This window comes from Bubalus bubalis, chromosome 5, assembly GCF_019923935.1.
Source record: "Bubalus bubalis isolate 160015118507 breed Murrah chromosome 5, NDDB_SH_1, whole genome shotgun sequence".
Classification (NCBI taxonomy): Eukaryota; Metazoa; Chordata; class Mammalia; order Artiodactyla; family Bovidae; genus Bubalus; species Bubalus bubalis.
The window spans coordinates 101,395,383-101,467,471 of record NC_059161.1 but is presented as its reverse complement, the minus strand read 5'-3'; the positions used below and the strand labels follow the sequence as shown (position 1 = coordinate 101,467,471).

The 72,089-nt window shown below is 37.6% G+C and overlaps 1 non-coding gene across 1 annotated transcript; it reads left to right on the top strand.

The window, feature by feature from the left end:
* The first annotated feature begins 1,242 nt into the window (after nt 1–1,242).
* Nucleotides 1,243–1,314, top strand: TRNAC-ACA. Its single transcript has one exon. It is a non-coding gene; the product is annotated as a tRNA-Cys (tRNA).
* The last annotated feature ends 70,775 nt before the right edge of the window (nt 1,315–72,089 follow it).

The following is a 72,089-nucleotide window of genomic DNA, read 5'->3' as shown; positions in this document are numbered from 1 at the left end:
CACTCAGCCAACTCTTTGCAATCCCATGGACTGTAGCACACCAGCTTTCCCCATCCATCATGAACTCCCAGAGCTTACTCAAACTCATGTCCATTGAGTCAGTGATGCCATCTAACCATCTCATCCTCTGTCGTCTCCTTCTCCTCCTGCCTTCAATCTTTCCCAGCATCAGGGTCTTTTCGAATGGGTCAGTTCTTCACATCAGGTGGCCAAAGTATTGGAGTTTCAACTTCAGCATCAGTTCTTTCAATGAATATTCAGGATTGATATCCTTTAGGATTGACTGGTTTGATCTCCTTGCAGTCCAGGGGACTCTCAAGAGTCTTCTCCAACACCACAGTTCAAAAGAATCAATTCTTCAGTGTTCAGCTTTCTTTATGGTCCAACTCTCACATTCATACATGACTACTGGAAAAATCATAGCTTTAACTAGACGGACCTTTGTCAGCAAAGTAATGTCTCTGTTTTTTAATATGCTATCTACGTCGGTCACAGCTTTTCTTCCAAGGAGCAAGCATCTTTTAATTTCATGGCTGCAGTCACCATCTGCAGTGATTTTGAGGCCAAATAAAGTAAAGTTTCACACTGTTTCCATTGTTTCCCCATCTATTTGCCATGAAGTGATGCGACCGGATGCTATGATCTTCATTTTTTGAATGTTGAATTTTAAGCCAATTTTTTCACTTTCCTCTTTCACTTTCATCAAGAGACTCTTTAGTTCCTCTTCACTTTCTGCCATAAAGGTAGTGTCATCCGTGTATTTGAGGTTATTGATATTTCTCCAGGCAATCTTGATTCCAGTCATGCTTCATCTAGCCCAGCGTTTCTCATGATGTACTCTGCAGATAAGTTAAATAAGCAGGGTGACAATATACAGCCTTGACATACTGCTTTCCCAATTTGGAACCAGTCTGTTGTTTAATGTCCGGTTCTAACTGTTACTTCTTGACCAGCATACAGATTTTTCAGGAGGCAGGTAAGGTGGTCTAGTATTCCCATCTCTTTAAGAATTTTCCAGTTTGTTGTGACCCACACTGTTAAAGACTTTGGTGTAGTCAATAAAGCAGAAGTAGATATTTTTCTGGAACTCTCTCGCTTTCATGGGCTACAGTCCATAGGGTCACAAAGAGTTGGATACAACTGAGTGACTGAACCATGTGTTGCCACACACACATGCATACATGCATACATACATATATATAAACATTTTCCCTTAGCTGTACACTTAGCAGTACCAAGACTTCCCTGGTGGCTCAGATGGTAAAGCGTCTGCCTACAATGTGGAAGACCCAGGTTCAATTCCTGGGCTGGGAAGATCTCTAGGAGACAGAAATAGCAATCCACTCCAGTACTCTTGCCTGGAAAATCCCATGGATGGAGGAGCCTGGTAGGCTGCAGTCCATGGGGTTGCAAAGAGTCAGACACGACTGAGCAACTTCACTATCACTTTAGCTGTACACTTGAAACTAATACAACACTGTAAATTATACTTCAATTAAAAAACAAAAGTTTTAATCATCAGATTAGTAATCATAGCTGTTACCTAGAACTAATTGTATCAATAATCCAAAGACTAGAGAAAATGTCAAAACACAGGAAAAGTAGATAAAATTATGGAACCATTGTGAGACCAATGTTGTTCTTCAGGTCTTTTTTCTACATTCAGATGCATTCTGGTTTAGGTTCAGACAGGACATCACCAAGCATTCAGGTGAGGCAATATTTACATCACTTTTCATTTATGTTATATCTCTTACACACCCCATCAATTCCATAGCTTGTACAAGCTTTCTTGGGGTTTTATAAATCCACAAATTCCTGATTAATTTACAATAGCAACTTAGACCAAGTTCATCTTCATGAAAGAATTCTTTAGATAAAATCTCCCTAGTCTGTAGGTTTGACAAGCAATCTCTCATTAGCATTTTAAAAAGCGACTAGATCATTCCTTCTTCTCTCTTTTGGCAAAAGAGAGATACTAGGTTTCAGAACTGATAATATCTATTTCTTTTCTGCTATCAGTCTCCCAAATGAATAATAATACTCGCAGACAGAAGCACACCAAAGTCATTGGCCAAATTATGAAGATCCCTTATTTGTTAGTACATTTTGTTACTAAAATTAAAATTATTTTTAAAAACTTCATCAGGATAGCATAAATATCAGAGTAGAATGATATTTTATATATATATATATATATATATATATAAAATTAGTAAAATATACCTTTAAGTTTTCCCCTGTATGTTAGACAATTCTCAGGCTCCCCTTTCTGTAATATCAGGAAGACATTCTGAAACATATTTGATTTTAGAAAATTTGAAAATTAAAAGGTATACTTCCTATGGGTGTTTCTTCAACTAGGTAGTTGTTTTGTTTTGTTTTTAATTGAGATAGATTTGAAGTTCTAACTATTGTAAAGAGTGCATACAAATAAATATATTTATATATGGCAGATATTTTATAATAAAATATCTCAATTATGAGGTAAGAACATCATTATATTTGCTTTTGCTTTCTTTTTGCTATTGCAAAGTGACATGTCTAAAATGCACTAGCATTTTCTTCTCCTTAGATCACACCTGTGTCATACATTGTTATGTTTATGCCATGAGGGGAAAGAATAAGATGTATCTAAGACCAAAGACGGAGAAGGCAATGGCACCCCACTCCAGTACGCTTGCCTGGAAAATCCATGGACAGAGGAGCCTGATAGGCTGCAGTCCATGGGGTCGCTAAGAGTCGGGAACGACTGAGCAACTTCACTTTCACTTTTCACTTTCATGCATTGGAGAAGGAAATGGCAACCCACTCCAGTGTTCTTGCCTGGAGAATCCCAGGGACGGGGAAGCCTGGTGGGCTGCTGTCTCTGGGGTCGCACAGAGTCGGACACGACTGAAGCGACTTAGCAGCAGCAGCAGCAAGACCAAAGAAAGCTGGCGATAGCTTAATAACTGAAAACTTATGAATATTAGTCCTTGTATCTTGCTAGGAAATTCTAAAATCTCTGCTAGGAAAAACTAATATGAACACTAAACATTTGACCAGAAACACTCTAACTTTTATTACTGTGCTGTCAAATCTCCTATTTACATGCTGACTCAGATTCAATATTAAATGAAATAGAAGCTTCATCATTCTCTATTCTTTGAGTTAATTAAATATCTTGATTTCTGTAGAAGACAAGCATTCCTGAGACAAGTATGACTGGCTTTTTAACTGGGCAGTAACAAGTACTTGCTATGTACTAAACAGCTTGCTAAAGCCTCAATAAATTCTGCTTATAGAATTACATCAGTTATCATTCATATTGGGAGACAGATATTATTAACACTGTTTCATAGATATTAAGGCTCATATCTTTCATATTTTAAGATCACTAAAATCAAGGTTGATCTCACAAGCAATGATATTTGGCTATCAATGTTGGCCCTGGGTCAGGTATAATGTGGTTGTTGATTCCAAAGCAGTAAAAGAAACTTCAAGAAAGCAATATCGAAACTTGCATATTTGGAGCACATCCTAGTAGTAATAAATAGTGAAGCACTGTTTTAATTTTAAGGAGCCAAAGGATTGTGGAAAGGGGAGATGGTGAATCAAATATGTTTATAAACATTTTAAAAATCGAAATAAAATATTTTTCTAGGTTTACTTACTTTTGAAGTCAATTTAAGAGCTCATTACCACTAAGTTTTAAATATTTTATATATTATCTAGAGACATTATATTACCAATGCTATTTATGGCACAAAGGATATGTAAAAACAAGAAAATTAACCACTCTGAGTTGAAAATTGAGTTGGAAACACTTGACTCAATGTGGAAAAACAGGAACATTTAATCAATATGTTGCTTACATATTTCTTTTTATAGCTGTATGAGTGTTTTAGCAATAACACTCCTAATAAGGATTAAAAAAAGTGTTCTTCTGATAAATATAAAATAAAAATTACTACAAACTAATTTTAATTGTTTTTTTTTTCCCCCTAGAGGAATAGCAAATGATAGAGTATCTTATAATCTTAGGTGTTTCTGAATAGATAAAATAATGTGCTCCCATTTTATTGATGAGGGAGTTAGAGCTTTGTATGCTAAGCCACTAGCACCATATCCCATTACAAGCAGAGCTGAGATCTGAGTGCAAATACAGAATAGTTCATATAAACAAACTGTAAAAACTCAACTGTTGATGTACAAATTAACATAATTAAACCAACCTGACATGAAGATTTCGTTAGCATATCAGACAAATTATTTGAGACAGCTGAGGTTTGCTCCTGGGACAAGAATTCTATGATTCAGTTACACTGCAGCTGGAGAATAAAGAACAGACAAAAAGTTTGAGCTAAACATTCTTGCTCTGTCCTTTGATCTTTGACATTAAACTCAATTGAGGTCTTGTGAAAAAAGGTATGAAACTATCTCCAAATCTTCATCTGCCATGTTTCCTCTACTTCATTCTTTCCTGTCTTATTAGAAATGTATATCATATATCCTAATCTAAGTGAAAAATTTATTGCATTTGACTGGATTTGATTTTATTTGATTTAATACAAAAAGTCTTATTTAAGAAATTTTCAAATCATTATCTTCTAAGCATGCGATTCACTTTCACTGGCTCTTCACATTTTCTAGTCCCCATACCAAGAGTCTTTTTCCTCTGATTCTTTCCCTCACGTCTTCCTTGCTTTCTGCTCACCTTGATATGATCACCTTTCCTTTCTGTCTATATTTTACTAATATAATCACAATACAAGTGCATATATTTAAGCATTCCTGCTCCCATGTTAACTAGTGAGTTCTACATGTAACACTACGTGTCCAGCATATTGTAGGTCCTTCGTAAGTCTTCAGTTCAGTTCAGTTCAGTCACTCAGTCATGTCTGACTCTTCCCAAGCTCATGAATCGCAGCACATCAGGCCTCCCTGTCCATCACCAACTCCCAGAGATCACTCAAACTCACGTCCATCGAGTCGGTGATGCCATCCAGCATCTCATCCTTTGTCGTCCCCTTCTCCTCCTGCCCCCAATCCCTCCCAGCATCAGAGTCTTTTCCAATGAGTCAATTCTTCTCATCAGGTGACCAAAGTATTGGAGTTCCAGCTTTAGCATCAGTCCTTACAATGAACACCCAGGACTGATCTCCTTTAGGATGGACTGGTTGGACCTCCTTGCAGTCCAAGGGACTCTCAAGAGTCTTCTCCAACACCACAGTTCAAAAGTGTCATAAGTCATCAGTGAATATTAAATGCAAAGGAAAATGCTGAAGGGGAATTTGTCCTGTAAATTTACTCTACATATTTTGTATAGTTGAATAAATCATCTAATACTAACACTAATATGAATCTTAAACAAATAGGGTAAAAAAAATCTTTGATGAAGTACTAAGAAAAATGCTCTTATCTGACACAAAGCAGAAATTCACAGACTTGGCAGGGAGATGAGGACATGCATTTTTCCACTGAAGCAATTTCTGGTCAAAAGTGGGAAGATTTTTCATTTATTTGAAAATATTAAGCCAAGACTGCAATTCAGTCCCCTTGGTTAACTCATCTTAGGAGAGATTCCTGAGGGTCTGTAATTCACTTTAGATTCCTACTGTAACTTGATTAAAAATATATTAGAGAACAGAGAATGATAAAAATGCTTCTTTTTATTTTCTTGGGCTCCAAAATCACTGCAGATGGTGACTGCAGCCATGAAATTAAAAGACACTTGCTCCTTGGAAGAAAAGCTATGATCAACCTAGACAACATATTAAAAAGCAGAGACGTTACTTTGCCGACCAAGGTCTGTCTAGTCAAACCTATTTTTTAAATTAATTTATTTATTTTAATTGGAAGCTAGTTACTTTACAATATTGTAGTGGTTTTTGCCATACATTGACATGAATCAGCCATGGGTGCTATGGTTTTTCCAGTAGTCATGTGTGGATGTGAGCACTGGACTATAAAGAAAGTTGAGGGCTGAAGAATTGATGTTTTTGAACATGGTGTTAGAGAAGAATCTTGAGAGTCTCTTGGGCTGCAAGGACATCCAACCAGTCAATCCTAAGGGAAATCAGTCCTGAATATTTATTGGAAGGATCGATGCTGAAGCTGAAACTCCAATACTTTGGCCACCTGATGCAAAAAACTGACTCATTGGAAAAGACCCTGATGCTGGGAAAGATTGAAGGTGGGAGGAGAAGGGGACAACAGAGGATGAGAAGGTTGGATGGCATCACCAGCTCAATGAACATTAGTTTGAGAAAGCTCTGGGAGTTGGTGATGGACAGGGAAGCCTGGTGTGCTTCAGTCCATGGGGTCGCAAAGAGTTGGACACGACTGAGTGACTGAACTGAACTGAATTGAATTGTTTATTGGAGAGACTGAGAGATTTCCTTCAGAAGCAAAGTGATGGAAATATACATTTGGCTTCCTATAGACCTTCAAAAGGCTATTTGGTATTGAACTCCATACATTCTCTTGTTCTTTGTCAACAGTACATAAGAAACAGTGACATGTTCCACCAAATCTCAGAGATTAAGAAAATAGAGTTGACCTCTAAAATTTAAGCTAATCAAAACTGCAGACAATAATGTGAGGTAGAAAATTTACTAACCCTGCTAGAACCACTATCTAGATTATTAAATTGAAAGAAACATGTTCTCAAAAGAAGGAAGTGACAAACTTAGAGAATTAAGTTTAGATTATTCCCCATACCTGAATTTTTTCTATTCTTTACTCATTACTAATGCATACTTTTTCTGTTTTGACTTCCCAAAACTTCAATGGAATAAAAGTCAGTATGTATGAGAGTATGGATGGATCCTGGAATCCCCTTAGATCCTTATCTTATTCCAATGCAAGAATAAAGATTTACTTGAGACTCAGTAAATCCATCAGGTTAAAGTCTAATTGTGAGGACTGCTTGAATTGACCTTTCTTGGTGGATATATCCGCTCTAACACACCACTGCTGTATCTGCTTTACCAACGTCTGTTGTTTTTTTGATGTTTATCTTAAAATTTTATGTGACTATATCCTGTATATTTCATTCTTTTTCTTCCAAGGCACAAAAATTAGGAACGATCTTCATACACTCTTTAAGATAGTCTTGTCCTCCTAGAATCCAAGACTTGAAAGTAGTATTACAAGAGGGCCAAAATCAGCTATGACCATGTCTCCACAGTTATGAATATATTTTTCCATGTTTCCCTCACCAACAGAGAGCTTCCTTCCCTGGCTTGCTCTTTCAGTCACTTCAGTCATGTGTGACTCTTTTCGACCATACGGACTGTAACCTGCCAGGCTCCTCTGTCCATGGGATTCTCCAGGCAAGAATACTGGAGTGGGTTGCCATGCCCTCCTCCAGGGGATCTTCCTGACCAAGGGATCAAACCTATGTCTATTTATGTCTCCTGCATTGACAGGTAGGTTATTTTTGTTTTTGTTTTTTTTGTAAATTTATTTATTTTAATTGGAGGCTAATTACTTTACAATATTGTAGTGGTTTCTGCCATACATTCACATGAATCAGCCATGGGTGTACATGTGTCCCCCATTCTGAACCCCCTGTCCCATCCCTCAGGGTCATCCCACTGCACCAGCCCTGAGCACCCTGTCTCATGCATTGAACGTGGACTGGCTATCTATTTCATATATGGTAATATATAAGTTTCAATGCTATTCTCTCAAATCATCCCACCTTCACCTTCTCCCACAGAGTCCAAAAGTCTGTTCCTTACATCTGTGTCTCTTTTGCTGTCTTGTATACAGGGTCATCATTACCATCTTTCTAAATTCCATATGCATTAATATACTGTATTGGTGTTTTTCTTTCTGGCTTACTTCACTCTGTATAATAAGCTACAGTTTTATCCACCTCATTAGAACTGATTCAAATGTATTATTTTTAAAGGGTGAGTAATACTCCATTGTGTATATGTACCACAGCTTTCTTATCCATTCATCTGCTGATGGACATCTAGGTTGCTTCCATGTCCTGGCTATTATAAACAGTGCTGCAATGAATATTGGGATACACGTGTCTCTTTCAATTCTGGTTTCCTCAGTGTGTATGCCCAGCAGTGGGATTGCTGGGTCATAAGGCAGTTCTATTTCCAGTTTTTTAAGGAATCCCTACACTGTTCTCCATAGTGGCTGTACTATTTTGCATTCCCACCAACAGTATAAGAGGGTTCCCTTTTCTTTGCACCCTCTCCATCATTTATTGTTTGTAGGCTTTATGATAGCAGCCATTCTGATCGGTGTGAGATGGTACCTCATTGTGGTTTTGATTTGCATTTCTCTGATAATGAGTGATGTTGAGCATCTTTTAATGTGTTTGTTAGCAATATGTATGTCTTCTTTGGAGAAATGTCTGTTTAGTCCTCTATGACCCACCTCCCAGAGTAATGGAAATAAAAGCAAAAATAAATAAATGGGACACAAACTTTTGCACAACATAAACCTAAAGGCTTTTGCACAATGAAGGAAACTATAAAGTAAGGTGAAAAGACAGCCTTCAGAATGGGAGAAAAATAATAGCAAACAAAGCAATTGAAAAAGAATTAATCTCAAGAATATACAAGCAGCTCATGCAGCTCAATCCCAGAAAAATAAACAACCCAATCAAAAATGGGCCAAAGAACTAGACAGACAGTTTCTTTATGACTAGCACCACCTGAAGTTTACATGTTACAAATTGTCATATCATTCAAGAAATTCACTTATCAGACTCAAAGAATCAAAATTTAAAAGAAACCATACAGCAGTTCTAATTTAACTTTCCATCTGAATATTTAATCACACAGAATATCTTCAAGTTGAAATTGAGGCTTGACTACCTTGAGAAGCTAATTACCAAGTCACCTTTTTGAGCAAGCTTTGAATGTAAAAATGTACACCTCTATAGAGCTTCCAATACCTGTTACCAGGTCAGGATTTTGGTTACACAGAGGATTAGACCTCTTTCTGCAAATGTACTGCCCCAGGTTTAACTTTGTCTGTTTTTCAGTTTGCTCCTTACATTTTGACATATCTCCAGCTTAACAGGCTTCCACTGAATACATTTCATGCTATCTACCCTTGGAAGGAAAGTTATGACCAACCTAGACAGCATATTCAAAAGCAGAGATATTACTTTGCCAAAAAGGTCCATCTAGTCAAGGTTATGGTTCTGCCAGTAGTCATGTATGGATGTGAGAATTGTACTGTGAAGAAAGCTGAGCGCCAAAGAATTGATGCTTTTGAACTGTGGTGTTGGAGAAGACTCTTGTGAGCCCCTTGGACTGCAAGGAGATCCAACCAGTCCATCCTAAAGGAGATCAGTCCAGGGTGTTCATTGGAAGGACTAATGCTGAGGCTGAAGCTCCAATACTTTGGCCACCTCATGTGAAGAGTTGACTCATTGGAAAAGACCCTGATGCTGGGAGGGATTCGGGGCAGGAGGAGAAGGGGACGACAGAAGATAAGATGGCTGGATGGCATCACCGACTTGAAGCACATGAGTTTGAATGAACTCCGGGAGTTGGTGATGGACAGGGAGGCCTGGCATGCTGCAATTCATGGGGTTGCAAAGAGTCGAACACGACTGAGTGACTGAACTGAACTGAACTGATCATGAATTATCTAACTGGCTTCCACTGAATAAATTTCATGTTATCTATCAGTAGTTCTCTCTAAAGATTGTGATATTGGGATAACTGGTGGGATGAGGCATTTACTACCAGCTTGAAATTCCTAAATGTTTTCACTTCCTAATGTAAAGTATGTGAGATCTATCTCTTGCATCTATAGTTAGATCGAATGAGAGATCTTGCCTTTTCTCATTAACTTCGTTTAACCATAATGTGATGATAGAAATGGCATTTCTGGACCACTTTTCTGAAAATTACCCATACTGTCAATTCTGTTTTGTTAAATTATCTATAATCTCAAGAAGCCATAAAAATGTAAACTACTGAGAAAATAATAATGAGTATCTTAAAGCTAACTGACTTCCTTTCTTTGTGCCCTCTAGGCTACATTATTCCAATACCGAATTTTGGAAAAACTTCCTGAAACAACTTTGTCCAGCAACAGGCTGTGCTTCATAATGGAAATGCTGACTATATTCTATAGATCCTTCACCATTTTCTTGTCTTCTAAGTAGAGATTTAATTATCTCTGTAGGTGAAATTCAGATTCGAGTTCATTATTCAGTACAATTCAGTTCAGTTCACACAGTCGTGTCCAACTCTTTGCCACCCCATGAATTACAGCACGCCAGGCCTCCCTGTCCATCACCAACTCCCAGAGATCACTCAAACTCACATCCATTGAGTCAGTGATGCCATCCAGCCATCTCATCCTCTGTCGTCCCCTTCTCCTCCTGCCCACAATCCATCCCAGCATCAGAACATTTTTCAATGAGTCAACTCTTTGGCCACCTTCGCATGAGTTGGCCAAAGTACTAGAGTTTCAGCTTTAGCATCATTCCTTCCAAAGAAATCCCAGGACTGTTCTCCTTTAGAATGGACTGGTTGGATCTCCTTGCAGTCCAAGGGACTCTCAAGAGTCTTCTCCAACACTACAGTTCAAAAGCATCAATACTTCAGTGCTCAGCTTTCTTCACAGTCCAACTCTCACATTCTTACATGACTACTGGAAAAACCATAGCCTTGGCTAGACGGACCTTTGTTGGCAAAGTGACGTCTCTGCTTTTCAGTATGCTACCAAGGTTGGTCATAACTTTTCTTCCAAGGAGTAAGCGTCTTTTAACTTCATGGCTGCAATCACCATCTGCAGTGATTTTGGAGCCCCCAAAAAGGAAGTCTGACACTGTTTCCACTGTTTCCCCATCTATTTCCCATGAAGTGATGGGACCAGATGCCAAGATCTTAGTTTTCCGAATGTCGAGCTTTAAGCCAACTTTTTCACTCTCCACGTTCACTTTCATCAAGAGGCTTTTGAGTTCCTCTTCACTTTCTGCCATAAGGGTGGTGTCATCTGCATATCTGAGGTTATTGATATTTCTCCCTGCAATCTGGATTCCAGCTTGTGCTTCTTCCAGCCCAGCATTTCTCATGATGCATTCTGCATATAAGTTAAATAAGCAGGGTGACAATATACAGCCTTCACGCACTCCTTTTCCTATTTGGAACCAGTCTGTTGTTCCATGTCTAGTTTTAACTGTTGCTTCCTGACCTGCATACAATTTCTCAAGAGGCAGGTCAGGTGGTCAGATGGTATTCCCATCTCTCTCAGAATTTCCCACAGTTTATTTTGATCCACTCAGTCAAAGGCTTTGGCATAGTCGATAAAGCAGAAATAGATGATTTTCTGGAACTCTCTTTCTTTTTCGATGATCCAGCGGATGATGGCAATTTGGTCTCTGGTTCCTCTGCCTTTTCTAAAACCAGCTTGAACATCTGGAAGTTCACAGTTCATGTACTGCTGAAGCCTGGCTTGGAGAATTTTGAGCATTACTTTATGAGCGTGTGAGATGAGTGCAATTGTGTGGTAGTTTGAGCATTCTTTGGCATTGCCTTTGTTTGGGATTGGAATGAAAACTGACCTTTTCCAGTTCTGTGGCCACTGCTGAGTTTTCCAAATTTGCTGACATATCAACTGCAGCACTCTCATAGCATCATCTTTCAGGATTTGATATAGCTCAATTGGAATTCCATCACCTCCACTAGCTTTGTACATAGTGATGCTTTCTAAGGCCCACTTGACTTCACATTCCAGGATGTCTGGCTCTAGGTGAGTGATCACACCATCGTGATTATCTTGGTTGTGAAGAACTTTTTTGTGCAGCTCTTCTGTGTATTCTTGCCACCTCTTCTTAATATCTTCTACTTCTGTTAGGTCCATACCATTTCTGTCCTTTATTGAGCCCATCTTTGGATGAAATGTTCCCTTGGTATTTCTAATTTTCTTGAGGAGATCTCTAGTCTTTCCCATTCTGTTGTTTTCCTCTATTTCTTTGCATTGATTACTGAGGAAGGCTTTCTTATCTCTCCTTGCTATTCTTTGGAACTCTGCATTCAGATGCTTATCTCCTTCCTTTTCTCCTTTGCTTTTCGCTTCTCTTCTTTTCACAGCTATTTGTAAGGCCTCCCCAGACAGCCATTTTGCTGTTTTACATTTCTTTTCCATGGGGATGGTCTTAATCCCTGTCTCCTGTACAACTTTTTCACTCTCCACGTTCACTTTCATCAAGAAGCTTTTGAGTTCCTCTTCACTTTCTTCCATAAGGGTGGTGTCATCTGCATATCTGAGGTTATTGATATTTCTCCCAGCAATCTGGATTCCAGCTTATGCTTCTTCTAGCCCATTGTTTCTCATGACGTACTCTGCATAAAAGTTATATTAGCAGGGTGATAATATACAGCCTTTATGTACTCCTTTTCCTATTTGGAACCAGTCTGTTGTTCCATGTCCAGTTCTAACTGTTGCTTCCTGACCTACATACAGTTTCTCAAGAGGCAGGTCAGGTGGTCTGGTATTCCCATCTCCTTAAGAATTGTTCACAGTTTATTATCATCTACTCAGTAAAAGGCTTTGACATAGGCAATAAAGCAGAAATAGATGTTTTATCTGGAACTCTCTTGCCTTTTTGATGATCCAGCAGATGTTGGCAATTTGATCTCTGGTTCCTCTACCACTTCTAAAACAAGCTTGAACATCTGGAAGTTCACGGATCATATATTGCTAAAGCCTGGCTTGGAGAATTTTGAGCATTACCTTACTAGCATGTGAGATGAGTGCAATTCTGTCATAGTTTGACCATTCTTTGGCATCACCTTTGTTTGTGATTGGAATGAAAACTTACATTTTCAAGTCCTGTGGCCACTGCTGAGTTTTCCAAATTTGCTGGCATATTGAGTGCAGCACTTTCACAGCATCATCTTTCAGGACTTGAAAGAGCTCAACTGGAATTCCATCACCTCCACTAGCTTTGTACATAGTGATGCTTTCTAAGGCCCACTTGCCTTCACATTCCAGGATGTCTGGCTTTCAGTGATCACACCATCGTGATTATCTGGGTCGTGAAGCTCTGTTTTGTACAGTTCTTCTGTGTATTCTTGCCACCTCTTTTTAATATCTTCTGCTTCTGTTAGGTCCATGCCATTTCTGTCCTTTATTGAGCACATCTTTACATGAAATGTTCCCTTGGTATCTCTAATTTTCTTGAAGAGATCCCTAGTCTTTCCCATTCTGTTATTCTCCTCTATTTCTTTGCAGTAGTCGCTGAGGAAGGCTTTCTTATCTCTCCTTGCTATTCTTTGGAACTCTGCATACAAATAGGAATATCTTTCCTTTTCGCTTCTCTTCTTTTCACAGCGATTTGTAAGGCCTCCCCAGACAGTTATTTTGCTGTTTTGCATTTCTTTTCCATGAGGATGGTCTTGATCCCTGCCTCCTGTACAATGTCACGAACCTCCATCCATAGTTCATCAGGCACTCTATCAGATTTAATCCCTTAAATCTATTTCTCACTTCCACTGTATAATCATAAGGGATTTGATTTAGGTCATACCTGAATGGTCTAGTGGTTTTCCCTACTTTCTTCAATTTAAGTCTGAATCTGGCAATAAGGAGTTCATGGTCTGAGCCACAGTCAGCTCCTGGTCTTGTTTTTGCTGACTGTATAGAACATCTCCATCTTAGGTTGCAAAGAATATAATCAATCTAATTTTGGTGTTGACCATCTGGTGATGTCCATGTGTAAAGTCTTCTCCTGTGTTGTTGGAAGAGGGTGTTTGTTATGACCAGTGTGTTCTCTTGGCAAAGCTCTATTAGCCTTTGTCCTGCTTCATTCTGTATTCCAAGGCCAAATTTTCCTGCTACTCCAGGTGTTTCTTGACTTCCTACTTTTGCATTCCAGTCCCCTATAATGAAAAGGACATCTTTTTTGGGTGTTAGTTCTAAAAGGTCTTGTAGGTCTTCATAGAACCGTTCAACTTTAGCTTCTTCAGCATTAATGTTTGGGGCATAGACTTGGATTATCATGATATTGAATGGTTTGCCTTGGAAACGAACAGAGATCATTTTGTCCTTTTTGAGATTGCATCCAAGTTCTGCATTTTGGACTCTTTTGTTGACCATGATGGCCACTCCATTTCTTCCAAGGTATTCCTGCCCACAGTAGTAGATATAATGGTCATCTGAGTTAAATTCAACCATTCCAGTCCATTTTAGTTCACTGACTCCTAGAATGTCAATGTTTACTCTTGGTATCTCCTGTTTGACCACTTCCAATTTGCCTTGATTCATGGACCTGACATTCCAGGTTCCTATGCCACATTGCTCTCTACAGCATCAGTCCTTGCTTCTATCACCAGTCACATCCACAACTGGGTATTGTTTTTGCTTTGGTCCATCCCTTCATTCTTTCCGGAGTTGTTTCTCCACTGATCTCCAGTAACATATTGGGCAGCTACCGACCATTTCAGTATCCTATCATTTTGCCTTTTCATACCACTCATGGGGTTCTCAAGGCAAGAATACTGAAGTGGTTTGCCATTCCCTTTTCCCATGGACCACATTCTGTCAGATCTCTCCACCATGACCCTCCCATCTTGGGTGGCCCCACACGGCATAGGTTGGTTTCATTGAGTTAGACATGGCTGTGGTCCGTGTGATCAGATTGGCTAGTTTTCTGTGATTATGGTTTCAGTTTGTCTGCCCTCTGATGCCCTCTCACACACCTACCATCTTACTTGGGTTTCTCCTACCTTGGACATGAGGTATCTCTTCACAGCTGCTCCAGCAAAGCGCAGCTGCTGCTCCTTACCTTTCACGAGGGGTATCTCTTCAGGGCTGGCCCTCCTGACCTTGAACGTGGAGTAGCTCCTCTCAGCCCTCCTGCAGCTGTGCAGCCAATGCTCCTTAGATGTGGGGTTACTCCTCTCGGCCACTGCTACTGACCTCAGATATGGGGTAGCTCCTCTCGGCCACTCCTGTGCCATAGCAGCCTGGCACTCTCATGCTTAGATTAGATCTTAGAATACGCCAAAATTAATTGCAGGCCTCTCCGATGCTGTAAAGAGCAATATTGCATAGGAACCTGGAATGTTATGTCCATGAATCAAGGCAAATTGGAAGTGGTCAAACAGGAGATGCCAAGAGTGAATGTCAACATTCTATGAATCAGCGAACTAAAATGGACTGAAATGGGTGAATTTAACTCAGACGACCATTATATCTACTACTGGGAGCAGGAATCCCTTAGAAGAAATGGAGTAGCCATCATGGTCAGCAAAAGAGTCTGGAATGCAGTACTAGGATGCAACTCTGATAGAGTGCCTGATGAACTATGGGCGGAGGTTCATGACATTGTACAGGAGGCAGGGATCAAGACCATCCCCATGGAAAAGAAATGCAAAACAGCAAAATGGCTGTCTGGGGAGGCCTTACAAATAGCTGTGAAAAGAAGAGAAGCGAAAAGCAAAGGAGAAAAGGAAGGAGATAAGCATCTGAATGCAGAGTTCCAAAGAATAGCAAGGAGAGATAAGAAAGCCTTCCTCAGTAATCAATGCAAAGAAATAGAGGAAAACAACAGAATGGGAAAGACTAGAGATCTCCTCAAGAAAATTAGAAATACCAAGGGAACATTTCATCCAAAGATGGGTTCAATAAAGGACAGAAATGGTATGGACCTAACAGAAGTAGAAGATATTAAGAAGAGGTGGCAAGAATACACAGAAGAGCTGCACAAAAAAGTTCTTCACAACCAAGATAATCACGATGGTGTGATCACTCACCTAGAGCCAGACATCCTGGAATGTGAAGTCAAGTGGGCCTTAGAAAGCATCACTATGTACAAAGCTAGTGGAGGTGATGGAATTCCAATTGAGCTATATCAAATCCTGAAAGATGATGCTATGAGAGTGCTGCAGTTGATATGTCAGCAAATTTGGAAAACTCAGCAGTGGCCACAGAACTGGAAAAGGTCAGTTTTCATTCCAATCCCAAACAAAGGCAATGCCAAAGATGCTCAAACTACCACACAATTGCACTCATCTCACACGCTCATAAAGTAATGCTCAAAATTCTCCAAGCCAGGCTTCAGCAGTACATGAACTGTGAACTTCCAGATGTTCAAGCTGGTTTTAGAAAAGGCAGAGGAACCAGAGACCAAATTGCCATCATCCGCTGGATCATCGAAAAAGAAAGAGAGTTCCAGAAAATCATCTATTTCTGCTTTATCGACTATGCCAAAGCCTTTGACTGAGTGGATCAAAATAAACTGTGGGAAATTCTGAGAGAGATGGGAATACCATCTGACCACCTGACCTGCCTCTTGAGAAATTGTATGCAGGTCAGGAAGCAACAGTTAAAACTAGACATGGAACAACAGACTGGTTCCAAATAGGAAAAGGAGTGCGTGAAGGCTGTATATTGTCACCCTGCTTATTTAACTTATATGCAGAATGCATCATGAGAAATGCTGGGCTGGAAGAAGCACAAGCTGGAATCCAGATTGCAGGGAGAAATATCAATAACCTCAGATATGCAGATGACACCACCCTTATGGCAGAAAGTGAAGAGGAACTCAAAAGCCTCTTGATGAAAGTGAACGTGGAGAGTGAAAAAGTTGGCTTAAAGCTCGACATTCGGAAAACTAAGATCTTGGCATCTGGTCCCATCACTTCATGGGAAATAGATGGGGAAACAGTGGAAACAGTGTCAGACTTCCTTTTTGGGGGCTCCAAAATCACTGCAGATGGTGATTGCAGCCATGAAGTTAAAAGACGCTTACTCCTTGGAAGAAAAGTTATGACCAACCTTGGTAGCATACTGAAAAGCAGAGACGTCACTTTGCCAACAAAGGTCCGTCTAGCCAAGGCTATGGTTTTTCCAGTAGTCATGTAAGAATGTGAGAGTTGGACTGTGAAGAAAGCTGAGCACTGAAGTATTGATGCTTTTGAACTGTAGTGTTGGAGAAGACTCTTGAGAGTCCCTTGGACTGCAAGGAGATCCAACCAGTCCATTCTAAAGGAGAACAGTCCTGGGATTTCTTTGGAAGGAATGATGCTAAAGCTGAAACTCCAATACTTTGGCCACCTCATATGAAGAGTTGACTCACTGCAAAAGACCCTGATGCTGGGATGGATTGTGGGCAGGAAGAGAAGGGGATGACAGAGGATGAGATGGCTGGATGGCATCACTGAGTAGATGGACATGAGTTTGAGTAAGCTCTGGGAGTTGGTGATTTACAAGGAGGCCTGGTGTGCTGTGATTCATGGGGTCACAAAGAGTGGGACACGACTGAGGGACTGAGCTGAACTGAAGTGCATCTAAGTCAGTGACATAAACCCTCTTGGAGGTTGCCATTACCCCTACCATAGAAGCCATAGACCCTAGGGCTGGGTTGCCTCATGTCAAACAACTAACAGGGAGGGAAAGCAACCACACCCATCAGGAGATAATCAGATTAAAATTCTACTGAGCATGGCCCAAGGAGCCCTGGCTGCATGGGTGCAGGAGGGCCTAAGGAGCTAGCCCACGTTGAAGGTCAGGAAGGGCGGTGGTGAGGAGATACCCCTCATCCAAGTTAAGGAGCAATGGCTGCGCTTTGCTGGAGCAGCCATGAAGAGATATCCCATGCCCAAGGTAAGAGAAACCCAAGTAAGACGATAGGTGTTGCAAGAGGGCATCAGAGGGCAGACACACTGAAACCATACTCACAGAAAACTAGTCAATCTAATCAAACTAGGACCACAGCCCCTTGTCTAACTCAGTGAAACTAAGCCATGCCCTGGGGCAACCTAAGACAGGCGGGTCATGGTGGAGAGATCTGACAGACTGTGGTCCACTGGAAAAGGGAATGGCAAACCACTTCAGTATTCTTTCATTGAGAACCTCATGAACATTATGAAAAGGCAAAATGATAGGATACTGAAAGAGAAACTCCCCAGGTCAGTAGGTGCCCAATATGTTACTGGAGATCAGTGGAGAAATAACTCCAGAAAGAATGAAGGGAGGGAGCCAAAGCAAAAACAATACCCAGCTGTGGATGTGACTGGTGATAGAAGCAAGGTCCGATGCTGTAAAGAGCAATATTGCATAGGAACCTGGAATATCAGGTCCATGAATCAAGGCAAATTGGAAGTGGTCAAACAAGAGATGGCAAGAGTGAGTGTTGACATTCTAGGAATCATCGAACTGAAATGGACTGGAATGAGTAAATTTAACTCAGATGACCATTATATCTACTACTGTGGGCAGGAATACCTTGGAAGAAATGGAGTGGCCATCATGGTCAACAAAAGAGTCCAAAATGCAGAACTTGGATGCAATCTCAAAAACGACAAAATGATCTCTGTTCATTTCCAAGGCAAACCATTCAATATCAGAGTAATCCAAGTCTATGCCCCAACCAGTAATGCTGAAGAAGCTGAAGTTGAACGGTTCTATGAAGACCTACAAGACCTTTTAGAACTAATACCCAAAAATGATGTCCTTTTCATTATAGGGGACTGGAATGCAAAAGTAGGAAGTCAAGAAACACCTGGAGTAACAGGCAAATTTGGCCTTGGAATATGGAATGAAGCACGGCAAAGACTGATAGAGTTTTGCCAAGAAAATGCACTGGTCATAACAAACACCCTCTTCCAACAACACAAGAGAAGACTCCATACATGGACATCACCAGATGGTCAACACCAAAATCAGATTGATTATATTCTTTGCAGCCAAAGATGGAGAAGCTCTATACAGTCAGCAAAAACAAGACCGGGTGCTTACTGTGGCTCAGACCATGAACTCCTAATTGCCAAATTCAGACTTAAATTGAAGAAACCAGGGAAAACCACTAGACCATTCAGGTATGACCTAAATCAAATCCCTTATGATTATACAGTGGAAGTGAGAAATAGATTTAAGGGCCTAGATCTGATAGATGGAGTGCCTAATGAGCTATGGATGGAGGTTCGTGACATTGTACAGGAGACAGGGATCAAGACCATCCCCATGGAAAAGGAATGCAAAAAAGCAAAATGGCTGTCTGGAGAGGCCTTACAAATAGCTGTGAAAAGAAGAGAAGTGAAAAGCAAAGGAGAAAAGGAAAGATATAAACATCTGAATTCAGAGTTCCAAAGAAAAGCAAGAAGAGATAAGAAAGCCTTCTTCAGCAATCAATGCAAAGAAATAGAGGAAAACAACAGAATGGGAAAGACTAGGGATCTCTTCAAGAAAATCAGAGATACCAAAGGAACATTTCATGCAAAGATGAGCTCGATAAAGGACAGAAATGGTATGGACCTAACAGAAGTAGAAGATATTAAGAAGAGATGGCAAGAATACACAGAAAAACTGTACAAAAAAGATCTTCATGACCCAGATAATCACGATGGTGTGATCGCTCACCTAGAGCCAAACATCCTGGAATGTGAAGTCAAGTGGGCCTTAGAAAGCATCACTATGAACAAAGCTAGTGGAGGTGATGGAATTCCAGTTGAGCTATTCCAAATCCTGGAAGATGATGCTGTGAAAGTGCTGCACTCAATATGCCAGCAAATTTGGAAAACTCAGCAGTGGCCACAGGACTGGAAAAGGTCAGTTTTCATTCCAATCCCAAACAAAGGCAATGCCAAAGAATGCTCAAACTACCACACAATTGCACTCATCTCACATGCTAGTAAAGTAATGCTCAAAATTCTCCAAGCCAGGCTTCAGCAATATGTGAACTGTGAACTTCCAGATGTTCAAGCTGGTTTTAGAAAAGGCAGAGGAACCAGAAATCAAATTGCCAACATCCGCTGGATCATCGAAAAAGAAATAGAGTTCCAGAAAAACATCTATTTCTTCTTTATTGACTATGCCAAAGCCTTTGACTGTGTGGATCACAATGAACTGTGGGAAATTCCGAAAGAGATGGGAATACCAGACCACCTGATCTGCCTCTTGAGAAATTGTATGCAGGTCAGGAAGCAACAGTTAGAACTGGACATGGAACAACAGACTGGTTCCAAATAGGAAAAGGAGTTCGTCAAGGCTGTATATTGTCACCCTGTTTATTTAACTTCTATGCAGAGTACATCATGAGAAACGCTGGACTGGAAGAAACACAAGCTGGAATCAAGATTGCCGGGAGAAATATCAGTAACCTCAGATATGCAGATGACACCACCCTTATGGCAGAAAGTGAAGAGGAAATCAAAAGCCTCTTGATGAAAGCGAAAGAGGAGAGTGAAAAAGTTGGCTTAAAGCTCAACATTCAGAAAACAAAGATCATGGCATCTGGTCCCACCACTTCATGGGAAATAGATGGGGAAACAGTGGAAACAGTGTCAGACTTTATTTTTCTTGGCTCCAAAATCACTGCAGATGGTGAATGCAGCCATGAAATTAAAAGACGCTTACTCCTTGGAAGGAAAGTTATGACCAACCTAGATAGCATATTCAAAAGCAGAGACATTACTTTGCCAACAAAGGTTCGTCTAGTCAAGGCTATGGTTTTTCCAGTGGTCATGTATGGATGTGAGAGTTGGACTGTGAAGAAGGCTGAGCGCCGAAGAATTGATGCTTTTGAACTGTGGTGTTGGAGAAGACTCCTGAAAGTCCTTTGGACTTCAAGGAGATCCAACCAGTCCATTCTGAAGGAGATCAGCCCTGGGATTTCTTTGGAAAGAATGATGCTAAAGCTGAAACTCCAGTACTTTAGCTACCTCATGCGAAGTGTTGACTCACTGGAAAAAACTCTGATGCTGGGAGGGATTGGGGGCAGGAGGAGAAGGGGACGACAGAGGATGAGATGGCTGGATGGCATAACTGACTCAATGGATGTGAGTCTGAGTGAACTCTGGGAGTTGGTGATGGACAAGGAGGCCTGGCGTACAGTGATTCATGGGGTCGCAAAGGGTAGGACACAACTGAGCGACTGATCTGATCTGAGCATGGACCTGCCCACCAGTGTGGTTTAGTCACTAAATCATGGTGAACTCTTTGTGGTCTCATGGACTGTAACCTGACAGGCTCCTCTGTCCATGGAATTCTCCAGGCAAGAATACTGGAATGGGTTACCATTTCCTTCCCCAGGGGATCTTCCTGACCCAGGGACTGAACCCTCATCTCCTGCATTGCAGGGAGTCTCTTGTTTTGCAGGCAGATTCTCTACCAACTGAGCCCGGAGGGAAGCCCTATTCTAAGACAATTAAGGACAATTAGAGTTCCATACAAACTTCATAATCAGATGGATTCTCTTATATGTAGATTTCATGGCCTTATTCTGGTTCTTGTTGAAGTACTGTGTATATGAAATAAAGAGAGACAGTGTGGCAGAAACATTAAGTGCTCAGATTCTAGAGACAAACTGCTGGGATTTCAAACCCCAGTTGTGTCAATTACTATTTCCTGGATCTTAAAGAATTTACTAACCTCTTTGTGCCTTGGTTTTCTTATCTTTGAAATCAATTAGAAACTGTCCTGGTCCAGGCGTGGGCTGGAAAAGAATTTCCAGACATGAGACAGAATGAGAGGGAAAATAAAGTTTCAGAGTGAGAGACTGTTAGAACAGGGGGTCAGCTCAAGGGAGAACTGACTCTGAATACGGGTCCTTAGTCCACTTTTATACCCAGGGTACAAGGAGTAGGATAGGGGTCTTGCAGGTCATTTGCTGATTGGATGAGGCATGTATACTGGGTGGGGGAAGAGTAGGGCAAATACCTTCTCCCTATGGGGTAAGAAAGGAGACATGTTATACTGTTCCATTAATCGTTACAACATGAGGGAGGGAAGGATGATAGGGTCTGGTTTTTCTCTTCTTGTATTCCAAGCCCCTCCTTGGTTTTATCTGCTCGTTCATCCTTGGGTCACCATAGAAACCTCCTTGTATCTTAGTTTTCTCTTCCACAGTGTATAATATAGATCAGTGTTCATGTTGTAAGTTACTGATAGGTTTGTTGGGGAAAAAAAATGAATACATATCCAAAAAATACTTAAAAATTGCTTGTCACATGATGTAAATATATTTTTTTTCTCTTTTAATCCCTGCCGCTCTATATCAGTATTTATGTCTTATCTATCTCCTTGCAGTTATTCTATTTCTGTCATCTCATGTACAGATAGAGTAAAAACAAGTTAAGATATTGAAGAGAAATAAAGATGTCACTCATGATTCACTCAATAGAATTTTACAATGTATTTGAGAATCAGAAAACATACATACAATATTGTGTATGCAGATATGTGGCTTAAAAAAAAGAAAAATGTCTCTGTGACTCAGTCTAAAATAATTTTGATATTTACCATAAAAACAACAAGGTGGGAAAGTGAAAGTCGCTCAGTCGTGTTTGACTCTTTGCATCCATGAATTATACAATCCATGGGATTCTCCAGGCCAGAATACTGGAATGGGTAGCCTTTCCCTTCTCCACGGGAACTTCCCAACCCAGGGATCCAACCCAGGTCTCTGGCATTGCAGGCAGATTCTTTACCAACTGAGCCACAAGGGAAGCCCAACGACGTATACATACATAAGGTATACGTACATATATATTTATTTCAGAGGCAAGATAGTTGTTCCTATAATATAATCATACTGGAAGGGAAGCATAGGCTTAATGATACAGAAACTGAGGCCAGGACAATTAAATCAAAATTTGCAGAAGACAACATCAGACAAGAGAAGACTTCATTCCATGGGGAAGAGAAGCCAGACACACTTGGAACTCATTTTCAGGGAAACAAAGAGCGGGAGGATTTAGGTCCTGCGCTTGCTAATTGACCTTAACCAAATGTAAATTAAGCTTTCTTATATGTTCATGGCAGGTGGTAGTTTTACAACTTGGAGCAAGGCATACGGCAAAGTTAGGCTCGTACCCCTCCACAGAGACTGGGAGACGGGGAACTGTCTTCCTTGATGGTTATACTTCAAAAGAATGGTTCCCAGGTCTTTGAGAAAGATAGTCCTGGGTTGTGAAATGACAAGAGGCTTTTACAAAAGCCTTATATCTCTAAGAGGAAAAGAAAGCATTTACAGTGAAAGGTTTTCTAAAGTAAATGCTCTTAATAAAAGGGAATTTAGGGCTCAGAGACGGAGAAGGCAATGGCAACCCACTCCAGTACTCTTGCCTGGAAAATCCCATGGACAGAGGAGCCTGGTAGGCTGCAGTCCATGGGGTCGCTAAGAGTCAGGCATAACTGAGTGACTTTACTTTCACTTTTCACTTTCATGCATTGGAGAAGGAAATGGCAACCCACTCCAGTGTTCTTGCCTGGAGAATCAATCCCAGGGACAGGGGAGCCTGGTGGGCTGCCGTCTGTGGGGTCGCACAGAGTCAGACATGTCTGAGGTGACTTAGCAGCAGCAGCAGGGCCCAGAGACAGGAAAAAGACTGCCTGAAATTTAGTCAAGCTGAGGGGAATATTAAGCTTTTCTTTGTAAATATTTAATTTGTAAATCTGATTATTATTTTCTTTTTTAAAGAATAACAACAAAAACCTCAGGATTATCTTGGGTAAATTATTTCACCTTTCCTAACCTCAGCACTCTCATCTTGAAATGGAGATTGTAATACCTGATTTTGACACATTTGTATTAATTATGTGATTTTAATGAAATTATATAGATAAAATATTTCATTTAACTCCTTGGAAGATTATTTTCCACTCAATACTGTAGTTATATTAAATATTTTTTAAAAATTACTGTCATTGTTTTTATTCCACAATACAATTTTATTTGCTTTATATAATGACCTACCACTCTGTAACCTTTAGTCTATGGGTATTTTAAGATAAAACGGAAAGACAAATCAATGTCAGGTGCTTGACGTTAAAGCAACACAGCTATTAATCACTGACTCAGTTGATGCTGTATTATGAAAAATCTTTTGACCTGCCTCCATAATATTAAACTCTGTTTCGACCACGACTATAAATATCTGATATAATAAACATAATTTTCACTTTTAAATGTGTTTTCATTCTAATGAATCTGTAATCTTATGTTTTAATACACACTTGCTATTCTTTCCTTATTATAATTTTGGCACTGTGAAACATGGTATATCAAATCCTATAATTGTTAAGGCAAATTAGAAGTTTCTATATCACCATCTGCTGTTTGCAAGGTTCACTGTTCCAAAGTTAATAATCTAATTCATTAAACAAAAAACAACCCACATAAATGTGGTGTTAAATTAATGGTCCCAGTCTTATGAGGTAACTAGGGGGGTAAAATATGTTCTCTTTTTGAAAAACAGTGCTAGTTTTTGCTGTACATGACCTATTTTAAAAGGAGCCAGATGATGAGTGGGATAAATAATTGGAATTTAAAGGTATAAAATGTATTTAAACATTGAATTGGGGTCAATGCATGGCCTCCCCTCCTAAATATATATATGCTAACTATACATAAAAAATTCATCAGAAGAAATAAAGTAGAAAAATATAATAAGAACTGTCCAAATCATATAGTTCTGACTGTTTCTGAAACCTCGAGCTCTAAAAAATAATAAAAATGTATTATTATTACACTTAATTGGAAATCTTCCATCTCTGAACTTTTTATGCTTATTTTTACAGACCCTTTAGCAATATAATTTCTTAGTATGTCAAATATGATTCAATTATTCCTATATGAAATCAGTCATTGATGACTGCTCATATTTTATTTAGGAATTCAGAGGTTCATGTTTGTCAACTATCAGTCTATTTCAGGGCTTGATCGATGGTTCAAGTGGTAAAGAATCAACCTGCAATGCAGGAGATGCAAGACATGCGGGTTCACTCCCTATGTCAGGAAGATCCCCCCGGAGAAGGAAATGGAAACCCACTCCAGCATTCTTGCCTGGAAAATCCCATGGACAGAGGATCCTGGCAGGCTACAGTGTCTGGGGTCACAAAGAGTCAGATACCACTGAACATACATGTACAGTCTATTTCAGCATATATTTTCTAAGTAGTTCCCAAGTATTCAAGAAGTAGACTCTACAAATTATTCCAGGGAACCAATAGGTAATTTCTGAGCCCTTATTCCTTTCAGAATAGTTTACTAGTTGATTTAAGAGGAATATAGAAGAACTCGGTATACTAAGCTGTAGATAGAATAATGGCCTTCCAATTATGTCTGTGTCTTAATTCTGTGACTGTGTGAATATGTTACTTTAAATAGAAAAGGGAACTTTTCACATGGAATTAAGGGTCTTGAGTTGAAGAGCTTATTTCCAGTTATCTGGATGAAGACAATATAACAATGTTTCCCTATAAGAGGGAGTCTAGGAGGTTCAGAATCAGTGAATTACATGCAACAATGGAAGCAGAGATCAGAGTAACATAGGACCAAGAGCCAAGCAGGGAATAAAGTTGACCTCGAGGAGCTGGAAAAGTAAAGGAAGCACATTTCCAGTTTGAACTTCCAGAAGGAACAAAGCCCTGTTGACACCTTGATTTTTAGCCCAGTGATACTTCTGATGTAGCAAATTATAAGATAGTAAATTTTTGTTAAGTCACTAAATTTGTGACAATTTGCTGCAGAAACAGTAGGAAAATAATACATGCTGCATCCAACCCCTGGGCCTATGAGCTAATCACAGACAGAAATTACAATAACAACAACAAAAAACCAAAATTATATATATATATGAAACAAATTTTAAGGAGTAAAAGAAAAGGGTTAACTAGAGATCATCAAGGTCTTTTGTGATATACTGCTTGAATGAGATAGACTTTAAGTCAGAATTTAAATATTAAAATTTAATCTCTAAATAGACCAAGTCTTCATCTCATCACTAATCCTGCTACTTTCCTTGCCACTTCATCCCCCACTAGCTGGCTGGCATCCCAGATTGTACCTCTGGAGTACTTGTGGACTTTCTCATCTTGCAAATGTTCTCAGCACTCCTGTTGGATGTCCTCTGTCCAAAATGCCACTTGAATCCTGAGCTACATTGTTATCATGCCTGCCACTATCCTGCAGGATGACCTGATACCACTGCTCAGGAAGTTAGCTCTCAGAGCTGCCGCTGCTGCTGATAGTCACTAAGTCATGTCTGACTCTTTGTTCATGGGATTTTCCAGGCAAGAATAGTGGAGTGGGTTGCCATTTCCTTCTCCAGAGGATCTTCCCAGCCCAGGAATCGAACACCCGTCTCCTGCTTTGCAGACAGATTCTTTACCACTGAGCCACCTGGGAAACCCAGGTCCCAGACAATCTAAGCTAAAACAAACAACTGAGTAGCAAAAGGGATGCTGTCTTCTACTGAGTCCTCACAGTGCCAGAGTCATGGAATTTTTCCATTAAGATACTACAAACCCCTCTTCTTTCTTAATTCCTGAATACTGTCAGTGGTCAAAAACTGAGTGAAAATATTTCATTCAACCTCTGGCTTCTATACCTATCTGTACATGATTATGTTACGAGTTACTGGAGCCAGAAAGAAAGGAACTATCTAACACAGATACCATCTTTCTCAGACCATCCTAATCTAGGTCCAAATTTAGCACTTGAAAGTAATAAAACCTCCTTTCATTCTTGAACTAATATTTTCCATATAAATTAAATTATTGGGTCCTCCATTTCCTAGCAGAAAATCAACATTTCTGAGAAGGAAAAAACTGATGACTATAAAACAAAAAATATCATGCTTTAAGGCAACAGGGGACTTTTGAGACAATCAAAATTTAAGGATAGAAAAATATAGAGAAAAAGCATCTTGGGGGATGGAAAAATGCCATACCGAATGCTCAGGATTTGTCTCGTTCTTAGGAGAGGGAGAGATGATGAAAATACTTCAGAAGAAGGATTGCAGCTAAGAAGTATAGAAGCTAGCAGAGTTTTTGGTTATCTCACAGGGCTGAAGAAATAAAAACTAGACTTTGAAGCTACCAAGATAGGCAAGAGGTAGGGAGCCCAAATTTCCAACAGAAGAAAAGGGCAGATAAATAAGCCAAACCCCATAGTTTCTGTCACTGAGGCATCTGCTAAAGTCTTAAGTTGAACCAGGAAAGAGGTCAAGACATTAGGCAAAAAGCCCCTAAAAACAAGTAGTAGGTTTTAATATTGCAAAGAAAAGAAAGTGAGATGGAAAGCTCAACAAGAAAGAGTTCTAGTAAATAAAACCAGTTTTCAGTTGGAGAGGGCAATTAGAAGATGCTCACTGACCTTACAAACTGTGACAAACTACAGCTTTTTTTTTTTCTATACTGGATTAAAGTGACTTGACCCTACTCATGCCACCTGCCAGAGAAGAGTAAGGAACGTATTATCCTATAGAACTCCGAATTTTTATAAACAATTTTCACTTTTCAAATATGTATTTCAAACATAACAACCACAATGAATTGAACAACAAATTGAACCAAGAGAGAGGAAATAAAAAAGACACTACACAGATAGATGAGCCAGTTATTTCAATTTTCAGAAATGAACATTAAAGTATCTATGGTTTAATGTTCCATGAAAATTTACTGCACAGTTAAGAACTTTCCAAAAAATAGAAGTTATCTTATAAAATAATTGAAATAAAAAATCCTGGAAAACATAACAGTTTAAATTAAATACTTTAAACAGATGACTTTAAAAGTAAACTAGACACAAAATAGGAGAGGAACAGTGAAAAACAAATCAGAAAAACAGCCAGGATAATACACAGATAGCAAAAAAGATGAGAAAATTCATAAAAGGTATATATTTTATGGGCAAAGGACCTGACCAGATGTAATTATGGTGCCATAAGACAAGGGAAAAATGAGGTAGAAACAATATTTGAAGAGATATGGAATAACTTTCCAAAGCATACAAAATACTTTAAGCTAGGTATTCATAAATCTACACCAAACTTAAGCAATATAAATCAAAAGAAATCAATAATCAGATCTGCAATAATAGACCTGCTAAAGTTAAAATTCCAAACAGAAAATTTCAAAGCAGTTAAACAAAAAAGACACAATGTAAGGTTGATAAGTGACTGATCAAAAGACAGGATGGAAAACAGAAGGGATCTTTCAAGTTATAAGAGAACAAACCTCCAATATAAAATCATAGAAGCTTCAAAAAGAACCTTTAATAGTGAAAAGAATATTGATCTCTTTAATGTACTTTGATATGTATCAGAATAAATAGAGTAGATTAACTACAGGACAGGGTTTGAATGAATGGAGAGATAATACAATAAATCAAATATAGTAAAATATTAATGGTCATATTGAGGTAATAGCTAGACTTGTTTTCATCATGAAAATCTGTCCACATTGCTATTTGAATTTTTATAGTAAAATGATGAGAAAAAAATGAAAGCATAAAAATTCTCTTAATAGAATAAAACATCTATTTTTTATAACATGAGTAAAAAAAACACCCAATATGAAAAGATGTTCAGTAACCAGGAAAATACTATTTAGAATCCAGTGAGATATTACTGTAGTTCCTGAAGAATGGCTAAAATTAAATGGACCCTCAAAACAGAAGTTTGATAATATCAAGTGTTGACAGGAATGTTCACCAATAGAAGCACTCTCATACTCCTGCTGCTGCTGCTGCTGCTGCGTCTCTTCAGTCGTGTCCGACTCTGTGCGACCCCATGGACTGCAGCCCACCAGGCTTCTCCGTCCCTGGGATTCTCCAGGCAAGAACACTGGAGTGGGTTGCCATTTTCTTCTCCAATGCATGAAAGTGGAAAGTGAAAGTGAAGTCGCTCAGTCGTGTCTGACTCTTAGTGACCCCATGGACTGCAGCCTACCAGGCTCCTCCATCCATGGGATTTTCCAGGCAAGAGTACTGGAGTGGGGTGCCATCCAGTGGGAATATTTACTAAATTCAAAGTTATGCCTACTTCACATATGGTGCTGGTGGTAATACTAAGATGAGGAAGGAGAGATTAAAACAAAAATTTTCAAAATTAAATAAAAACTACAAATTCAAATACATTTAAATTTGCAAGTACTGGCACCTAAACTCATATAATTCTAACTTATTTTTTAAAACACTGAAAAATATATTTTAAAGCTATACAAATAAATTCTATTGCATCTCTGTAGCTCAGTGATGACTCAGTAATTGGGATAAACACTCCAGAATCAAAAACAGTATTGATACTGGGCTCTATAGTTATGCAGCTTACAACTGGCAGCTGATGAACGCAGTGTAAAACAAATCAAATTGGAAAAGCAAAACACAAACATAAACCTGAGAGCAAGCTGACAATTTGAAGCAGGTAACAGCATTTTGGCTTTTCTATAGTGTTGAGTGGGTGGAAGCCACATCTGTGCTTTTCTGCATTGAATCTCTCTTACCTCGCATAATGCTTGGCACAAACTAGACTTAAATATTATTTATGACAAAATTGTTCCATTTTCTTTGTAACTCTGTTCAATTCATATTTTCATTAAAAAAAAGGTAAAACTGCCATTTAAGCTTTAAGGGATTTTAAGCTTAGCATTTTTGTTTAATGATTTTGAGGGACAATATAGGCCTTGGGGCTCCTAATTTCTAGTCTTTGGCCTTGAGCATAATAAAGGGTCTAGGAAATAATCAAGAAAAAAAAACTTACACATGCAAATTTGTCTTCCAGAATTTTAAGGACTTCTGTATTAATTCCACTTGTGATCTACTGAAACTTCAAACTATCTCAGCAAGTTGCATGTAGATGACAGCAAGATTTTTTGGTAAAATGTCTAATGGGAACTTAGAAGTCTGGTGACCAGAAGTTACTATGTACTCTTTGTCCTCATATTCTAGCTAATAATCATATTCTATCTTAAGATGTGACATTTAAAATATAAATGTCTTGACCACAGCAGTCCTAGGTAATTGCAGGACTTTCTGTCATAAACCTAGAGTTTTCAAATAAATTTCACTTAAAAACTCCTCAAATTTCATGGCAGGGGATAAGGAGCTGGACGTTCAATGATATGAGCTTTCAACCATTCTTCAAGTGGAGAAGCTCTATTTACGTTATTTATTTATTTTTTCAGTTGTATGTATTGATTCTCTATGCACTACTTCATTTAAATAAGATTTTCTGCAACTAAAAGAAGACTACAATATGAATTGGAGGTTGCCAAAAATTTTTAAAGAGACAAATAACAAAATAAGCTTTGAATTTTAAGATGACTCTAGTGACCATGTGAAGAATAAAGGGAGATTCCTTGAGTAAGGGGCTTTCCAGTGGTGCAGTAGTAAAGAATCCGCTTTCAATGCAGGAGGCACAAGAGACTTGAGTTCTATCCCTAGGTCTGGAAGATCCCCTGGAGGAGGAAATGGAAACTTGCTCCAGTATTCTTGCCTGGAAAACTCCATGGACAGAGGAGCCTGGTGAACTATAGTCCATGGGGCTGCAAAGAGTCAGACATGGCTGAGAGAGAGTGAGTGAGCATCCATGAGTAACAGAGAGACCAAATGTTACATTACAGTGATCCAGACGAGACAGGAGAAAGGAGAAATGGTAAGAAAATTCTTATACATTATTGACAAGGAAATAAAATCTAGCTTGGCCATATCACTTTATCTTTGCTTACGTTAATGTAACATAATCAAATGAGTGATATGTCCTCCTATTCACCGTTAGTACTCACACTCAAGGGAGAGGACTATAGAAGGCCAAGGGTCATTGAAGGTGGTCTTCAAATTCTTCCTGCTCCACCATTTAACTACTGTGACTTTTAAGATCTACATTATCTTTCCCATCACGCTATTATTTTATACTAACAAATCACATCACTGGCATCTAAGAGATTTAGGGTATATGCTACTATAAAATTCTGTCCTTTATCGTTCCCATCTTTGCATGAAATGTTTCCTTGGTATCTCTAATTTTCTTGAAGAGATCTCTAGTTTCCCAGGCCTCCCACATTGCAGGAGGATTCTTTACCTTCTGAGCCACCAGCGTAGCACACAGACAAGGGTAAGTGAACTCAAATGTATTTTGAGATTGGCAACAAACTCAATTTAGCTAGAGGGCATGAGGTGGCAGTTGATGGCCCATTAAAGTTAGGAAGACAACAGAAAATCATTAATTTTTATATGTTCCAATGGATATTATTCTATGAGGAACAGGGATATTTTGTAAAGTAAACAGTCAAACTTCCCATTTAGAAATCTGGCTTTGTCATCAGTGTGCACAATAGAATTGAAATAAAAAGAATAGTGGAAGGAAGACTAATCAGGAAGTTATTAAAATTGTACAGAAAAGAGATGGTGATAGACACTGCCAAGATGGTTGGGTAGCAATAAAGAGTTATAAATGGTTAGATTTGAGAACCATTTCATTATAGCTTCTCTCCAATGTAGTCAACTTAAACTTAATATTAACTGTGATACAGTATATATATATGTGTGTATATTATAAAATATGCATATTATAATATATATTATAAAATGCAATGTATAGATATACTTATATCTTCATAAAAAGTATAAACCAAGCAAAATTAACAGCACCATCAGCCTAATTCAAAGCTGTGATGATAATCTAATGACAAGAAATGTATCTTTAGAAAAGTAAAGACAATGTTTTATAATAGAACTTTTAATTTCATTGAGTTAGAAACCAATAGAGTCATAAAGTTTTCTAGTTAATTGATCCTGTCATTAAATGTGTGTGTATCCTGGCTAAGTATGAATTAATACTCTTGTTATCCAAAGAACTATGCAGATTAAAAATCCCAAAGCTGTTTGAAAGCTACTTCTTTACACAAAATTTGTTTAGTTTGCACATGTATTAATTTACCTAAAATATACATATAATTACATACATATAATCTGTAAATATACATATATACATATAATCAGACTTCCCTGGTGGCTCAGATGGTAAAGCCTATGCCTACAATGTGGGACATGCCTGAGCGACTTCACTTTCACTTTTCACTTTCATGCATTGGGGAAGGAAATGGCAACCCACTCCAGTGTTTTTGCCTGGAGAATCCCAGGGATGGGGGCGCCTGGTGGGCTGCCGTCTATGGGGTCGTACAGAGTCAGACACGACTGAAGCGACTTAGCAGCAGCGGAAGCACAATGTGGGAAACCTGGGTTCTATCCCTGAGTTGGGAAGATCCCCTGGAGAAGGAAATGGCAACCCACTCCAGTACTCTTGCCTGGAAAATCCCATGGACAGAGGAGCCTGGTAGGCTACAGTCCATGGCATTGCAAAGAGTCGGACACGACTGAGCCACTTCACTTTCACTTTCATACATATAATTCTAGGACCCGATTTATCCCGATTTATTTAGAAGAAAAATAAATTCTGAATTGCCTATGGATGCTGAAACTATCTGAGAACTTATAAATTAAGCAGCAAATATGCATATCATATTGAAATATTACACATTAGATTGATTAATGTAAAGATTTGACATTAAATTGTTTTTTATACCACTAAAGCCAGTCATTTTAAATTGCTGTATTTAAATATTATACTGTATTTTATAATAGTGACAAAGTAACACTATTCATATTATTTGGTAGCTTTATTTCAACTTAAATCAAGGAAAGTCAATTTCATTTTAGTCCTGTCATGTATGGGTGTGAGAGTTGGATCAACACTGAGGAATTGATGCTTTTGAACTGTGGTGTTGGAGAAGACTCTTGAGAGTCCCTTGGACTGCAAGGAGATCCAACCAGTCCATCCTAAAGGATATCAGTCCTGGAACATTCATTGGAAGGACTGATACTGAAGCTGAAACTCCAATAATTTGGCCACCTGATGTGAAGAACTGACTCTTTGGGAAAGACTCTGATGCTGGGAAAGATTCAAGGGGACGACAGAGCATGAGATGGTTGTATGGCATCACCGACTTGATGGACATGAGTTTGAGCAAGCTTTGGGAGTTGGTGATGGACACTGAGGCCTGGTGTGCTGCAGTTCACATGCTGCAAAGAGTTGGACACGTCTAAGTGACTGAACTGAACTGATGATTATATATTAGGAAAGAAACTTATCTTAGTTCTTGTTATAGGATAATTTGAAAGACTGATGCAAAATATACTTAATATTTATCTACCTTTCCATTTTTATATTTGCCACTCTATTCACACCTACTCTGATTCACAGAGGATTTTCTTTCTGTCATTCTCTGATCTGACTAAAGGATGTCTGTGCTTTTCTTGATATTTTAACTGTGTATTTTTTTTCTCTCCAGTGCCTTCCCCATAACTGTATTTCAAGAGGAGCAACAGAGGACACCTAGAATTTCATACATATGTAAAGCCTTCCTACAATTGTTCACTCAGAACTGAAAGTCGCTTCTGTGTTCTCACACTGACTTGATTTAACTGTGATTGGATGTTTTATCTGTACCAGAGGGGCACAAGTTCCCTGAAGTGAGAGATCATGTCAGTGCATTTGCATGTAATTTTCACTGTCAGTATTACAACTGTATGCACACACAATGTGTTCCTTGAATCAGATATCGCTCCTAAACTACAGTACATTTCAAATACTAGAAGTACTGTAGCATATCTCTTAAAGGCATTTTATTACACATGGAATGTTTACTTATCTACTGGAGTTACTTTTCATTTTTCTACCATACATTTCCTGCTATAGCTGTGAAAAGTGAAAGTGTTAGTTACTCAGTCATGTCCAATTCTTTGCGACACCATGGACTATAGCCCCCACAGAATCCTCTGTCCATGGAATTCTCCAGGCAAGAATACTGGAGTGGGTAGCTTTCCCTTATCCAGATCTTCCCGACACAGGGGTCAAACTCCGGTCTCCTGCATCTCAAGCAGATTCTTCGCCATCTGAGCCACCAGGGAAGCCCCTTACTGTGGCTGACCCTCTGTGTTTGCAGTTTCACATCTGTGGATTCAACCATCAAGAGACTGAAACTATTGGGGTGGGGTGTGATTCCAGAAAGTTTCACAAAAACAAAGCTTGAATTTTCTGGGCACCAGTAGCTATGTACATAGCACTTACACTATCCTTACAACTATTTACATGGCTTTTACATTGTACAAGATATTATAAGTCATCTTGAGATGATTTAGAGTATGTGGGAGGATATGTGTAGTTTATATGCAAATTCTACACCATTTTATATAAGGAAATTGAGCATCCGCAGATTTTGATATCCTCAACGGACCTGGAACCAATCCAGCAGCTGTGTATCTTGTCAATTTGTGTCCAAAAATGTTAAAATGTTGCCTTTTCGGTGGTGAATTAAACTGTAGAGATATTGGATAGTTACTGTGGCAACAGAAGCAAGGCAAACTAAAAAAGATGGATTAATTCCATTGGAGGGTTGAGAGAGCTGAATCTCCCAACAGAAGTGAACTGATATGGTCCCCCTGGCCAAGTGCTTCCCCTCTTCTAGTTTAGAAACTTAAGGTTCTTTTTGATCAGAAGACTATACTGTCTAAAAGGATGAGTACAACACTCCAGTCTAACTGAATCACGCTATGCTGATGGGCTTTCCTGATGGATCAGGCAGTAAAGAATCTGACTGCAATGCAGGAGACCTGGGTTCGATCCCTGAGTCGGGGAGATCCCCTGGAGGAGGCCATGACAACCCACTCCAGTATTCTTGCCTGGAGACTCCTATGAACAGAGGAGCCTGGCGGGCTACAGTCCATGAGGTTGCAAAGAGTCGGACATGACTGAGCGACTAGCATGCACAACACGCTGACGCAGTGAGCAGATGGCGTGGCTCCTTTCTAGACTATTCCCCTTGCACCAGAAGGTGAAACGATAGATTTTTCACCATTCAAAACATGCCCTGAAAGTAAAGATCTTCTCATCAACTGCTACCCACTCCAGTGTTCTTGCCTGGAGAATCCCAGGGACGGGGGAACCTGGTGGGCTGCCCTCTATGGGGTCGCACAGAGTCGGACACGACTGAAGCGACTTAGCAGCAGCAGTAGCAGCATCAACTGCTACAAGCTGCTTTCAGTTGCTCTTGTGTTGGCAATCTGTCTCCAAGATGACAAGATTTAAAACTTATATTTCACAGGAATTGGAATGCTATTACTTCCAAAATCAATAGCAATTCAAATTTGTACAGCTGGGTTGGAATTCTCTGGTTCAGAGTATCTAGAGTGTTGTGAAGAGAGGCAAGACAAAATTGTTTCCCTGAGAAAATGCTAAAGATAACTTAATGATAAGAGTATGTAAAACAGATTAGGCAATTGTATTTTCTTTCTTTGAAAATCTGTTCTTCCTCCTGTCTTATCAAGATAAAAAAAAAAATCTCTCCTTATTGCTCATTTCCAAGTATCATTTGGTAATTAAATTTTGCATATGTTTCTCATGTTTTTGTGTGAGGCTTTTTGAAGTGAAGTTAGTTCAAAATGTTTGGTCATTTTGTGGGAATTCATTGATCTGTATCTTTATGATATATGTGTGTGTGTACTTATGGAATAATTTGGGCTTCCCTGGTAGCTCAGTTGGTAAAGATTCTGCCTAAATGCAAAAGATCCTGGTTTGATTCCTGGATTGGGAAGATCCCCTGGAGAAGGGAACAGCTACCCACTTCAGTCTTCTTTCCTGGAGAAGTCCATGGACAGAGAAACCTGGAAGCCCATACAGTCCATGGATTCACAAAGACTCTGACATGATTGAGTGACTAAGCACAGCACAGCACAGCACATGGAGTAATTTAATAAGAATTTTTCAAAGTGATAATATAATTTTATATATCAGTACATTTATATATAGAGATATAGATAGATCATTTATACTGACAAGGGTTATATGTTATCTATAATAAATAAAAACAAATTGTGGAATAAGTATAAATTGATTCCATTCTTGAAAATTATTATATTATATATATTCACCTATATATACATTTATTTACAAGAAAACAAAGGAATTTTTAACAGTTACCTTTTGGAGTGGAATTGAGAGAATTCAGGTAGAGGATGTTTCTTGGAGTTTAATATACATTTACAATTAGTGTAATTACTGATGTGGTTGTATTTTATCTTCCTACTATTGATTCCCATTTGTGTGAATTGGCCTATGTTATATTTTTTCTCTTATCTTTTGAGTTAATCATATATGTGCATTATATGATGGTATGTTTATATTATATATGTTTCTTATGTATGGCACATATGTTTTTAAAACTTCTATTAAGTTGCTATAAATTGTTTTTCTTTTCTTTAAGTGATTATTTAAAGGGCTATAACATCAACCATTATCTTACTACAGTCTAATAAAAATACTATTTAATCTTTCCCACTGTTGCTAAAACCTTAAGATTGTTAAATTATATCTACCTTGTACACCCTTATTGTCTTTGGTTCAATATGGGGTAAAACTAATCAGAGCAATATAAATGTATTTTGTGTTTGTTAAATTATTACGTATTTAGAGTTGTCCATTTATTTACCTTTTTTAGTTTTCTTCATTTTTTCTCCTATGTATCCATGTTTCCATTGGTATTTCTTGAAAATCTTCTGAATAAAATCCTTCCTTTATGTGTAAACTTGTTTTACATTTCCTGTTTCCCTTTATTTGTAAACATTCATTTTTCAGCTTTATTTTTACATACTATTTTCCTGAGTGTAGAGTTCTAGGTTAGCTTGTATCTATTTTTAGCACATTAAATATGTCATATAATCACCTTCCAGATTCCACTGTTTCTACTCAGATGTCAACGTCAATAAATATTTCTTTACTCAGTAAATTTTCTTCCTTGCCTGTGTAGTTTCAAGCTTTTCAATATGTGTTAGTTTTCAGCAGTTGTTCTATGATGTGTAGAAATAGTGTGTGTAGATGTGTTTGTGTGTTGATATTGCTTTGAGTTTGCTGAGTGTTTTGAATTTCTGTATCATATCTTTGATCAGTTTTAGAAAACTTCTCAGCCATCATATTTTCAAATATGGCTTATTCATTACTCTCACTCTCTTTCCAAGAATCTTGAAATGCATATATGTTTTTACATTTGACTGTGGCCCACATGTTTCTTCACTATTTATTCAATTGACTCTTTATGTTGTGGTCTGAGTATTTACTTCTGAACTTCAATATCAATTTCATTTGGGCTGCTTTTATTGTCAATTTTCCCATTATTAGCCATATTTTATTATATTTTTTTATATCTATTAAATTCTAGAAAGAGTCAGTCCACATCAAGTTTATCCCTGTTTTCTCTGCATGGTGCTCTCAGGTCTAGGACTTCTTTTCTCTCAGTCCTGTTAATTACGTGTTTAAGCCATTCTTGGGAACCCAAGTTTAGCCCATGAGCTTTCTAGCCATGACATTTTAAATGTTATAAATATCTCTAAGGAAGACTATATTTAAGATTGAGGCAGGACCTCTTCCCACCATGTATCTATTTTCCCCTAAAAATCGGGAGCCTGCAAAAATTCAAGTGAACTTTCTTATTTTTAAGCTTTTGATTTCGTTTTCCAGCCTTGCATGCAACACCACAAATCAAAATTAGCTTTGAATTTGAGGCCACTGAAGGATTCATATGTCATTCTAGCCCCAAGTTTCTGCACAATGCACTGCTAGATTAACTTTCTGCCCGTGAAATGTATCCATGTAGGACAAGCTTGATCCTCAATCACATGCAGAATCAGCAAATGTCCTAAGGAAAACTAAGCAGGCAGCCAGCCTCAACTCATCTCCTGGCAGTTCTCTTTTTTCTGAATTGTAGCTCATCTAGATCCTATTGCCTCCAAACTCCTCTGATACCTTTAAAAACGTGGTTTCATAATTCATCTGGACTTACTAGTTGCTGTAAGAGGAGTATTATGCTTCCACAACTACTGTGGAAATGGTCCTGTTGAATCTTCGGGCTGATTTGTAGATAGAAATCACATAGCTCATTGGTATCTCTGCAATACAGTCTAGATAGGAATTGATTTTCTTCTGTCAGGCAAGCTAGGTTAGGACTGTATTACCTAATCCTCTCAGGAATCAGGTGCTTCTAATTTATTTTCAGCTGGTTTATCTCCATTTTAGTATTACTTCTTGGTTATAGTATTTTAGATTCCAGGAGAAACTCCCGGGTGTTTACTAGAGCCTCTGTAACACAATAAGAACTCGCCTAATTTTTATTCCATCTGTCTTACAGTATGATGAAAGTAGACTTTGAACCCTCGGATGGTCAGCCTCAGATTTATGCTTAGCTTCTTATCTCAGGGAACCACTTTCCATGCCCCCTTAAATTGGAAAAATACTTCAATAGGAAAAGTGTTTCCAAATGTCTGACTCATTTTGCTTAGATTCCTTATTCTCTGGGAATTATAATACAATATGTCTTTGCTGTTCTATGCCCTCAAACATATTTTGTTTTAATTTTTTTTCCAGCTTGGCTAGTTGTTTTCAGTGCATGAATTGATCCAACACAAATTATTGTGCTGCTTCCAAATTGATTATCATGTATTTTGATTATATTTCTACTTTCAACCACACAGGTCATTATAAAATCAATGCGTATTTTTTACCTTGTTGTTCAGTATAAAAGGTATTTTTTACCTTATTCTACATGTTTATATTTTCTCTTCGATGCCTATTCCTTCTTTGCATCTATGTTTTACTTTTCCTTAAAAAAACCTCTAAAATTTCTTTTAGCATAATCATACTATTAACTAATTCTGTGCAAATGAAAGAGGATGCACATATAATTCTCTGCAATTATTCACTACAACTTATGGGAAAAATAAAAAATAAATGACTGCTGCTAAATTTAACCTAAAAGAAAATTATATTTTTAAACAATAGAACAAAATACTAATTCTTTTTGTTCATAGATGATGTCTAACATTTAAAATGATTAATCTGTAAAATTATTACATTTTAGGGTAATGAAAATACATCTATAATTCATTTGATTAAAGAGATTTCTAGGGATCTTTGAAACATGATTATGTGATTCTTTTGTCTCAAAGAGGAAAACAAAAATATTTAAAGGATATAAAACCAAAAATATTGAAAGCAAACAAACAAACAAACTTCAAATTAGAAGCATGGTGCATTTATATATACACACACATATATAATTCTTTGGAGAAGGAAATGGCAACACACTCCAGTATTCTCATCTGGGAAGTCCCATGGATGGAGGGGGCTAGAGGGCTATAGTTCACACAGTTTGGAAAGAGTCACACACAATTAAAGTGATTCAGCATGCACACGGGCCTATATTATTTTTAAAATCCATTTTGGAAGCCCAGCTTCATTATTCATGAGAGATAAATCACTTCAAAATATGTCCCACAAGGAGTTCTGATCCTTTTCATTAACTTTTTTTTTCCTCTCCCCCAATCTCAGTCCTCACACATTTTACACATCTCTGGTTTTAGTCTTCAAATTGAAATATCATAAGCCACTTAAAATTCTCCTCAATTCACATTAAAGTCAGTGGTCATCTCTGAGCAGCAGAAATATTAAGAGATAGAAAGAAATGGAATTGTGTTTACTATATGCTTGTTTAAATAACTGAATCAATAAAACAAATGAATAACATTTTATGGGATATAAAAATAAATTAAGTTGTCAAAGTCCTCTTTAATAATTTTCTGGGAACTTTCATGATTTCTATAAGTAGAATTGATTGGCACTCATGCTTTAACAAGACAAGTGGATCAGATCCATATCCTTGAAATTGCATGCATGGGTTGCTCTCTAAATCAGGCATGTTTTTATATTAACATCAGCTAAATCTGTCTGAAATTTCAAGTTTTTTGCTGTTGACATTGTAAGAAAAGCTTAGAAACCAGAAAACACAAGGGAAGAAAAAAATGGATTCTAAATGACCAAGTACTATGAACATATAATTATCATTAATTAGTGGATGATTGAGTCCACAGGACTTGCAAGTGTTTTATTTCCATGACCATGCAATTCTAGCACCATCTTTTAAATCAGTTAGTAAAGAATGAATAGTTTTTGACAATATTTGATTTGCCAATGATAAGAGAATAGATGACTCAAAAAATACAAAACATATAACAAAAATTGTTTAAAAGGGATGTGAGTATATCTCTGGTAAATATTTAACTTAACCCTAGCAGATACAGCGTGCTGCTCTTATTCCTCAAAAATGGTGCAAAACTTAAAGGCATGGGGCTGAACTGGAGGGTTACCATTTTTACTAGAATCCCACTCTAGAGTGTCAATAGAGTGTCAATCTATCTTTACCTGTATAAGCATACATACATTTATAAGGTCATCTCTGTTACTTAATGACTTGGGGGTAATATGCTAAGGACATAGTTTAATCAATAATAGCTTCACAATTCTTCCATTTAATTATTTTTATTTTAAAATCTACACTGTCAGACATTAGTATTGTTATATCTGCTTTCTTTTTGTCTAAATTTGCCACTGCAGTAGACATTAGAAATGCAGGTTCCATCCCTGGGTCAGGAAGATCCCCTGGAGAAGGGCATGGCAATCCACTCCAGTATTCTTGCCTGGAGAATTCCATCGACAGAGGAGCCTGGTGCACCACAGTTCATGGGGCTGCAAAGAGTTGGACATGACTGAAGTGACTTCACACACATACACGTAGTTGTCTTGTACATTTTCTCCAGCCATAATATTATTTTTAGTGAAATATTTTATAAAAATGTATCACTCCTGTACATTGTATCTTCCATCTCACTAGTGTTTAGCTGTCACAAAATTGTTCTTACATCTTCTCTATTTGTTTGGGTATCCTAAGCTCTAGATCACTCAGCCCTGATTTATTCATGAATGTGAATATAATGGGTTCTACAGGGAAGTGAATGCATTGAGCCTTCTCAGTACATTCACTGATTTATTTTCCTTTGTAGTTCTCTTTACTAACATTTCAAATATTATGAGTGAGGGTAACCTATTATTCTGAAATAAATGGCTCAACCTTTTTGTTGTAGTTCTTTATTTCTGGCAAAACTCTCTTAAAATTCATATTTTGAATGAATAATTATAGGTAGATTTATCCCATTTTATTGTATGTCACGGTCTGGATGAAGCTTAAGCTGAAATAAAGATTACTGGGAGAAATATCAATAACCTCAGATATGCAGATAACCTCAAGAGGCTCTTTAGTTCCTCTTTGCAGAAAAAGCAAAGAGGAACTAAAGAGCCAGGCTCTTAAGTTCCTCTTTGCAGAAAAAGCAAAGAGGAACTAAAGAGCCTCTTGATGAAGATGAACATACATATTATATGTATGCTCACTTGGGAGCATATATATAATAATAATATATATATATATGTAAATAATTTTCACTTATACATATATCTGTTTATTATTCTTATTTTTGTTTCAGAATATAGTTTTAAAATATTTCCTGTTAATGTTTTCATATTCCTTTGGGTGACACTGTTCAAGCCATCTGTGAGTGTGAAAAATGATATGAGTATTTTTACCATTTCCTACTTATATGTGTAAAATTCTTCTGTCAAAATTTAAATTGAGATCATGAATGATGCATGAATGATTAGCATTATCCTTTTATCCACCCTTTTCTCCGTTTTTTTTTTTTTTTTTTTTTGACCGTAGCAGTCTGATGCTGTATGAGGAAGATTGTTGGAATTCTTAACATTTCAGTTGGAAGATTCGATTTCTGAGGAGTTTGTTTCATCTCTCTCTTGTTTTCTTTGTTTAATTATAACAGTAACCTGAGGTTCATCCAGCTCTGCTGAGTTCAAGAAGTAAAATGAATTAATTGGGGTCTACCCATTCTAAACTGTTCCACAGATTCATAATAAACCAGACATACTGGAGAGCAATTAAAGACTCATAATCCACATAACAGTTTTTATACTTGCCAGGCCAAGTGCATTTCTTTCATCACAGGTTTTCATGACACTGTGATAAAATCAAGAGGTGAGCTCTCAGCTCACCTACCAGCTTCCCTAGCCATTGAATACTTGCCACTCCCACTTAGGGAATTACTTCTATATTAGAATAATATTATAACTATAGTGAAATAAGATACAAAAGGATATTGAATAATCATGTAATTTACTTTCTTACATAGAAAGTTTAGGCTCTGAAAGGTGCTTCTTTGAAGCAGAAAAAAGTGTTCTACATATAGCAGTTTACATCAACTACATAAAGTACTGATGTCCCTATCTTTGCTTCCCAATGAATGATAGGGTTTTCCAAATATGTTTCCACTTACTAGCCATTATTCTAAATAAAAAGAAACATGTACTTTAACTTCTGGTATTCTCCAGCTGGACTGTATCTGCTGTTGTTGTTCAGTCGCACAGTCATGTACGACTCTTTGTGACCCCATGGACTGGAGCACATGCTCCCTCACCATCTCTTTCCCCTCCTTCACCATCTCCCAGAGCTTGCTCAAATTCTTGTCCATTGAATCAGTGATGCCATCCAACTATCTCATCCTCTGTCATCCCCTTCTCCTCCGACCTTCAATCTTTCCCAGCATTATGGTCTTTTCTAATTGGTCAGTTCTTCACATCAGGTGGCCAGAGTATTGGAGTTTCAGCTTCAACATCAGTCCTTCCAATGAACGCTCAGGACTGATCTCTTTCAGGATGGACTGGTTTGATCTCCTTGCAGTCAGAGGGACTCTCAAGAGTCTTCTCCAATACCACAGTTCAGAAGCATCAATTCTTCATCGTTCAGCCTTCTTTATGGTCCAACTCTCACATCCATACATGACTACTGGAAAAACCATAGCTTTGACTAGACAGACTTTGTTGACAAAGTAATGTCTCTGCTTTTTAATATGCTGTCTAGGTTTTTCATAGCTTTTCTTCCAAGGAGCATGTGTCTTTTAATTTCATGGCTGCAGTTACCATCTGCAGTGATTTTGGAGCCCAAGAAAATAAAGTCTGTCACTCTTTCCATTGTTTCCCCATCTATCTGCCATGAAGTGTTGGAACTGAATGCCATAATCTTACTTTTCTGTAAGGCATTTCTACAAGCCCAAAAGATATAATGGAACTGAAAATGAAGGGAAAGTTTAGTCACTCAGTCCGACTCTTTGCGACCCCATGGATTGTAGACTACCACAGTCCTCCATCCATGGGATTTTCCAGGCAAGAGTACTGGAGTGGGTTGCCATTTCCTTCTCCAGAGGATCTTCCTGACCCAGGGATCGAACCTGGGTCTCCCACATTATAGGCAGACACTTTACCATCTGAGTCACCAGGGAAGTTCTCTCCCCTGAAATTAATGTCTTCCTGGAACCTCAGAATGTGATCTTATTTGGAAATAGGGTCTTTGTGAATGTAATTAAGTCAAGGATCCATATGAAACCATACATAATTAGAGTTTCCCCTAAATCCAATGAGAATGTTCTTATAAGAGACAGAAAAGGACACATGGAGAAACAGGGAGAAAGCCATGTGAATCCCCATATGATGACTAAAGCAAAGATTGAGTCAAAGACCAGGAACACCTTGAACCATCATCAGCTGAAAAAGGAAAGAAAGGATTCCCTCTAGAGACTTCTAAGGGAGTGTAATTCTACTGACATCTTGAGTTTGAATTTCAAGCTTCCAGAATTAAGAATAAATGTCTGCTGTTTTGGGCTTCCCAGGTGACGCTAGTGGTAAAGAACCTGACCGCCATTGCAGGAGACATAAGAAATGCGGGTTCGATCCCTCCAGGAAGATCTCCTGGAAGAGGGCATGGCAACCCACTCCAGTATTCTTGCCTGGAGAATTCCATAGACAGAGGAGCCTGGTGGGCAGCAGTCCATAGAGTCACACAGTGTCGGACATGACTGAAGCCACTTATCACACACATACACGCACACGTCTGTTGTTTTAAGACAAGTGTGTGATAACTTGTTGTAGCAGCCCTAGAAAACTAATATAAGGCCCTGATCTAAAACTTGCTATTTTGGTCATTTCTGTATTTTTCTGAGTAGAGCTTGTAAGTTTGTTTTTCTACAAATCTTTCTCAAAGACTCTTTTAATTTTTAAGAGTAATTAAGTTAAGGTCCTGTTTTCAAGCCTTATACTCAATTAATAAAAACCCTTAGTTCAACGTTTTGAAACAAAGAGATTAATTTTGTTGTGTTATGTGGGTGGGATTTGATAGATGTATGCTATGTAAGTTAGTGATTCTAAACTTTTGCCTTTAGTGCAAACACACTTCAATCAATAAACATACTCATAATTTTGTGTCATAATTTTTCAACAATATTTAGCAGTCTTAAGACAGAGAGAAGATACTAAGATGGTATTACATAATTAAATAAAATACAATAACCATTCTGATGTTCCACTAAAGTGAAAGTGAAAGTCGCTCAGTCATGTGCCCCTGTGGACTGTAGCCCACCAGGCTCCTCCATCCATGGGATTCTCCGGGCAAGAACACTGGAGTGGGTTGCCATTTCCTTCTCCAGCAGATCTTCCTGACCCAGGGATCGAACCCAGGTCTCCTGCATTGCAGGCAGACGCTTTAACCTCTGAGCCACCAGGGAAGCCCAATGTTCTACTAGGAGGACTTTATTTTCCCTTATTTGTTAATCATTTTTCTATAATGAAATCCAGTTCCCTACTGATCAAACTACCCTTGGAAAAAAATGTTAAGTTCTCAATTCAAATTTTAAAGAGACAAAAGTTGAAGGATTTCTTAAAAGAGGAACCAGTAACATAGAAGGACTCAAAATCATTTTACCTGATGGAAGAAATGGGATATATTTACCTGCCTACATGCAAACTTTGTAAAGCAACTTAGCCTCCTTCGATTTAGTCTTCAGATAAAAGGAGATGATTAGAAAGCAAGTTATTCAGAAGCAAACCGTCATTGACATAAAGTTAATAAAAAAAGTATTTTCTAATGGCCAAAATTTCCTGAAAATGGAAAGCACAAGAATTGCACTGGGAAATCTGTTAAAGATTTACAGTTTTCTAACTGTGAATGCCTTGAATTCCACTCTGTGTCTTAAAGCAAGGCAAATGTGCATCTGGTAACAGGTTGTAGATGTGATTGACTGTAACCTCAGGAAATAAAGGAAAATATAGAAGTGAAAATAAAATGCATATAGTGCTTGGATGATAGAAAACCTTGCATGAAAGGTTAAGTGTTTCTGATATTTCTCTAAACAGTAGGGCTGGGATGTGATACTACAATTACTTCTCCAAATTTCTGCATGATTATACAATCAAAATACATTATAATAAAATGAACATGATGATTAAAACAAAGATAGTGTGAAACAAACCAACTTTCTTACATTTAAGTTTTTTCCAATATTTGATTTTAACAGACACTTTCATTCTCTAAAAATTTGCTATAGAACATTCTCTCAAGAACCGAATAAAAACAAAAAAAAAAAATGGAGGGGAAGTTAAGAAATATATCAGGGTTAAAAAATAGAGACATGGGAGGAGAATAATAAACAGGCAAACTAAAAAATTTAGAAAAGCAATCAAACACAGCAAGAAAAATGTCCACAGGAGCTCAGCAGAATCTCATTTTCTTGATTCACATATTCCACGGCTAATCCTTTGAAGCATCAAGGGGTGGGAATTTCTATTTCTCAGGGAAATTATTAATTTTCCTAGAAGTCTACAGAAAATCATATGAGCACAGAGTAGTAGTAATAAAATACTGCACAGGGCTGAATATGATGGCTTAGTGAGTTTACTACTGGATGGTACTTTTAATTCATAACTTAATGATGAAATTGGCTCACATGGCATCGCCTAATTACTGGAAGAATAAAAGGGCTTTAGACAAAATTTTCTATGCATTTTGAAGCTGACTTTAGCTGGGTTGTATGATTATTTTGCCTGGAGGTTAGAGAGTTGTTAAACATTCTGGTGGTACTGGGGATCATTTGGCTTTCTCTATAAAATGCTGTTCAATTTCAGCCTCAGCTGGTGAAATCTAAGGATGCAATTTATTTTATTTTTAAAATATTACTTGACACTTTTCCTTTTTTCTTTCTGAAGTCAACCATGAAGTTTCACACAAAATGGTAGAACACAATGCTCTCCCCCTATGGTGACTTTTTGGTATTTTAACAAAGGCTGGTTGAGCACCAGGGGGGCACATAAAAGACAGGACATTCCTGGTAGATTTGCAAATGTATGAGAAAACAGACAATGCTTATGCCTTTAATACTTAAGAGTAATTTATAAATTAATTGTATTAACTCTCTGAACATTTTATTTATTTGTTCAGCATTACTGTGTGACAAGAACTATGTTACTTAGGTGCTAGAAATGAACTGCATGGACTAACCTCAAAGAACTTACAGTTGACAAAAAAATGCCTGTAGACATATAAATCAAAATAAGAAGACAGTATAGTAATTTCCTGCTGGCTCAGATGGTAAAGCGTCTGCCTACAACGCGGAAGACCCGGGTTCAATCCCTGCATTGGGAAAATCTCCTGGAGAAGGAAATGGCAACCAAATCCCATGAATGGAGGAGCCTAGTAGGCTACAGTCCATGGGACTGCAAAGAGTCGGACAGGACTGAGCAACTTTCCTTTACCTTATAGTAATTTTACAAAAGGAATGCCATATGCAGTAAGTTTTGGGATCATAGGATTCAATGAAGAAATGATATTTGAACTAAATTTTGATGAATTTCTGAGGAAAGATAAAGAAATAAAGGGAAGGATATTCCAATAGAGGGAAAACATGCATGAAGGCACACAGGCAAGAATGCTCAGACTAGCTGAGTAGTAAATTAGGAAAGTTATAATGGCTGGATTAGGTCATGGAATTATGTTAATAAGTCTTTCTTATTAACTGTAGTGACCTTTTAGAAAGGAATTCATGAGCCAACTCAAGATTTGCTTTCCTAGAGAAGACTAAGAGCTCTCTAGCCTGTTACATTCCTCATGTTCACTTCTGATTTCTTCTCTCTTAGATGCTATTTGGCTCTTTTGCAATCAAGATTGCTCCTGCTGTTCACATAATTCAACCTCATTTCCTCATAGAGCATCTGAGATCCTTGAGCATAGGGACATTTTCTTTCCTAACTTCCAAACACTCATTAGAGCATTTGCCACAAAATCTTGAGTAACTCATCCCTAATGATGGGATTTGAACAACTAGTTTGCTTGCGTCAGTATTTAAAACCTTAGCATGCACTAACATATGCTAGGTAAACAGAATATACTTTTCTCATTACATCTTGAAGTGTACTTTTTATCTTTGATACTTTCTGAAAAGTGATACACAACACTGCTTGCTTACCTTGGAACCCCATATGTCATAACAGAAAGTCATATAATAAACATTTATCGAGAAACATAATGCTATAAATTATTTAACATAGTATTGGGACATAGACATCCATAAATAAATGTTACCTAAGATTATGCTTATTAGTAGTGATGGTGGTAGACAGAATGGCAGTAGGAATGGCAACGCTGGAGGTGGTGATTCCAGGACATTTGAACAGATCAATAGATAGTCATCATAAAGTCAGTCGAATTTGGATCATAGTATCACAAATATCGAATCACTATATTTTAGGAAATTTTAACATTTAATAAATGCTTTTAAACATTTTCACAAATGTTCCATTAGAAATAATACCAGAAATAATTCTATTTTGACTTGTATTTAAACTAATTTTATCAAATACTTAGTTTTATGCAAAACACACACACACTCACAAAACATTTTTTGTATGGCACTCTTTTTTGGATCATCATGGTCAATGAATGGTATGTTCAGAATTTTGTAGTCACAAAATAAAACTATTTTTTCACAGAGCCAAAAATAAAAATTTACACTGAAATTTTTATTCAGCAACACAATATGGTGCAGTTTTGTGTTTCCTCTTTTTACTATCAAATGTATGATTTATTTCAAATTATGTGTATATCTCCTCATTAATAATCCTTAATGTCTGCACAGAATGTACATTTTTATTCCCCCACACAGAGAAAATTTTTAGTGTTAAACAGAAAGTCTATAGGAATTTTCTGAATGAACTCAGTATTGAATTTTAAATATGCATATATTGCACAAGGAAAATTACAGCTAAAAGTGGAATATTTTTGTAGTTTACCACAAAAAAGCTAAATGGTTTAAACCTGCATCTCAAAGAAGCAATCCACTGGTCATCATTTCTATAAAACAAGATAGAAATCTATGTTGAACACTTTTTAAAAAGTAGTTAAGGGCTAATTACAGAGAATTAAATCAAATCATGTCTTTTTTTTAAAGTCCATTTTAGTAGCTGAAGTAATTTTCAGGAATTACTAAATTTTAAAAACCTATGGGAAGAAGCAAGATCAGGATAAAATCAGGGAAGAAAGTAATTTCACACTGCATACAACTCCTATAAAGCCAAGACCCATGTGCAGTTACAATGCCAAGTTCCCTTATCAAATGTGATTTTCCCTCAAATGTTCTGAAGAAATGTTGTAAAAAGTCACAAAAGCAGAGAATTTGTAACTAGATTCCCCAGTAATAATAATAACAACCCTAATAAAATGTTTTGATGCAATTCTTCAGGCAAACACTTGTGTTTGTGTGTTTGACAAAGGTGTGGAATTTAGATGTCTGCCATTAAGAGAAACGCAGCAACTATTTCCTCATTACAGTTAGAGCCATAACTCCAAGGTACTTGAGAGGTACAGAGATGAAGGAAGCAATCCTTAGGGAGAGCTTTATGATAAGCTATCTTTAGTCTCAAAACTCCTTTTATATTAATACCTACCTTTGCAAACTTATGTAGGCTTATCTGGTACATCTTTGTAGTACTTCTGTGCGTGTATATTAAGTCACTTCAGTAGTGTCCGACTCTGTGCGACCCTATGGACTGTATTCCGCCAGGCTCCTCTGTCCATGGGATTCTCCAGGGCAAGAACACTGGAGTGGGTTGCTGTTCCCTTCTCCAGGGGACCCTCCTGACCCAGGAATAGAACCCACTTCTCTTATGTCTCCTGGATTGGCAGGCAGGTTCTTTACCACTAGCATCACCTGGGAAGCCCATACTTTAGAATAAATACTATGCTCAATTCCTTGAATTAAGTAAAAATAGAATAGAGATCATGTTCTCCAGAAGCCCATAATTTTATAGATTAGTACATGGTTGTCAAATTGTTCATGACCTCTGGAATGAAAAGTATAACATGGCTTCTATCCAGGGTCTAGGCCAATTACAGAGCCAGTAGCTGGGGAGTTGTATAAAAACTGTCATTTTATGTAACTGCAATTATACATTTTATGATATTTTTAACATTGATTTTTAATTGAAGCATCAACTTGATTTGAATTCTGTTTGGAAGCACAGTGAAATTATTTTTCCTGAACACCTTGGTACTCAGTCAGTGTACAAAGGAAGCAGAAAGCATAACGCTGATTTCCCTCCCCCCCGCCGGAGACATCTGCTTGCACATTTGAGGTTCTTAAATACTCCTTTCTTCTGTCTTTCTCTATTATAGATTATCTTCAGGGCATGTTAATTAAAGGAATGAAGGTTCATTACATTATCTCCAAATCTACACCATTCTTATTTATTCTGATGAGAGCAATATGGAGAGAAGAGGTCTTGGGTTCATTACACAGGGTTGCTTATATTCTGTACCATGGGGTTTTTTCCTCTCACAAATATTCTGAGATATTTACCCAAAATTGTGGCATTCACGTTAAATTCCTTTCAAAAATTTTTCTATTAAGGTGAGGTTGGGGTTTCTAAGTTCACCTAATAGTGGGGACAATTGTCATACTATAAAGGCACTTTCAAAAATAAAGATTTCTTTTACTATTGCTGAGAATATCAACATATTTTTAGATAGATACTGACTTGCATGCAAATTGAACTTTCTGATTCTAGTCTTCAGAGTGTTATGAAGACCACAAATATCCAATATTATTCCTTTAAAATTGCAGCTTTAAAAAAACTTAAGCATCCTGTTAGATTTTTTTTAAAGAAAATAGATGTTTCCTTTATATCATTTTGTTAGCTATAATATAGATATCTATATTAGTGAATTTTCAAATTTTTCACTTAGTTACAAATATGACTTATTTTTTTGCTTATACTCTCCATCCATACGACAGCTGACACAGCAGGTACGTTTATGCTTTCAAATTATTTTTAATTATATACTAATGTTCATTCCAGGGCATCTCAGAAAGGTCCTGTTTTCCTTATTCCTTTCAAATCTTTTAAATCCATAAAATCTCTGCAAAGAACAGTCTCTTAATGAATACATCTGTTTGCCATTAAGGGCATGAAATGCATCCCTAATAGCTGACACTGGTACTATTTATTTCAAACTGCTGAGGGGTCTGAAGATCCACGAGCTGAAAGGGAAGAAAGAGGGATGATGCTGACAGAACCACTAGGACCCTGGTAGAGCTCTAGAAGGTCAAGTGTTGAGCTGTGGAGCTCTCTGGGTACTGATTCCATTTTAGGAACTAAACTTGTACTTCACTTTCTATACAGGGTCCTCATTTTTATGCAAATGAATTTGTACCATCTGCTTTGTTTACTCATAGATACATAAGAGGGTATACTCTCTCACTCAATAAACAGAGGGATAATAGAATGATGCTCAGTCAATTAGGCTGGTCAATAATAACCTCAAGTGTGGATTTAAATACTTTATGACACACACACAGCTCAATGTGAACCATGTCATTATTGGATATATGAGAGATATTAATAAATGCTTTTTTCGGGTCTCATTAGACTATAATTTCCTGGTCAAGGGCTGGAGTGACTGAAAGAAATATAAAATCAATATGCTTGGATGAGTGATGAAAGTAGACACCTGTGGCTTGGCATTCCTCAGAAACATTCTGTGCCCAAAGAACTAGAAGAGGGAATAGGGATTGTGATGATTTTGGACAACCAGGAACACCCTGGCATCATACACATACAAGAAGGCTGGTTCCTGGGAAGAATATTAAAAGGGCCTCCATTAGGCAGCAGAGTGAGGACAGACGGGCAATCATTGCCAAGGTAAGTATTGCCACGGGCAGTGATTTCAAAAGGACCAGAAGGTAAGGGTAATCTATTGAATGAGAATGAAACAGACACTGTCAAGAGCATGTAGGGAGAGACAATGGCATGATTAGCAAAAAATAACAAGGTAACAAGTAGAAAAGACAATGATATTGGTCTCAAGACTGCCTGTTTGAAGACAAAAATTTAAATTCCTGAGCAGTTGAATTGAGAATAGTGAGCTCTACATGAAATCCTTATAAGTTACTGACTGACCAGAAACTGCCAATACATGGGGATAGCTGAAATGAAGAAGCTATGTTGATTTCTCATGTAAATTACATTTCTGATCATCCATTTATTCAACATACATTGTTTGAAAGCCTATAAATATGCCATTGCCATTGAGATTTCAAAATTTTATATCAGCTATAATCATCATGATTAATGCAACTTTGCTCTCTAGAGAGCCCTACCACCTCATCTTCAATGTTGAACATCTATCTTTTCCTACCTTACAGCTGCAATGAGAGTGCAACCGTCAAACCACAGGTTGAGTTGAAGTTAAATGTTCCACTCTAGTCATCTGAAATCTCCTTTCTCATTACGAGAAAATAATTCAGTATTAAATTACAGTATTAGAAGTCATCTCCCCAGTTTTATTAATTCCTAAGTATTAACTATATGGTTTTCAATGATACAAATAGGTCTGGAGTAGTAAATATGCTTAATGCACAAATAGATGACAAATAACTAAATTGTACAGATTTTCTGAGGGCTGAAACAATTGCAATATACGTTTTAAAAAATACTGTGAAATGAGAATGCAGTTTCACATGCATCATTCCAACAGGCCTAAGATTTTTTTTTTTTTTTACACCAAATGCAGCTATTTGTAAAAAAAATCTAGTGGGAGATATGACAGGGCTGCTGCTGCTGCTAAGTTGATTCAGTCGTGTCCGACTCTGTGTGACCCCATAGACAGCAGCCCAACAGACTCCTCCGTCCCTGGGTTTCTCTAGGCAAGAGTATTGGAGTGGGTTGCCATTTCCTTCTCCTACTATATGGTAAATTTAGATTTGTGAAGCTTTTACTAATATGTGTACACAAAACAAAAATGTGCCTAGTGACTTGGCTCATTAAAATTTTCATGAACCATATTAACCAAAGTGTAAAGGAAAGAGATCAATTACATTTTCCTCAAGTGAAAATAAAATTAGATTAAAATAAAGAGATAAAGTAATAATCATTTTCAAAGGGACTAAATTAGTAAATAGTGATGTTTTAGTTAGGAAACAAAAATATTCTTGGGTATTTCCACAGGGAAAACATATAATGTATGAAATTGGCTATCCGGGTGATGAGGATTTTACCCGGGTCTCCTGCATTGCGGTCAGAATCTTTATCAATGGAGCTACAAGGGAAGCCCCTTATTTTTTTATGACACAGAGACAACTGGCTAAGGATGAGGATGGTTGAGAAAATAAACAACAGTTGACAAGCACGAGCAGGTCCTAACCGTGTTCTGTGCATCACAACCATTGTGCACTAGGAAAGAAGGGGCTCGAAGAAACTCAGATGCTTCCTAATGCTGAGTTTCTATGATTCAATAAATAAATCTTCTTAAAATAATAATGGCATTTCTCCCAGGATGTATTATGGTATCCTGGTTAGCAAAAGATGTGTACCCTGAATGTATAACATGTAAAACCGACATAATGTGAGAATAAATACATGCCAGAAAATATAAAAAAACTATTTGCTTACTAGACTTTTTCAGATAATTACATTCTGCAATTTTCTGTCCTTTTACAAACTTAATAATATATTTTACAACGTTATGCAGATACACGTTGTATAAATTTTAAGAAATTACATTTTAAAACTTGAAGATTTTTGTCATGTTTTTTGAGTACAGCTATTTGCTTAGCAATCTGATGACAAATGATAAGCTTTGTCAGAGACGAATGGATCAGGATACTGGGGCTTCAGTACAGGTACAGGACACAAAATTTATAGCAGATTTGACAGGGCTTAGAATCCAATAGGCTTCTCTAAGTATCATTCTCCAAAGAGAAATAAGAGATTGCAATAAATCTCTACAAGCTTAGATTGTTATTCTCAGCCTCTACTTTTTTAGAAGAAATTTTTAAAAACCTATACAAGTATAGAGTTTCTAGGAGTGTTTGATCTGTTAAATTCTCTGGGGGATATTTACTCCTTAGAGAAAGAATAAACCCATCTTGCAAGTGCAGCCCATTTGTGATTTTTCTTCCTCATTAATACAACATTACAGCCACTCCGGATATCTAGCATCTCATTTCCTAGTCTGTGTAAGTTAATGAATGAAAATGCAGTCATTGACCTGGTAGAAACACAATTAGTTCATTAGGTAAACAACATGGAATTTTAATGGAAAATAAAATTGAACTATCTAAAGTCCAAGGTAGCAAGGAAATTGAAAATTTGTCTTCAAAATAAGAGCTTTTCCTCATATACCATAATATTTTATGTTTTATTTGGCTTTTTCTCTAGCTACTTTAATGATAGTACGGGAAAATTGTGTTTTGTCTTGGCATATAAATTCTGCAATATCAACACCAAATGCATATGTATGCATATATAGTAAGTTTCAAAGAGTATATAGTGTAGTATCCCTCTTATGTGAATTTTCTTCTTTAACTTATTAAGAGTTCTAAAGCTATGATTATGCTTCCCCTTAAGCGTTGCTTCTGAAAACTTCTTCCTATTTCTTTGCTTATGATGTACTCAGTTCTATAAATCATTCCAGGCTTTTTGTATTTAATTTACAGTACGTTTCTTTTTCTCCAGTATATGTGCCCTTTAACATGTGGAAATATACTTGCTTATAGACTACTCACTTTTGGCCAAGAAGAATTATTCATTTAAAAGATCTCTGCTTATATGACTCATTAGAAAAGAAGTTTTAAACAGAATACTAAAAGATTATTTGCAAAAATAATACATTTATATGCTAAAACCACATTTGCACTTGGTCAAAAAAACTATTGTTATTTTAATAAGCAAACATGAAACCCTGTGATTCAGAAAAGTAGTTGGTGTGCTTAATTCATTTTCCAAATGTCTGTTTTGATGAATTATGGATGTGCATACTCACACATACACTACAGGGGGGGAAAAAATCTATTACTAGCATCTTTCTACAAAAGACATATGCACACATTCACCACCAATAGACAAGCTCAGAAAACTATAACAGCCATAGGAGTCTATTCTGCCAGAGCGGAAAAAAGAGTGTAAAGGTCACAGTTTTTAGATGGGGGCAGGGGGAAGAATATTTTGTCTTGAAACATTTACAAGTTTGACTTTTCAGTGAAATGTTTTCCACATAGCCACACCATTGAAAGCTTAAAATGTAAATTTAACCATTTTCTAATTGTGAATTAATCCTTAATTTATAGTATACTATCACATAAACAGTTACTTTTTAAAGGTCTGCAGCCCCATTTAATGTACTGAGAAAACTCTCCTTCCTGAATTTTTCAGCACTTATTTGCACAAACTGTTAATGAAATACTGTGGGAACCAGTTAAATTAACAGGCAACATCAGCAACAACTTTTTGTTGTTCAGTTTATACATGATGCCAGATGACCCATAATCAGTTCAGTTCAGTCACTCAGTCATGTTGGACTCTTTGCAACCCCATGGATTCCAGCATGCCAGGCCTCCCTGTCCATTGACTACTCCTGGAGCTTGCTCAAACTCATGTCCATTGAGTCCTTGATGCTATCAAACCATCTCATCCTCTGTCATCCTCTTCTCCTCCTGCCCTCAATCTTTTCCAGCATCAGGGTCTTTTCCAATGAGTCAGTTCTTCCTATCAGGTGACCAAAGTATTGGAGCTTCAGCTTCAGCATCAGTCCTTCCAAAGAATATTCAGGACTGATTTCCTTTAGGATTGACTGGTTGGATCTCCTTGCAATCCAAGGGACTCTCAAGAGTCTTCTCCAACACCACAGTTCAAAAGCATAAATTCTTCAGTGCTCAGCTTTCTTTATAGTCCAATTCTCACATCCATACATGACTACTGGAAAAACCATAGCTTTGACTAGACGGACCTTTGTTGGCAAAGTAATGTCTCTGCTTTTTAATATGCTGTCTAGGTTGGTCATAGCTTTTCTTCCAAGGAGCAAGTGTCTTTTAGTTTCATGGCTGCAGTCACCATCTGCAGCGATTTTTGGAGCCCAAGAAAATAAAGTCTGTCTGTTTTCATTGTTTCCCTATCTATTTGCCATGAAGTGATGGGACCAGATACCATGATCTTCGTTTTTTGAATGTTGAGTTTTAAGCCATCTTTTTCACTCTTTGCTTTCACTTTCATCAAGAGGCTTTTTAGTTCCTCTTCGCTTTCTGCCGTAAGTGTGGCGTAATGCCTTGGTTCATCTCTGTGTGTGCTCAGTTGTGTCTGACGGTCTATGGTCCCATGGACTCTAGCCCACCAGGCTCCTCTGTCCATGGAATTTTCCAGCCAAGAATACTAGTGTGAGTTGCCATCTCCTTCTCCTGGGGATCTTCCCAACTCTGGGATTGAATGGTTCCTTTTGTCTCCTGAGTTGGCAGGTGAATTCTTTACTGCTAAGGCCACCTGGGAAGATATAATGGGCTTATCAATATTTCTTATCTTATCAATATTTCTGAGTCCACAGCAAGCTAACTCTTAGTGCTAGACCAAGAATATAACCAGCAACAAAAACAAAATTAGATATTTTTATTAAAACACTGCCACTTCTCTTGGGAACATTATTTTAAGTTCTAGACTAAATTGCAATGATCAGTAGAAGAAATTTGTTTCTTCTGCTATTTGGCAAAGGAGAAAAAAGCAGAAAGGAACTTGATCCTAACCAAGAAGTTGATTGATTTGCTTATTTGCTTTTTACCTGTATGACATGTTGACAATTGCGTTTTACTGACAGCTGAGAAAAGGTTAAACTTGTAACATTTGACACAGAAGCCATTTACGAAAATATTAGCATTTGGCCACACTTCCAAATAAGGTCTTGCTGCTACTGCTGCTGCTGAGTCGCTTCAGTCGTGTCCAACTCTGTGCGACCCCATAGATGGCAGCCCACCAGGCTCCCCCATCCCTGGGATTCTCTAGGCAAGAACACTGGAGTGGGTTGCCATTTCCTTCTCCAGTGCATGAAAGTGAAAAGTGAAAGTGAAGTCGCTCAGTCGTGTCTAACTCCAGAGACCCCATGGACTGCAGCTTACCAAGCTTCTCTGTCTATGGGATTTTCCAGGCAAAAGTACTGGAGTGGGGTGCCATTGCCTTCTCTGAAATAAGGTCTTAGATAACTGTATTAGCTTTTCAAAAACAACTTATTGGCTCTACCCTTTTGCTATCTTTTGTACCTCAACACAACTCCTCTTCCCTTCTAGAGCTATGTGCTGTATCCAATGTAGGAACTAAAAATGTTTCAATGTCCTCAGTTTTACTTAATTTAATTTTTGTAAGGCATTTGTGTCTATGACTTTAAAAACAGTGTGAAGGAGAATTGGTGCTTCTTTGCATTCCTTCACCCACCCCTACCCACTGCCCCTCCCCTCCTCTCAGGCAGGGAATCTGGATATTTTCTCAAATAACAATACATCAATAAATATAAATGAACCATGAAGTACTGTCAATAGACAAACAAAAACACATGTAGTTAAAGTGCATATTTATCTTTGCCAATCTCATCTCCCAGTTTTGGTTTTCATGAATTCTATCTTATAACTAAATTGAATTTCTTAGCATTTCTTTACGAGTTCTGTCCTTTCTCCCTTGCACTCTTTTCTTTTCCTGTCTATATGAAAAAACCCAGGCTGGGGACGCTCCTTTACTTTGCTTCCCTGGTCATGCATACACATGACTGGTTTCCATGACCTCTTACCCTCATTGGCTTTAATTGCCATGTCTTTAATGCTATATGCCATTGCACCTTGTAATAGAAAATTTTTCCTATATATGTTTTTCTCTCCTTTAGAGACTCTAATCTCCTAAGGGCCTGGTTAACATATTTTTATTCTTTGAATGCCTTGAACTTTAGTTCCCTGTAAGAGAAGGAACTCTGTTAATGATAATTAGAGCTACTTCATGCTTGTTGTTAAGTTGCTAAGGTGTGTCTGACTCTTGTGAGTCCATGGAATGGGTTGCCATTTCCTTCTCCAGGGGAATCTTCTTGACCCAGGGATCAAACCTGTGTCTCCTGCATCTCCTGCTTAGCCAGTGGATTCTTTGCTACTGAGCTACCTGTGAAGCTCACTTTACTACGAGAAAAAGTAAATTGAAAAAAGGAAATAATATAAAAATTACAACATGAAGATGGATAAATATAAAAATACATATAATTCTCTTTGGAATCAATGTGATTTTAAAAATGTGAAATGTCATTGAGTATCTTCAGATTATGCATAATCTCAAGATTCTGCATGTTAGTGTTTTTATAAAATTTTATACAAATTAAAAAAAAATCACATTTCTGCAGCAGAGTAAACTCTAAAGCATAGAGTTTAAGTATCTGCTTTGTCATCAAGATGCCTGAGTTCAAACTCTGGGGGGCATAGTATGTCTATGATCTTTTGGTGAGTTTTTAAAGTCTATGGTCTGGGGGAGATTCTGTAAAATGGGGGTCATAATATGACCTTACAACATAAGGTTTTTGAGGGGATTATAATGAAAAAAATAGTGTCTAGCAAATAGAAAATACCCAGTAAGTTTTAACTTTTAGAATGTTTATTGGATTTTAACAACAACAACAAAAATCATGTAATAAAATTACCTTTCCTGAGTAAATATATGTAGACTTTGTTCCACTAGTATGAGAGTATTGCAATTTTCTTAAAAGTGCATGTTTTTCTTATCCATATACTACTACCCGGAGTTACACCTACCCTGAAGAGACACTTATCATGTCTTCCCACATTTCACTGCTTAAAATAAGTCGCATGATCATGTCTAACCTCAAAGAGGCAGGCAGTACGATTTTATTACATGCATTGAAGGGTAAGACCAGAAATACCAGGGAATAGTACTAATGACTATCATATCATGAAAAATATCTAAGCACTGAAGTATTTTCCAATTCACTATTTTATCATAGAGACAGACATTCTTTACATCCTCTCATTCATGAAGAGAAACCATTTACTGGGATAAAGATAATTCAAACCCAAAGGTAATCTTTGCTCAACTATCTGAATATAAAAAAAAAAAAAGTGTTCATCGTTCACCAAGGCAATTTACTTTTACACATGTAGCCAAAGTAAGTTTATTTTCCATAATTCCCAGATTCCTTGGCATTTGATGCAGTAGCCCTTTTTGTATGGGACTTTTGTATGTGGATGTATGTCAGACTTTAGTTGTGAAAAAGAAAAGACAAAAAAAGAGCAAGGTCTTATGTTGCCATGATGCTTTCATCACTCTGAGCAAGATGAAGTGACATTTTATAAGAAGGGGCATCAACAGGAGTTTGGGCTAACCAAATATTGGATTGTCCAAAAACTTCATTTAGGTTTGTCCTTAAACTGGTACAGAAAAACCTAAAGAAACTGGCCAATCCAATACAATGACATCATTTCTAAAACTTCCTTTCATATTTTCTTTATTGGGGGAGCCTGGTGGGCTGCCGTCTCTGGGGTCGCACAGAGAGTCGGACACAACTGAAGCGACTTACCAGCAGCAGCAGCAGCTAAGCATATATAGTTTAAGATAATTTTCCATATATTTTTTCATGAAGTGATTATTCATGTTATCCTCACATTTTTCACTTTACATATCAGAACATCCCCTCACTTTTTTTCAAATTATTACTTTGCTTTTACCTCTATATCTCTAAGTTACATACACACACACACACAGACAACTTTTAAACTTGTTTCACTTTAGGTGTTATTGTTTCAACTAGAGAAAGATGGGGATTGATCTCTCTTTCTACCTTGAATCAGTAAGCCTACATATATAAAGTGAGGTACATGTTGATATATGGCAAAACCAATACAATAAAGTTAAAAAATAAAATAAATAAATGAAAAATTAAAAAAAATAAAGTGAGGTACATAAAACTGAAGTACACACAAGCATCATAAACATAAAATTCCCATCATCCCATTTTACCAATTAACTTATACCATGATTTCAATTAATTTGAAATTTAATGTTTATATCATTGACTACACATGTAACAAACTCTTTTCTTTTCCTTCACCACATTTTACTTCTTAAATTAAAAATGATCTTTAAAATGTTTCCTTATATCCTGTAGAATGAACAGTAACCAAACTCCAAATTTTTAATATTTTTATATATTCTCTCAGGATCTTAGGACATATCACATACATTATCAATTTTATCTTTCTGAGAATTCTCCCCTAGAACTTCTCACCTGATCTAATGTAAGCTGGTGGCTGTAGCAGGTGGTTCTGAGTTGTGATCCTTTGATTTCTGTCACTGGCATCCTGGAATTCCTTTTTATTCTTTCCTGAATTGCACACCATTTACTGTATCCAGAGGCTCCTTTATTTATAGTTTCCATGGATAATATTCTCCAGTATCATCCTAAGGAAAGCATTTGAATGACATTTTTTTAGAGCATTTAGCTGTGAAGATGTTATTTATTGTTCTACTTTTGAACAATGGTTTGGCTGAATATAAAATTCTAGGTTTGAAGCAACTTTCTTTCAGAATTTTGAAAGTACGGCTTCAAAATGTTTTTCCTTGTAATATTGCTGTTGAGAAGTCCAAAGCTATTCTAATGTTTCTTTTGGGATTTCATTTTGTTTTCAAATACTTATTTTGGTTTCATTACTAATTCATTGTTTTTTCTGGACATATGGGTTCTATCAAACTATAAAGTCTGTGAGTTTGCAATTACTTTAAAGAATTATTTCACTAATGATTTGCATATGTCTTCTTTTCCTAGAACACCTATCACTTGAATATTAATCTTCTTGAAATAAATTCCTAATCATCTAAATTATGTTCTACAATCTTATATTTCTTTCTCCTCCAATATTTTGTTTCTGTTGTCTAGTTTTTCATTCCCTTTGACCTTTTGGACTTACATCATTTCAAAAAATAATTTGATTTACTGTATAGTGGGAATCCAGAAGGAACTACAGGTAGATATATTGTTTCAATCCTCTGTCTTTACACAAATTACTAAGATTTCAAAAAGTTGAGCATTATAGTAAATATCTATTTTCTTTTGATAATACTCACAACCACTTTTTAAGCCCCTCTTTACTTTTTTATTGCTATGGTAAGAATACAACCTATCTACTCTCTTTACATGTTTAAGTATACAAAACAGTATTATTATTTGTAGGCACAGTGTTGTACAGCAGTTCTATAGAATGTATTCATCTTGTGTAACTGAAACATTATACACATTGAGTAGAAACTCCCCATTTCTTTTCCCTTGTTCCTGGTAACTGTCATTCTATTCTTTGCTTTCTATAAGACTGACTATTTGAGATACCTCATAGAAGCAAAATCATGCAGTATTTGTCCTTATGTGATTGGGTTATTTTTGAATGGTTTTAGTATTTATAATGAAGTCTAAGTCCTTGGCAATGTCTACAATGATTAACATCTGCTTATAGCATGTAAAAGTCCTTTAAGTGTTTGAGAATAGCTAAGAGGTCCACTGAAAGTTATACCTTTTAGACGACCTAACTTAACATCATTTCTTTTGACTATTTATTACATGTTATCACTCTCAGGGCCTTCATTTTCTTCTAGAAAATTTTCTGACTGGCAGTATTTCACTCATGATTTGCTGGCAGGGATGAAAATCAATATTCTATATACAGTCTGACATATGTCATATGAAAAACACATTAAAATACTGAACTACTTTTGTAACTAATTTTTTTAAATCACATAGATTTCCATTGTCTAAATGTTAGTCGCTTGGATCCTGATTTTTATGCAATATAATTTTTGCAGTTTTTTAATGTCTAATACTTCTTTCATGTGGTCATTACTCAAATTATTTTTAGCCCTAAACAATATCAGATGGGTATGGTAATTCAAAAATTGGATAAGCATGCTCTCAAAATCCAACATAAATATGCATAAAGTAGTGGACCAATAATAGTGCTAGTTGTTAAAATGAGTGTATAATTATATGCTTTGAAAAATGAGGCCTCCTTTCTCTTATTCAACTGAAAAACTGTAATGACAGCCTTGCCTCAAGCAAGGCAGTGTATGTGGCAGGAGAGCCCCAACCTGGGATAGACGAGCCCGAGGTGCAGCTGTGAGAAACAGAACCACTCCTGGGGTCTCAAGGCCCATTTGAGCCAATGCTCCAGGCTGATCTTTAATCTGAGATGCAATGTCATAAGTAGTGGCAGGTACTGTAGATCAAGAAATGTCACTAAGCAATAAACTCCTCATGTGCTTATGTGAGTAGAATGGACATTAAACCTATGGAGGCCAAAATAGCTCGCAAATATCCTGTCATACTTCATCAGAATTGTGTAGTGGTGGAGAATTCTCTTAGCATGGAGACAGAACAGCAGAACAGAAATCAGGGATGTTGTATCCTTCAAAATTCTAGGAAAATGTGTACTAACACTGTGTTGAAGAAATGAGACTAGATTTGTGCATATGACCATTGTTATCAAGTAAAGAGAGGGGTATACCATGGGAAATGTAAAGTCTGGGAAGTGAGATGACTGGGAGCTTCTATATGGGATGAAAGCCAAGAGGAAGAGACACGAAGGTAGCAGGTGAAGAAAGATAAGAAACAAGAGTAGCCAGAGCCATCTATCTCTTAGAAACAGCTCTGTGTGCCTGATACTCTTACAGTGTCCCTGCTGCACTCTCAGATCCACCACAGTCCAACATGCAGCTCTCAGGGTCCAGTATTTATCAGTAATTACTGCCAAATCACAACAGTCATAACAACCACATAGCCCTCTTATTAAGAAATAATATACTTATGATAGTAATACTTCTGTATATAAATCAAAAAAGAAATAATATTTAAAACCAAGTTCTGTAGGTAGTCCCAGTGCACCAACCCCAAGCATCCAGTGTGGGGGATGGTGTGGGGAGGGAGGAGGGAGGAGGGTTCAGGATGGGGAGCACATGTATACCTGTGGCAGATTCGTTTTGATGTTTGGCAAAACTAATACAGTGTTTGAGGTTTAAAAATAAAATTAAATTAAAAAAAAAACAAGTTCTGAAAAAATCTAAATGTTCAAAATAGAGGGTTTTTTGATAATTGGTTAGTTTCTTTTGGCTATATCAAGATATACTGGTAGCAAATAGAAGGTAAAAACTATTAAGTGTAAGATAAGGCTAGCAGGTTTCTCATACATAGTGGAAAATATAGCCATTATTTCATAGTAACTATAAATGGAAAGTAATCTTTAAAAATGTTTAAAAATATACACAATGGAGTATTACTCAGCCATTAAAAAGAATACATTTGAATTAGTTTTGATGAGGTGGATGAAACTGGAGCCTATTATACAGAGTGAAGTAAGCCAGAAAGATAAACACCAATACAGTATACTAACGCATATATATGGAATTTAGAAAGATGGTAACAATAACCCTGTGTACGAGACAGCAAAAGAGACACTGATGTATAGAACAGTCTTATGGACTCTGTTGGAGAGGGAGAGGGTGGGAAGATTTGGGAGAATGGCATTGAAACATGTATAATATCATGTATGAAACGAGTTGCCAGTCCAGGTTTGATGCACGATACTGGATGCTTGGGGCTGGTGCACTGGGACAACCCAGAGGGAGGGTATGGGGAGGGAGGAGGGAGGAGGGTTCAGGATGGGGAACACATGTATACCTGTGGCAGATTCATTTTGATATTTGGCAAAACTAATACAATATTGTAAAGTTTAAAAATAAAATAAAATAATTTTAAAAATGTTTAAAAATAAATAAACACCATTGGAAAAAAAGAGATTGCACACACTATTGTTCATGGTTACATATGAAGATTTTCCAACAAGAACACTCATTTATTTACAAAGTATAAAAACTAAGGGTATTTTTTTTCATTGTTGTGTTTAGAAAATAAGTATTCAACACATAAGGGATTATGATACTATAGACTAAAAATTAATAGTTCAATATAAGAATGTGGGTGAGATAAAAGATCTATATTACATGTATGGGTGAGTTGTCTATTATTATAAGTAAATTATTCTATTGTGAAAGGAAGGTTTCTAATTTACTGGAGCAAGGTCACATTTAGGGTGACCCTAAAAAGCCAATGGAGTATGGAAGTTCTCCCAAAGGGCACATATTTGGTCATTACAAGGAGAAGTGACCCAAGAAAAGTGTGTTCAGAGACTTATGAGGAGTGGAAAACAGTTTAGCAAATTGGTCATGTCATTTAGGCTCTGCACTGTTTGACTGCATTGCTGCTTGGCAGAGAGAGTTGCCGAATGGAGCACCCATGGTGTCAGAGATGAAGGCTACTCATAAACCCAACTACATGAGCCCAACTCCAATTTGGTGGGATCCCTTTCGCCAAAGAGAGTTTAGCTATGGCAACAGCTGAATGTCTGTCTAGTCAACAATGGACATCAGTGCTAAGCCACCAATGAAGAACCAGTCCCTGGAAGATTGTGTGTGTGTGTGTGCGCACGTGTGCATGTGCACGCGTGAATGGGTACACGCTCAGCTGTGTTCAACTCTGTTGTGACCCCATGGACTAGCTCTCCAGGCTCCTCTGTCTGTGGAATTTTCCAGGCAATAATCCTGAAACAGATTGCTGTTTCCTACACTAATTAGAAGGTTACCAGCTACTTATTGTCAAATGATCTCATCAGACTCCTCCCATCCTATAAAGGTGTTTCATTAATCCTGAATAGAGCTAACATATACTCCAGGAATTAGCTTGCCTTTCATGTTTTGAGGACGTCACCCAAAACCTCTATCCATGAACTCTCATAGTATCTGATTCACCAACATGAAATCCCACATAACATCATTTCAAAACAAAGGAGCCTTTATAGCAAAGAAAATGAAAGTGAAGTTGCTCAGTTGTGTCTGACTCTTTGTGACTCCATGAACTGTAGCCTACCAGGCTCCTCTGTCCATGGGATTTTCCAGGCAATAGTACTGGAGTGGACTGCCATTTCCTTCTCCAGGGGGGATCTTCCCAACCCAGGGATTGAACCCAGGTCTCCTGCATTGTAGACAGATGCTTTACCATCTGAGCCACCAGGGAAGTCCTATATAGCAAAGAAGGTGTGACCAAAGCCATGAATTCACTGGTCCTTTCACATACCGATTCAACTAGTAGGTGCTAGCTAGCCTATTAGAGAAGTGAGATAGCCTCATAAAGATGCAGCTGAAACATCAGCTTGACAATGACACCATCGAGAATAAGGAAGCAATCCTGGTTGTGTTTATAGACTATAAGCAAACAGCCATTAGATGATAGTTTGGACTCAATAGGTAGAGTTCATAGGTGAAAGGACCAAGGAGTAGAAGTAGTAGTGGCATGGCTCACCATCACTTCCAGTGAGTCAAGGAATTTGTACGTTTTTCGCTTGGCCAGAAAATTCTGATTCTCATGAAAGAAAACTTTTACTAGACGAAGAGTAAGATTTCCATTAAAGTTAAGGATATTGCCTCATCACTAACTTTGAGTCAGTAGACAAGCAGGTAAGAAAAAGAAAGTCACTACCAATATCAAAGAACTTATCACACCTGCCAACAAAGATCCATCTAGGCAAGGCTATGGTTTTTCCAGTGGTCATGTATGGAAGTGAGAGTTGGGCTGTGAAGAAAGCTGAGCACTGAAGAATTGATGCTTTTGAACTGTGGTGTTGGAGAAGACTCTTGAGAGTCTGTTGGACTGCAAGAAGATCCAACCAGTCCATTCTAAAGGAGATCAGTCCTGGGATTTCTTTGGAAGGACTGATGCTAAAGCTGAAACTCCAATACTTTGGTCACCTCATGCGAAGAGCTGACTCATTGGAAAAGACTCTGATGCTGGGAGGGATTGGGGGCAGGAGGAGAAGGAGACGACAGAGAATGAGATGGTTGGATGGCATCACCAACTCTATGGATGTGAGTTTGAGTGAACTCCGGGAGTTGGTGATGGACAGGGAGGCCTGGTGTGCTGTGATTCATGGGGTCGCAAAGAGTCGGACACGACTGAGCAACTGAACTGAACTGAAATGAACTGAAGGGTAATTAGCCTTGATAATCAAGAAAAGATAGGACTACTGCCAAAAAATGGGATTGGGGGAAATATGTCAATGTAATCCACCAAGGCATCTCTTTTTACTCCCATGTCTAACTTAACTGTAAATTGACAAGTATAGCAATGTGATATAAGTGTATGGTGATCAAGGTCTCCAACACTTCAGAGATAAGAGACTGGGTCACTCCATCAGGCAAACCCCTAGACAAGAAGTGCTAGCCAAGAAGAGTGGCAGAGAGGAGTTGAGAATGATTAAGTTAGGAAGGAGAAGATAATAGAGCCTTATTATCGAGACGATAACAGAAAATAGGAAGTAACTAAGAGCAGGATCTTGAGTCCTACTACTAACCTAACACTTGTAAATTTTTAGAGAACAGTGATAAATCAGCATTTTGTACTATAATGGATACAATTAACTTAATGGGAGATTCAAGTTCAAAGGGTGCCCTGTGATAAACACAGTAAGTATTTCCACCTATGTCTCTGGTCTGTTGTGTACCATCCCCCAGTTAGCATGAATCTTGGTTCCCATCAGTTCATAACTGTCCTTTACTTTGTAGAATTCCTTTCAGTTGACAGTAGACATGTCTATTTAGAGGTATCCCACTGCTGTCCAGTCTTCATCACCATAGTCAGAGACGCAGACTGTTCTCTGATGATGATCAACTGATACATTACATTGCTCTCCGGCCTTTAGAGAAAGACTGCTCTGACATGTGATTTAAGTTTCAGACTCTCCTGTGAATGAGGCCAAGGAAGGCCTGACTATCTCAGATGACGTTCTAGACTAGCTCTTCACCTTGCCTATTCTGCTTCTCTCACTTTCCAGTAGGTCTTTCTGGAAAGCACTCTTTAAATAAATCAAATATGTCTGCATATTTGTTTCAATCACTGCTTCTTGAAAACACAACCTAAAACTATCCATGGCCAAGCAATACCATTTCTTGAATACATTCAACCAAAAAAATGGATACATTTAACGTCATATAACATGTACAGAAATGTTCATAACAATTTCGCTCATAATATCCCCAAACTAGAAATAAACCAAGTGTCTATCAACAGTTAGTGGATATATATATATATATACACTTCTGTTTTAATCATGTATATTTGAATACAGTATATGGCAGGTTGTATTTTCCAAAGGCAGCTGCAAAATGCCTCCTGTTCCATGGACATGCTGTGTAGCACAGGGAATGCTGCTCAGTATTGTGTAACAACCTAGATGAGAGGGGAACTTGAAGGGGAGAGGATCAGTGCATACGTATGGTTAAGCTGCTTTGCTGAGCACCTGAAACTAACAGCATTGTTTGTCAACTATACTCCAGTATAAAATAAACAGTTGAAAACAAACAAACAAACAAACCTCTGGTTCCACTTGTTAGTCGCTCAGTTGTGTCCGACTCTTTGCGACCTCATGGACTGTATAGCCCATCAGGCTCCTCTGTCCATGAAATTTCCCAGGCAAGCATACTGGAGTGGGTAGACATTCCCTTCTCCAGGGGATCTTGGACTGACCCAGGGATTGAACCTGTGCCTCTTGCATTACAGGTGGATTGCTTACTGTCTGAGCCACAAGGGAAGCCCTCTCCCAGTGCACTTGACCTTCTTAAAATGTGACCTTAGCACTCCTCTCATGTAGTGTTTTTTTCTATATTTACTTACCTTAAACTTATTTGCTATTTTTCTTATTGCTACTGTCTTTAGAAGTAAGATTATGGAGGAACTGATGCACGTAACTTCTGAGGCTAGATCATAAAGATGCCAAGATTTCACTTTAATTTATCTGGACACTCACTCTTGGAACTAAACCATCCTACTGTATAAAATCTCAAATAGAGTACACAGGGAGATGACATAAATGTTCCAGCCAACTTCCCAGTGGGAGTCCTAGCTCACAACCAGCATCAAATGCTAGACATGTGTGAAGAAGCTTCCAATGGCTCCAGTCCCAGCCGTTGACTCATCCCTGGCTTTCAGATAATCCCTGCTGAGACCCTAGACCCCTGAAGAGTAGAAATAAACTGTCCTTACCGTGACAAGTCCATGTTCCTGCCCCACAGAGACTGCGAATAATAAAATTATTGCAACTGAATTTTTTTTTTACACAGCATTAATAAATAGAACAGTATAATTATATGGTAGTGAAAATCTATAGTGAAAAAAGTAGCATGGAGTGGTCTCACTTAATATTGAGTGAAAAATACATAGAATGCTAAGTGAAAAAAATACAGAGTATGCACACTGTGAGATCCCATTGCAAATATTAAGAACAGGTAAAAGTAATCTATGCTATTATAAGTCAGAGTAGTAGTTACCTTCGGGGAAAGAGGGAAAGTAAGGTGGTGGTGTGAGTGGCTTGAGGGACTGCTGCTATAATGATAAAATTCTACTTCCCGACTTGAGCAGTGGTTACACAGGTGTGTTCACTGTGAGACAATGCATCAAGCTGTTCAATAAATACTCTTTTTAAAATTTCTGCATGAATTATACAGATTAAAATAAATTTTATCTTAGTGAATGTAGAAATTAAACTTTAATTTTTGATATTTTAGATTTTCGGAGAAGGCAATGACAACCCACTCCAGTACTCTTGCCTGGAAAATCCCATGGATGGAGGAGCCTGGTAGGCTGCAGTCCATGAGGTCACTAGGAGTCGGACACGACTGAGCGACTTCACTTTCACTTTTCACTTTCATGCATTGGAGAAGGAAATGGCAACCCACTCCAGTGTTCTTGCCTGGAGAATCCCAGGGACGGGGGAGCCTGGTGGGCTGCCGCCTATGGGGTCGCACAGAGTCGGACACGACTGAAGCGACTTAGCAGCAGCAGCAGCAGCGTGTTATACCATTTGCTCAGGGAATTTGAATTTATCATATTACTTTTTCCAAAAGTACACAGACAAGTACACTTTTGTCTGATAATAAAGTGATACATTTCCTGTCCATGGGATTCTCCAGGCAAGAGTCCTGGAGTGGGGTGCCATCACCTTTTTCGTCATAAGTAGAAGCACCAAGCTATTATTTGTAAATGTATCTTTAATATGTATCATTTTCAAAAGTTTCAGCACTCTAGAGCTAAACTATAAACAGTTGTATAAAATATATTATTATTTAAAATCTAGGAATTATTTTTATGCATTTGAGTCATGAATTAATTTTTAATTATTTTAGATAATTAAGTATTCTATCAAAAAATAAGTGGTGTTTAGCAGCTCTGTGGGAGGTCCAAGAGCAAAAGAGTAAAACTGTAATATATATATATATATAGCTTATATCAAGAAAACATGATCTATGAATCATTTATTATATCTGCAAAATCCATGAAACTTTTCCATTGAATGTAAAAGGAAATCTTGCTAAGTAGGAAAAATTATGTGTGGTTTTCCATGTCCTAGAAATAATTATCTCTAATATTATGTGTTCTTTTCATTTGATACGAATAGTCTCAGGCCAATATTCATGCCCCTCTTTGAAAGAAAGAGCTCTTCCAAGTAATTATTTCAGTACTATTCCTGTTTAGGGCTATCTCCCAATTTTAATTAAAGCAGTTCATTTTTGATCAGATCAACTGAGTGTGAATTTGAATAGCCAGATTTGACAAAGTTTAGGATCACGGTGCACCAAAATGAATAAATAATGGACTTAGAATCTGTTGAACTGAAATTCCAGAACTTTTTTCAAATTAAGACCACTAAAGGCAGAAGTTATACCCTTCCAAAAACAGATAAATTTCAAGATAAATTATTTCCCACATGTAACCTAGTTGGTTAAATAGAAATACAATTTTTTATTCAAATAAACAGAGCTTGTTTGTTATAAAATCCAATGTTCAACCTTATTTTTATAAAATGTGCTTAGATGACAATTTAAAAATATTCATGAGGCAGATCAAAGAATTAATTAATGGAGATTATGCCAGTCTATTGCAAGCATAGATTGAAAGTGAAAGTGTTACTTGATCAGCCGCACCTGACTCTCTGCTACCATGTGGACTGTTGCCTGCCAGGCTCCTCTGTCCATGGAATTTTCCAGTTGAAATTACTGAAGTGGGTTGCCATCCCATACTCCCAGATATTCCTGACCAGGGATTGAACCCAGGTCATCTCCATTGCAAGCAGATTCTTCATTGTCTGAGCCACCAAGGAAGCCCAAGTACAGATTTCTGAAGCTTAAAAATTACCAATCTTATTATAAAATAAATTTCTGGATCTTGAAGCTCACCAGTGAATGATATGGAGTGAAGTTAAATTTCCTAAAATGCTGATTCGTAGTCATGTATTTCATTAGAATTAATCTGTCCTCTGAAACAATTGTGCTGTGCTTAGTCGCTCAGTCGTGTCTGACTCTTTGCAACCCCATGGACTGCAGCCCCCTGGCTCCTCTGTCTATGGGGATTCTACAGGCAAAAATACTGGAATGGGTTGCCATGCCCTCTTCCAAGTAATCTTCCCAACCCAGGGGTTGAACTCAGATTTCCTGCATCACAGGCGGATTCTTTACTGACTGAGCCACCAGAGGAGCCCTTCCAACAACAATTATGGGTATAATATTAGACATTTCAGGGCCCATGGAAGCCTTTCAGTCTTGTATTGAATATTTTTAGGCTTCCCAGGTGGCACTAGTGGTAAAGAATCTGCCTGACAATACAGGAGACATAAGAAACATGGGTTTGCTCCTTAGGTCAGGAAGATCCCCTGTAGGAGGGCATGGCAACGCACTCCAGTATTCTTGCCTGGAGAATCCCAAGGACAGGAGAGCCTGTCAGGCTACAGTCCATGGGGTTACAAAGAACAGGACATGACTGAAGTGACTTAGCACACTTGCACACACTATTTCCTCTTGTTCTTAGACAAGCTGAGGATCTACTTTTTAGGGATTTTGAGATCTATACACACACAAAAAGTTATGTTGATTTCATGTTTAAGACGGAGGAGGCAATGGCACCCCACTCCAGTACTCTTGCCTGGAAAATCCCATGGGCGGAGGAGCCTGGTAGGCTGCAGTCCATGGGGTCGCCTAAGAGTCGGACACAACTGAGCAACTTCACTTTCACTTTCCACTTTCATGCATTGGAGAAGGAAATGGTGACCCACTCCAGTGTTCTTGCCTGGAGAATCCCAGGGACAGGGGAGCCTGGTGGGCTGACATCTATGGGGTCACACAGAGTCGGACACGACTGACGTGACTTAGCAGCAGCAGCAGCATGTTTAAGAAATTTTCTTAAAAATCAGACTTGAGAGCCAGTTTGATGGGAAGACTATAATTTGGAATCAATCATCCTGGGTTTGAGTATTAACTATGATTTGCCATCTGAGTGAATTTAAGCAATTCATTTAGTCTGAGTTGTAATCCTTTCCTCTGTAAAATGTACTATATGCTCTTTGTTCCAAAAGTTTGCTTTTATTATCAAATAACTCACTGAGTTTAAATTAAATGCTTAAGCATTAGCTGAAAAAGAACTTTTCAAAAGTCCATCATCTGCTTAGTGCACACCACATTTCCAAATATGGAAGAGATTTCTGAACATTAAAATGCAACTCTAACCCTGCAGATTATCATTTTAATATTGAGAAATAAAATGGTATTCAATTTCCAAAATTAAAATTTTGTACTACTTTATTCACTTTCCCTCTATATTTTCACAGAGATGTTAAAATAAATCTCACAGATGTATTTCTTCAGTGTCCCAAATCCTCTCAAAAGCTGTTGAAGAAATGAAGTATTAACAATTAAGTTACATTATCTCATTTGAAAAACTCCTTTATCTCATTTCTCCATTGTAGAATCATAGATATTGAGCTAGAAAAAATTCAATAGTTATCAATTCCAACCATCCCCTCTTTTAAAATGTTAAAATATCTGCAGAAATCTAAAACAATAACAATTATTCTTTGGACAAAAACATTTATAGTTTTCCTATTCTTCTTAGGTCTAAATATAGACCATGCATTTCCTATAATTACACTTTCTCCCTTATATTGAAAAACAACAAAGATCAGTGATATCCTTCAGAATGACAAAGAAGCTCAAAGGTTTTCTAATTTCAAAAACTAAACTTTTCTAATTGAAGACTAAGTCATCTATTATAAAACAGAAACAAATTGTGTTTCTATGCTTGTGCTTCTGTTGCTTTTGTGAATTTGTTTCTTTAGATTCTGGGAGTTATTATTGGAGAGATATTAAGGTTCTATGGAATAGATAAGGTCAAGCTGCAATATGTTTTAAAATATTTTTAAAAATTTTTTTTAGCCTTTCTGAATTGGCTTTAAGGAGATGCAATAAAGACAAACAACCCATGTACCCCACTTTCAACACCATGGAGAAGGACAACATATATACAAATACTAAAGAATGTCCTGGAATTCCATTTTAGAATAGTCACATTGTGACATAGGAAAGAGAACATTTAAATCTAGTTCAAACTTTAAGTTTGATATAGAAAATCCACTTAGATCTGAAAAAGGAAAAAAAAAGGAAATGGAGGAATGTTTTACAAGTATTGCATCTTTATATTCTAAACTCTGAAATTGCAGAAAAGATGCTTCCATTACTAGATTTTCCAACAGAAAAGTAAAACATATGCTTCTCATTAAATTGTGAGCACTAAAGAATTTTTTTTAAATAATGTGATAATTGGTATGTTGCATGTGAACATACTAATCTAGGCATTAAAAGAAATTCAAAGCTTTGCTCTATGTCATTAATTTTTAAATGATATATCATTGTTTCATTTTCAATAGCATAGAGTTAGACACTATATTTTTACATGATATGAGTTTCTAAAAATCTTCATTCTATATCAGTCATTAACTTTCTGATGTTCAGCTCAAAACCCACTTATTTTTGCCCTTTCATGGTGCTGCACCTGGACTCGAAACATTTTTGCTTTGATAACTGTTATTAGTACTGAGCTCCTGAAGAGTCTTTGCAAGAAAAAGGGATTTCTTTACTGGTCTGGAACTTTTCTTATAGCTTCCTGCCTAGTGGTGTATGAGAGATCCTTTAAGACCCCTGAAAGTTGTACCTGCAGCAAAGAAGGCACCTTCACAGTGAGATCTGCATGCATCTCAGAGAATTTCCCTACTGTCCACTGGCCCTCAGATGCAACCTCTCCAATGAGGTAAATACATATATTAGACTTGGTACAGGGTAGACCTC